This window comes from Lepus europaeus, unplaced genomic scaffold (assembly GCF_033115175.1).
Source record: "Lepus europaeus isolate LE1 unplaced genomic scaffold, mLepTim1.pri SCAFFOLD_3_1, whole genome shotgun sequence".
In the NCBI taxonomy this organism is placed as follows: domain Eukaryota; kingdom Metazoa; phylum Chordata; class Mammalia; order Lagomorpha; family Leporidae; genus Lepus; species Lepus europaeus.
This window is the reverse complement of record NW_026909276.1, coordinates 3125731-3197819: the sequence shown is the minus strand read 5'-3', so window position 1 is coordinate 3197819 and position 72089 is coordinate 3125731. Positions and strand designations below refer to the sequence as shown.

General features: G+C 41.3%; 1 protein-coding gene and 1 pseudogene across 1 annotated transcript; one reads left to right on the top strand and one right to left on the bottom strand.

Annotated features, from left to right (window-relative positions):
- Positions 1-18008: 18008 nt before the first annotated feature.
- Positions 18009-63849, top strand: LOC133755342 (zinc finger protein 271-like). Its single transcript, XM_062185475.1, is given in 4 exon segments — positions 18009-18274; positions 53656-53782; positions 54026-54118; positions 57890-63849. Coding segments are annotated over 3 exon segments (3516 nt in total). The 5' UTR covers positions 18009-18274; positions 53656-53658; the 3' UTR covers positions 61189-63849.
- LOC133755092 (vacuolar protein sorting-associated protein VTA1 homolog) lies at positions 37676-41011 on the bottom strand (annotated as a pseudogene).
- Positions 63850-72089: the final 8240 nt, after the last annotated feature.

The following is a 72089-nucleotide window of genomic DNA, read 5'->3' as shown; positions in this document are numbered from 1 at the left end:
TTTCCTCCTTACTTATGTTTGAACAGTCCAGTCTGTGTGGGCAGGAGGGTATTGCCTATAGCACACTGTTATCTGACTGACCAGAGATGTCTGCTTGGTATGATTAGGAGCATCTCCCTAACAGCCATTAGGTATTGCATCAGCTCCTGACTTATCATGAATAACTGCACTTTACTTTCTTGTGTGGCTAGTGGTAACTTTTTACTTTTTACTGTGGAGTTTCCACAGTTCACCTCCTTTCCAGGTAGCGGTGATCCGTGACTTATTTTGAGACTCCTGTGGGATTCCCCACAGACTTGGGCCATCTTCCACTGCTATCTCAGGCCATAGCAGAGAGCTGGATCAGAAGAGGAGCAGCCGGGACTAGAACTGATGCCCATATGGGATGCCAACACTTCAGGCCAGGGCTGTAACCTGCTGTGCCACAGCACTGGCCCCATGTCACACTTATTGATTTGTATATCTTGAAATGTGCTTGTGTTTTATGAATAAAAGTTGTGGTAAATGATCCTTTTATTTTTCATATGTTTAAGATCATATCATTAGCAAGCAGAAAACTAGTCCTTTTATTTGCAAGTTTTACTTTCTTATCCAATTGCTTTGATGTGAATCTAAGTGTTAGATTCAGCAGATGTGAGAGTGCGTATCTTTATCTTGTTCTTGAACTTTGAGGGATACTTTTCACCAAGAATAGTGTCATCTTTACCCTTGTCATTTCTGGCTTCTATTATAATAAGGTATATTTTTTTCTATCCCTAATTTCTTTCCTTTTTAATGATTTATTTAATTATTTAAAAGACAAAGTTACAGAGAGAGAAGCAGAGAGAGACAGAGAGAAAACGAAACCTTCCATCCACTGGTTCACTCCCCAGTGGCCACAATGGTTGGCACTAGTCCAGGCTAAAGGCTGAAGCCAGGAGGTTCTTTGTTGTGTCCCATGAAGGTGGTAGCTGAAGTGTTGCAGTTGGGATGTGAATCAGCACCATGTGGGATTCTGGCATCACAGGCAGCAGTTTTAACTGCTTTCTACAATGCTGACCCCTCTTGCAGTTCTTATAGTCTTTTTTTTTTTTTAAAGTTTATATACTTCATTTATAAGGCAGAATTACAGAGAGAGGGAGAGACAGAGATCTTCCATTCACTGGTTCAACTCTCCAAATGAATGCCCAACTGATGGCAGGGCTGGGCCAGGTCAAAGCTAGGAGCCAGGAGCTTCATCCAAGTCTCCAACATAGGTGCAAGCAGTTGGGCCATCCACGGCTGCTTTCCCTGGCATATTACAGAGACCTGGATCAGAAGTGGAGCAGCTGGGACTTGAATCAGTGATAATATGGGATGCTGATGCTGTAGACAGTTGCCTAACCATCTGTACTGCAACACTGACCCTGTCTCTCTCTCTCTTTTTTAAAGATTTATTTATTTGATAGTCAGAGTTACACAGAGAGGAGAGAGGCAGAGAGAGAGAGAAAGAGAGAGAAAGAGAGAAAGAGGTCTTCCATCCAATGGTTCACTCCCCAGATGGCCACAACAGTTGGAGCTTTGATGATCCGAAGCCAGGAGCCAGGAGCTTCTTCCAGGTCCCCACTTGGGTGCAGGGGCCCAAGGACTTGGGCCATCTTCTACTGCTTTCCCAGGCCATAGCAGAGAGCTGGATCAGAAGTGGAGCAGCTGGGTCTCGAACCGGCACCCATATGGGTTGGCAGTGCTTCAGGCCAGGGCGTTAATCTGCTGCACCACAGCATCAGCCCCTGGCTCTGTCTCTTGAATTTTTTAAATAATGAATCTGGGTTGGTTTTGCCAGATGCTTTTTTCTTTGCAACTGTTACAGAATACAAAATTAAGAGAATTTATATAACCTAAGAACCAATTTTTGAAAAACAAATTCTAGCAGAAAAAAATAAATATATAGGAGTGAATTTAATCTAGGAAGATAATTACCTGAATGCTGAAAATTTTATAATATTGATAAAAGAAAATACAAGAGAAATAATTGAAACATTACTCAAGTTCATCAATTAGAATAGTATTAGGATATTCTTACTATCCAAAGCAATATACAGACTCAATGCAATTGCAAAGTTTCAGTGTTATTCTTTAACAAAACTTTTTTAAAGATTTATTTATTTGAAAGAATTGCAGAGAGACAGAGAATGAAGTGTTCCATCCACTGGTTCACTCCACAGAGGGCCGCAAAGGCTGGGGCAGGGTGCTGATCCAAAGCCAGGAAACAGGATTTCTTCCAGGTCTCCAAGGGCTTGGGCCATCTTCCACTGCTATCCTAGACCATAGCAGAGGGCTGAATCATAAGTGTAGTAGTCGGTACTTGAACTGGCACACTTATGGGATGCTGGTACTGCAGGTGGTGGTGTTAGCCACTGAACCACAGTGCCAACCAGCCCCTCTTTAACAAAATATTTTAAAGTCCCCAGAATTGTACAGAACTGTGAAGGATAATGAATAGTCAAGTCAATATTGAAGTAAAAGAAGAATGCTGGAATGGTCACACTACTTAATATATTTTACAAAGCTATAGTAATCAAAATAGCATGTCACTGGCATTAAAGCAGATACACTAAGCAATGGGCAGAATAGAGAACAAGTCATTAAACTATAGCCAATTGATTTTTAAGGTGTCTAGAACAGATGATGAAAAATGAGTAGTCTCTTCAATACAAGATGTTTGGAAAAGTCAACCTATTTTGTGCATTTGAAGAGAAATTATCCAGATAACATCAAGAGCCTAGAGTGCTTCATGAAATTTATGGAGTAATGTGAGGGTATTTTAAGGATGAAAAGAGAGGAGGTTGTAGGCATTTCTTTATTTATTTGCTTACTTATTAATTAACAGAGAGAGAGAGGGAGAGATCTTCCACCTGCTGTTTCACTTCCCCAGATGGCGGCATCAGCCGGGGCTTGATCATGCCAAATCCAGGAGCCAGGAGCTTCTTCATGGTCTCCTGCCTGGGTGGCTGAGGCACAAGTACTTGGGTCATCTTCCACTGCTTTTGCAAGGCCATTAGCAACGTGTTGGATTGGAAGTGCAGCAGCCAAGACTAAAACCAGTACTCATATGGGATGCTGGAGTCATAGTTGGCAATTTCACCTGTTACACCACAACAGCAGCTGCTGTAGGTGTTTCTTTAAGAAAAAACTCCCTAGTTCTGGGTTTAGCTGTAGTGATCTTCTGTATAAATAGAAGGTTTACACAGCCAGTTTCTGCATAGTTTTATCTTGCAGGTGCATCACCATTCTACAGCAGTAATAAAAGCAACATGCTAGCATTTCTGTACCACAAATGAAACCAGAGAAATTAGTGATTTATCTGCCAGAAAACTTTCAGTTTAAAACCAGGAAGAGTCAGGCCGGCGCCGTACCTCACTAGGCTAATCCTCCGCCTTGCGGCGCCAGCACACCAGGTTCTAGTCCCGGTTGGGGCACCGATCCTGTCCCGGTTGCCCCTCTTCCAGGCCAGCTCTCTGCTATGGCCCGGGAAGGCAGTGGAGGATGGCCCAAGTCCTTGGGTCCTGCACCCCATGGGAGACCAGGAGAAGCACCTGGCTCCTGCCATCGGAACAGCGCGGTGCGCCGGCCGCAGCGCGCTACCGCGGCGGCCATTGGAGGGTGAACCAACGGCAAAAGGAAGACCTTTCTCTCTGTCTCTCTCTCTCACTGTCCACTCTGCCTGTCAAAAAAAAAAAAAAAAAAAAAAACAGGAAGAGTCACTGATTAAGACTTTGCGTGCATGGGGCTTCCACTTTAGTGTAGAGGATAAAGCCACTGCTTGCCTTGGCAGCATCATATGGGCATGGGTTTGAGTCCCAGCTGCTCCACTTCTGATCCATCTTTCTGATAATGCACCTGGGAAATGAGCAGAGGATGGCCCAAGTCCTGGGCTCCTGCAACCACTTGGGAGACCTGGAAGAAACTCTTGGCTCTTGACTTGGGTGGGCCCATCTCTGGCTGTTGCAGCAATTTGGGGAGTGAATCAGCAGATGGAAGATCTCTCTGTCTCTCCCTCTCTCTCTTTGTAAAGCTATCTTTCAAATAAATAAATACATATTTAGCAAAAATAAACAAGACTTAGAATGAGGCCAGACATTGCATTTTAAGACATGTTGAGTTCGGAAGCAGTCCACACAGCAGACTCATAAAATGACAATCATTTTAAATAGCATATAGATGTAGCACTAGGTGTGAGAATATTAAGTATCATATCTAGTTCCCATCTCTTTTTCAAAATGGGAGAGCACTCTAGAGATTATAGTTCTAGCAGAGTCTTTTTGTGCCAGTTACTATCCATCATTCATTAAAAATCTTTATTTATAACTTCTTTGCTTTATCTAATTTGCTTTAGAGTTCACACCAGTGACTCACTGCATCTTGACTTTTGTTTTTTCCTTGTGATCAAGATCTATTTCTGAAATCACAACTGATCAATCATGTTCCATCTGTCTCTTGTTGCAAAGTTGTATTTGACCTGGTTTTTCATGCAGACCCATGTCAAGATAGAAATATTTGATGAGAAGATGCCAGTGTAAATATGTTTTTAGTCACATTTGATTAACAATGAAGATTTAGGAGTGGTCTTCAGGCTAACTTTATCTGTAGTCCATTGTTAAACTTAGATCTATCTGTTCTGTATACAGAAGTCATCGCTCCGAAGTACCTAGCCAGGATTATTTTGCTGGGAATTGTACTTCTATAGAAGTAAGCCATTCAATAGGCCCAAAATTCAAAATAAAAGTGTTTAACAAAACTAACAAGATGATAACAAATTGAGTTACATCTATGCATATAAGCTATGCAGAAGTTATATGTTAAAACAGTGAACAAGGTTACAAGTGAATAGCAGAATACCATAATTAACATCACATAAGTACACAGAAATGACTATTAACCTCAGTGAAAGTTTTCAGGCCCATGAACATGGGATGGTATTGTGGCCCAGTGGTTCAGCTGCCATCTTTGATGCCTACATCCCATATGAGTGCCAATTTGAGTCACTTCTGATTTGACTCCATGGTAATGGACCTGGGAAAGCAGTAGAGGATGATATAAGTGCTTGGACCCCTGTCACCCATGGGGAAGACTCAGATGAAGTTCCTGATTCCTGGCTTCAGCCTTGCCCCATTCCATATATTGCAGCCATTTGTGGAAGACCTCTCTTTCTCTGTCTCTCCCTCTTTGTCTGTAATTCTGCCTTTCAAATAAATGAAAAATTAAATATTTTAAATAAAACAAGAACAATGAACAGAGTTGTGATCTGAAAGAAGGGGTATTACAGTGTGCTAACTACTTACATTAAATACGTATAATGTCTGGTCCAGAAATTCTAAAAGTTAAAAATTGAATCCAAGACAGGCTTATGTTTTCTTTTTTAACTGCAATATCTGGTATTTTCAAGTTTTGGGGTTCATTAAGAAGTGACAACTCTATTCACTAATTGCAAGGCTAGGAGTTCATCATGCCAGATATTCTGTGCATAATTTTTGTGTTTGCTAATGTTTTCAAGGATATTGTGGTATGATGATAATAGATTCTTCTTTTTTTTTTTAATTTATTTATTTTTATTTGAAAGCCAGAATTACAAAGAGGCAGAAGCAAGTGGGAGAGAAAGATGTCTTCCATCTGCTTGTTCACTCTTCCAAATGGCCACAATGGCCAGAGCTGGGCTGATCTGAAACCAGGAGCTTCTTCTGATTCTCCCACACTGATGCAGGGGTCCAAGGGCTTGAGCCATCTTCCTTTGCTTTCCCAGACCATAGCAGAGAGCCAGATCAGAGATGGAGCAGCCGGCACCTGAATCATTGCCCATATGGGATGCCAGCACTGCAGGTAGCAACTTTGCTTGCTATGCCACAGTGCCGGCCCTGATAATGGATTCTTACTGAGATCATACAATAACGTTGCCACAAGAAATCAAAAAAGTTTTGCATGTTAGAGGAATCAAGTAGGTGGAAAAGTAAACATTTCCATCTGTTTACAAAACTATACTAAAGTATATTAACCAATAGAAATTGTAGAAATCTTCCTGAATCTAGATGAAACACTGAAATGCAGAACCAAAAATTTTTAAATAAAAGCATAGAAATCCATAAATATGATTCATTCAATCTCATTTAACTAATTCTTGTTTGAATTCCACTAGCAGGTTTTTTGAAAGAATTATTTTATTTATTTGAAAGACAGTTACAGAGAGAGACAGAGACAGAGAGAGAAAGCACTTCCATTTGTTAGTTCACTCCCCAAATGGCTGAAACAGTTGGTGCTGAGCTGATCTGAAGCTAAGATCCAGGAGCTTCTTCTGGGTCTCCCATGTGGATGTAGAGGCCCAAGGACTTGAGTCATCCTCTGTTGCTTTCTCAGGAAGATGAATAGGAAGCTGGATCAAAAGTGGAGCTCCCAGGACTCAAACTGGTGCCCATATGTAATGCTGGAGCTTCATGCCAGGGCTTTAACCCACTGTGCCACAGCACTGGCCCCTCTACTAGCAGTTTAATGGGGTTTTTAGTTTTTTCTTTCCCTCAGCATTCTGGAAATTATTGTCTAAAGTAGCCTAAGATCTGTATTTAAGAATTTTTTTGTTAAACTGATTTCAAGTGTTTTTAGAGAATACAAAATTATGGATGGCACAATCTTTAAATATACATGGTTAAAATGAAATTGATTAATTGACATGAGCCACTTACATTCATTCCATACAGCATGTTTCAAAGCAACTAAAGAGAGTGTCAGCATTGTGGCATAGCATGTTAAGCTGCCACCTCTGATGCCGGCATCCCATATGGGTTATACTTCAAGTCCTGGTTGCTCCACTCTGATCCAGCTCCCTGCTAATGCACCTGGGAAAGCAGCAGAGGATGGCCAAGTGTTTGGGCTCCTGCACCCTTTTGGGAGGTATGGGTGATCCTGTCAGACTGCCTGCCTTGCCCATGCAGGAGGTTGAAAAGGCATGGTGCACCATGCCTCCCAGGAGTGACCCCATGGCCTCCCTCCTGGCAGGCAATGGGATCCCTGGGTGCATTTCTCTTAACCACCACCAATCAGGTAAACTACTCCTGGGTGTGGCCCAGGCCCACCTGGAAATCTACTCTTCCAGCTTAATGGAGAAGCATAGCAGTGCCAATGTCAGCTTCATCCTGTAGAATTAGTATTGCCCTGAATTAGTTATGCTCCCGCTGCCTGCCCTTTCAAAAGTATACATGGTTGTTAATAAAGCAGACATGATCACCAAAGCCTGGCCCATCCTTGGCTATTGTGGCCCTTTGGGGTGTGAACCAACAGAAGATCTGTCTCCCTCTGTCTTTTCTTCTCTGGAATTCTGCCTCTCAAAAAAATAGATAAATCTTTTTAAAAGGAAAGAAAGAAATGGAATGAGTTTACAACCTATTGTCTCCCGTCCTGTAGGCCTCTGGGTCTCCTTTTTATCAAGATAACCATCATGACTGATAACAACACAACAGAATTATCAGATTTTAAAACTTATATAACTTTTAGGAAATTTATATATCAATGGTATATCTATATTAATATAATTTAAAATTGAGCATAATTTCATGACAGTACTTTACATACAATCTAAATTGCATAATCATCTATTACCTCTACAAGATAGGATATATCCTTTGAAACATCAAGGGTTCCTGTTGGAACTCTCAAAGTGAAAAAATTTAGAACCTTGATTCTGAGAAATCTGTTAAGGATGCCAAAGGGGCTTAAAATATTTGGTCAAAATAAACTCCCTATTAATTTTGAAATAACATCCATCCACTTAGAGTGATTCAACCAGTTATAAACCAGATTTATTTTATCTGATGATTTTTTTTAAGATTTACTTATTTGAAAGAGTTACACAGAGAGAGAAGAAAAGGCAGAGAGAGAGGTCTTCCACTTGCTGGTTCACTCCCCAATTGATCACAATGACCAGAGCTGTGCTGATCTGAATCCAGGAGCCAAAAGCTTCCTCCCACTTGGATGGAGAGGCCTAAAAACTTGGGCCATCTTCCATTGCTTTCCAAGGCCATTGGCAGGGAGCTGGACCAAAGTGGAACAGTTGTGACTCAAATCAGCACCATATGGGATGCTGAGTCAGATGGCAGTTGTACCTGGTACACCACAACACCAACCACAACACCAACCCTGTAGGCATCTCTTTAAATAAAGTTCCTAGTCTTGAGTTTAGCTGTAGAGATCCTCTGCAATTTTTTTTTCAGCTGGTACTAAACAACTCAGCTTTTATTAATTTATATCTTGCATCTTAAAAAGGAAACAAACAAAAAATAGATGAGTTAGCAGAGCCTGGAGAACTCCCTGCACAAATGCAGACAGAGGCAGACAGGATTCAGGAAGCTGGATGAGCACAAGGCAGCAGCACCATCCAGTAGTGGGCCTGGACCCAGGGGTGCCTCAGGATCTGGGCCAGGGGCAGCCACTCTGACGGCTGGGATCTCAGAAGCCTGGATATCAAGTCTCGGGCTCCCAAAGACATTGTTACAGGAAACTTCACATCCACCTTAAGGATGCGTCTGTATGTCTCTGTGAGAGACGCTCTCAAAGGGTGAATTTCCCACCAGCAGCTCGTAGCAGAGCACCCCAAAGTGTTGCACTGCCAGTTTCTGCACAGATTTTTTTTAAAGATTTATTTATGTGGAAGGCAGAGTTATAGAGAGACAGAAGCAGTGAGAGATCTTCCATCTGCTGGTTCACTCCCCAGATGGCTACAATGGCCAAAGCTGAGCTGATTCAAAGCCAAGAGCCTTGGAGATTCTTCCAGGTCTCCCATATAGGTGCAGAGGCCCATGTATGTGGGCCATCTTCCTCTGCTCTCCCAGGCCATAGCAGAGACCTGGATTGGAAGTGGAGCAGCTAAGACTCAAACCAGTGCCCATATGGGATGCTGGCACTGCAGGTGGCAGCTTTGCCCACTATACCACAGTGCCAGCCCCTCTGCACAGCTTTATCCTGCAGTTGCATCACCATTCTATATCAATGAAACCAAGAACACACTACTATTTCTATACCTATAATGAAAGCCAGAAACATTAATAATCTTTCTTCCAGAAAACTTCCAGTCCAAACCAGGGGTAGAGTTATGAATTCAGGTTTAGTGTGTATGGGGCTGGCACTATTGTGTGGAGGGTAAAGCCACCACCTGCTTCACCAGCCTGTGTCCTAGATGGGCACAGGTTCAAGTTTCAGCTGCTCCACATCTGATCCATCTCCACGCTGAGATACCTGAGAAAACAGCAGAGGTTGGCCTAAGTGCTTGAACCCCTGCACCCACTTGGGAGACTTGGAAGAAACTCCAGGCTCCTGACTTCAGGTCAGCCCAGCTCTGGCTGTTGCAGGCATTTGGGGAATAAACCAGCAGGTGGAAGATATTTCTGCCCCCCTCCCCACAACTCTGTTTTGCATGTAAATGAATAAATCTTTATATTAAAAAAAAACCTTTAGAGTTGGTCTAGACATAGCATTTTAAGACATGTTGAAAACACTTTGCCAGTGTTTAATGTGCAAAATCACACTCTCCAGTCTTATCTATAGAACAAAGATGAATAGCTAGTTTTCATATGAATGGAACAGAGATATGGACTAGCTACAAAGAAAGTTTGGGTAACACAGATTTCTGTATACCTTTTCCATCTTGAACCCAGGGAAGGCCCAAAATATGTCTTTAATCAATATTCAGACCATCAACATCCCTCTTTCCTAACTCAAGTCAGTGTGAATTGTGACTCTTACTTTCTCCTAGACATAGTCATGGGTGAGGGCTTTGAGTTTAGCATTCTGTGCTAAGATACCTTGTAGCAATGCTATTCCTTCCCAAGTTTCCTGGGGAGTTACTGGTGCATAGTCAGCATGTGATTCTTGTCTGTGAAACTGTTTCCACCCATGATTGCTTCTAGTCTGTAGTTTCTAAAGCAAAGGACATTTCTTCCAAGGGTCATCTGTATATCTATACCATTATTCACAGGCCATACCAAATTATCAATGTAAGATTTAGCCCAGGGGCCAGCACTGTGGTGTAGTGGCTAAAGCCGCTGCCTGAAGTGCTAACATCCCATATGGTCACTGGTTCAAGTCTTGGCTGCTCCACTTCTGACTCAGCTCTCTGCTATGGCCTGGGAAAGCAGTAAAAGATGATCCAAATCCCTGGGCGCCTGCACCTGCTCAGGAGACCCAAAAGAAGCTCCTGGATTCTGACGTTGGATTGGCCCAGCTCCTACCATTGTGGCCATGTGGGGAGTAAAACAGTGGATGGAAGACCTCTCTCTCTCTCTCTCTCTCTCTCTTGCTCTCTCTCCCTCCCTCTGCCTTTCAAATAAATAAATAAATAAAGATTTAGCCTGCTATAGTTTATTGGATTTCAAATCCCATTTCAGTTTCCATAGCAGGGTCAGACCAGGTGATTTCATGGGCTTTTTATGGCCTACACTATGGATGTTCCCTACTTCTGCTAAAGGGACATTTGTTAGATCCAGCCTGCTAGTACACACTTGTTGAATGTCATGATTATTCACATATATGTGTCCCAGAGGGGTCTCATGGCAAGATGGGTGGACTATCTTCTACTGCTTTCCCAGGCAATAGCAGAGAGCTGGACCAGAAGTGGAGCAGCTGGAACTCAAAGCTGTGCCCATATGGGATGCCGGCACTGCAGGCAGTGGCTTCACCTGCTATGCCACAGTGCCAGCCCCACTTGTATATAATTTCTATGACATTTATATCAATAACATACCCATGTTAATATAACAACATTTAGCATGATTTTGTATAATAGAACTTTATATAAAATCCAAATAGACTAAGTAGCTATTGCCTCTATAAGATGAGATGCATATCCTTTGACATATCCAAGGGTCCAGCTAGAAATCTCAAGGTCAAAATGCTTACAACCTTGATCCTGAGAAATCCTATCAAGAATGCAAAAAGGGCTTCACATGTTTGGTCAAAGCTTTTCTTGTCATGAGCTGTATGGAATCCTCTCTGGATTTGGGGGACCAAAAGTTGGGAATTTCTTACACCCAGGGGGCTGAAGCTCATGGCTCTAAGGCAATCACCATGCTGAAAAATTATTATATTGATTCCTCAGGTACCCTAGTCTCTACTGTGGACAGCATATTGATTGTCAGAGTGCTTTGCTTGCACACTAGAGTTTCTCACCTGATTTCACCCCAATATAAAAGTTGTAGGAAATCATGAGAGTAGCCATTAGGAGCTTAGGTCTTGAGACATCACCAGACACTGGGTTCCACATTCCCCTTCCTTCCCACAACTATGTTCAGCTAAGTCAAAGAAAAAGGGTAGCTCTTTGTATTTCCTTTCTGAAAACATCAATGCTAAACACATTTAAGTGAAGTCTTCTTTAGAAATTTCAAGTTGGATGGGCTGGCACCATGGCTCACTTGGTTAATCCTCTGTCTGCGGTGCTGGCATCCCTTATGGGCACCAGGTTCTAGTCCCAGCTGCTCCCCTTCCAGTTCAGCTCTGCTGTGGCCCGGGAAAGCAGTGGAGGATGGCCCAAGTGCTTGGGCCCTGAACCTGCATGGGAGACCAGGAAGAAGCACCTGGCTCCTGGCTTCAGATTGGTGCAGGTCCAGCCATTGTGGCCATTTAGGGAGTGAACCAACAGAAGGATGACCTTTCTCTCTGTCTCTCTCTCTCACTGTCTATAACTCTACCTGTCAAATAAAAAAGAAGAGAAAGGAAAGGAAAGGAAAGGAAAGGAAAGGAAAGGAAAGGAAAGGAAAGGAAAGGAAAGGAAAGGAAAGGAAAGGAATTTCAAGTTGGAGAGAGAACATTTATCCAAGTTCTATGATCTAGATATCTGATTATTTTTAGCATCTTTGAGCAAGAATTGTTAATGAGCTTTTCATCTTCAATCACCAAAGTCCTTCTTGAAAATCCCATGGCCCACTCTCCCTTTGTCTGACCCCCATTCATATTAGGCATGTGCGTGAACACATGGGACAGCACCCAACATTGCACATACGGTTGTCATTATGACCCACAACCTGCATACATTAACCAGAATCTCATCTGGTGGTCTCTCAGCATCACCCACCCAGGTTGCTGCACTCAACTCAGGCTCATCTAAGTTCAGAGGAGCATAAGGGGAAGGGCATGCAGTCAGGAGGCCACACTGCCTTGCAGGGCTACCCCTGCCACATCGCCTTCTGAAAATATTGTTGCTATGGCAACTTTCCAACCTTGAGGCCAGTGCTTCATACTTCCTCTGACTGTAGGTCTACACACATCCCTTGGCCTCATCAGGCAGTCCAGGAGCAGACTCGCTCCATGCATACTGCAGTGCTGGCCAGGCAGAGGCAGGATTAGCTCAAACCACTGCCACCAGTCATCCCTGATGTGTCAATAGCGGCAGCCAGTACCACGAGGCCACAGCTCACAACACGTCTTCAGGCCTTCTGTGAGCATCCTACTCTGTGGGCAGATGTGTGATGCGGCAAGCCTCTGAGTCTTCTGCTGGATCCTTTGACCAATGGGCTCTAGAGGGGGCAGGGCTTTCCCTCCCCAAATGTTTTCTACACTGTCAAGACAGTGCCTGCCCAACTAAGACCAACTCTGGTCTTAGGGGATTTGTCATTGCTAGAGCATGTACTCAGGGGTGGGAGACTGGGCACTTCTGAAGTGTGAACAGGATTTTCTATTTATTTTTTTGCTTTGTAAGGAGGACTCTATGGTTGAGCATGACCAAAGTCCTCTGCCTCAGTTTTTGCCCCTTCAAGTACTCCCATAAGGTGAGAATAGATTCATGAGTCTTCCATTTACATGATACCTCAAGATTCTGTTCATTCAGCCATTCACATTCACATGTGCCCTGTGATGTGGGGCTATGGGAGGTCTGGTGGCTTGAGAGGTTTATGCTAAGAAGACAAGGCCAGAAAAGAGCCTTCCTATGAAAGAGGGAATCTCAGGGTTAAAAAGATTCTGGCTTCAAATGTTGGGAGCTCCCACAGTCCCCTCAGCCAAAGCCAGAGATGATTTTCTCTTTCTTGGTTATGCCTCTCTGCAAAGACATGGGCACTGGGATAGAAGTTGGGAGATCCCAGCCTTGTCCAGGTTAATGATTGGTTTGACAGCCTGCCAGTCAAGATCCATGTGCTGATCCCAGCTTCAGTTACCAAGCTTCTACCTACCATCTGCCTATTTTCATTTCATACAATGGTGTCATTTCTGGGCTCTGCTACCTCTGAGATCTGACCCTTTTTTAAAAAAAATTTATTTATTTGAAAGTCAGAGATAGAGGCAGAGAGAGAAGGGGTCTTCGTTACACTGGTTCACTTCACAATTGATGGCTGCTATAGCCAGAGCTGCACTGCTCAGAACCCAGGAGCCAGGAGGTTCCTTCAGGTCATCCCATGAGGGTGCAGGGGCACAAGGACTGGTGCCATCTGCTTTCCCAGTCCACAGCAGAGAGCTGGATCAGAAGTGGAGCAGCTGAGAATTGAACCAGTGCCCATATGGGATGCTGGCACTGCTGGGGGTGGCTTTACCCTCTACACCACAATGCCAGCCCTGAGATCTGACCTTAACCTGGTGGTTTCTGCCTGATGTGCATGGCATCCACAAATGATGTAGGTGATTGTATTGTGCACCTACAACTTTTCTCACATTGTTTTTAATTATCTATGTCCTTGTCATCCATCCACCAGGACTGAAATTGCCTTTAGGGTAATCATGATATTCATGTTATTCGTGTTGCATCAATTATACCCAGGAGAGTACCAGGCATAATACAGACAAGTCACCCCGTCTCCATTCATCCTCTGCTCCTCGTTCCCACAGTGCTAGGGGCTCTTGCTCTTCTCCTCCTCCTCCACCCCTCCCACTGCACAGCTACCACCACCATGAGACCCTCACACACCATGCTCCTCTACTCCCTCTGACCCCATATGCTCTCCAGTTCCAATGGATCCAAATGGGATGACATATCAAGTATGGAAGTTTAGTTGTACTCATGAAGCAAAGCTACAGTGCTCCACTATCACTAAGTGAATTGTGGATCTTGGCCTTGAAAGCTCTGATTGTCGTGCTCAGTTCTATGGTCCTATGAAAACTGAGAGCATGGCAGAAATTAAGGAGATGCCTGCCTACATATCACATTCAGTTAGGAGCCACAGAGCTCTGCAGCATTGTTGTTGGAGCCCTTTCCATTTATTCACTGCTCAAACCTATTGCTTTATTTCCTGCTTTGTGTCCATCCACTTGTATCAGAGTAGCCAGGACAGAGTGAGTTTTTATGAGTCATGATGGTGAGCCAGTGGCTAGACACCTTACATGGACTTTATAATGTGTATTTTGGTTATTCCAGGAAATTGTTTTTTAAAGATTTGTTTATTTATTTGAAGTAGTTACACAGAGAGAGAAGGAGAGGAAGAAAGAGAGGGAAAGGTTCTCTATCTGTTGGTTCATTCCCAATTGGCTGCAATGGCCAGAACTGTGTCAATCTGAGGCCAGGAGCCAGGAGCCTCTTCCGGCTCTCCCACATGGGTATAGGGGCCCAAGGCCTTGGGTCATCTTCTACTGCTTTCCCAGGCCATAGCAGGGAGCTGGATCAGAAGTGGAGCAGCCAGGACTTGAACCGATGCCCATATGGGATGCTGGCACTGCAGGTGGCAGCTTTACCCACTATGCCATAGTGCTGGCCCCTCCCCAGGGAAAATTTTTTTTACTTCTTTTCTGCTTAATTCTGCTTTAGTTACCTAAGGTTGGTAAATATATAAATTGTGAATTAATGAGGTATTCCAAATTTAGCTTTGAATTATATGATTTTGTGGGTGTATTTATTCATTTATTTATTTATTTATTTGAAAATCAGAGTTACACAGAGAGAAAGGTCTTCCATATGATGGTTCACTCCCCAATTGGCCACAATGGCCAGAGGTGTGCCGATTTGAAGCCAGCAGCCAGGAGCTTCCTCTGGGTCTCCCATGTGGGTGCAGGGGACCAAGTATCCTCTACTGCTTTCCCAGGCCATACCAGAGAGCTGGATTGAATGTGAAGCAGCAGGGTCTCAAACTGGGGCCCATATCAGATGCTGGCACTTCAGGCCTGGGAGTTAACCTGCTGTGCCACAGCACCAGCCCCTAAATTTTACTTTTTTGTTTAGACCTTTCTTATAGACATGGATTATGTGTTTTAGTTTCTAAGTAACTGCATCATAATGAGGACCATTGTAGATTGTAGCAGTTAAAAATATTTGGCTTGATGATCAACATAAGGCTTATAGATAAGTAGCTACACATGAGATTGTGTCCTGGATTTAGGGGAAGTTTATAAGTCAGTTGGAGGTAGCCTTTTATTACTGATGAACATGAATGTACTGAGAACACCTTGTCCATTAAATAATAAAATCCAAATGAAGGTTTACACATGAGTTCCCTCCTGCCTCATCTACCACTGAAATCCTGTTGTTTCTGCCTTTTGGATCTCCCTGTAATTTGTTGCCTGTTCTTCATTCCCATTACCACCATACCTTGGTTCAGGTCCTACTAAATTACCTTTGATATAATTTTTAATTGACCTCTCTGCTTTTTTTTTTCTTACCTTTGTGTCAAAAGCCTCTTAGTTCATCCCAACCTTTTTCTGATTGCTCAGGTTCTCTTACTCCAATATCTAGGAAAATCATGTGGCTGGTAGTTCTTTCAACACATCACACAAAAGAATGCTCAGTAAATGCTTACTAAATAGTGAATGGAATGCCTTACAAAGCTAGGGTGAACATTTAACCTGCTTGGCCCTGGATGGTTTCTGTTTATACATTTCAGCCCTGTGTCATTATTAACATGTCTCTTTTATTATCAAAGTTGTCTCTGAGTAACAAATTATACATTCATCTAATTGTGGCAGTCATCAAATAGGTATCTATTTCATTGTCTCTTCAACTAGGTAGTTCTTGGGGATCAGAAATTGTATTTGTTTAATTTTTATAGACTCATTTATTCATTGAACTAAAAGAATGACTCTATCAAGATGCTGAGTTTTAATGTCAAAGCAAACATGTTTCTTGCCCTCCTGAATTTTCATTCTGGCAAGAAAAAGCAGTCTACACAAAGAATATTGCCTGACATAATAAACATTAGTGTGAAGGCTGGTGCCGCGGCTCACTAGGCTAATCCTCCACCTTGGGGCGCCGGCACACCAGGTTCTAGTCCCGGTTGGGGCACCAATCCTGTCCCGGTTGCCCCTCTTCCAGGCCAGCTCTCTGCTGTGGCCAGGGAGTGCAGTGGAGGATGGCCCAAGTGCTTGGGCCCTGCACCCCATGGGAGACCAGGAGAAGCACCTGGCTCCTGCCATCGGATCAGCATGGTGCGCCGGCCACAGCGCGCCTACCGTGCCGGCCATTGGAGGGTGAACCAACGGCAAAAGGAAGACCTTTCTTTCTGTCTCTCTCTTTCTCACAGTCCACTCTGCCTGTCAAATAATAATAATAATAATAATAATAATAAACATTAGTGTGAAATGAATGGATACATTTAAGCATTCCTAATCCAGCAATTCTAATCCCATGAATTATAATTGACAGAAGTAATCACAAACAGAACTCCATGTCATCCTGCTTCCATTTACATTTCTACTTAAAATCTTAAAAACCAAACACCACACATATACCTAAGAATGCATAATATTTATATGCTATCTTGATATTAAACATGAGAAAAATAACCATATAGCAATAGCAACTTTGAATCTCCTTTCTTTTTTAGAGAAGTTATAATCCTATGTGTTTCTCTACAGTGAAGATTAGGATTGTAGATACTCTTCCTCTTCCTCACTTTTTATTTTAGAGATGAGAAATCTGGGTTTTAGAAACTGGGCCCCAAGATAAAAGAAATATTTCTTTTTTTAAAGAAGATTTTTTTTTATTTGAAAGGCAGAGTTACAGAGAGGCAGAGGCAGAGAGAGAGAGAAGTCTTCCATCCACTTGTTCACTCCCCAAACGGCTGCAATAGCCATAGTTAAGCTGATCCAAAGCCAGGAGCCAGGAAATTCTGGGTCTCCGATGTGGATGCAGGGTCCCAGGCATTTGGGCCATCTTCTACTGCTTTCCCAGGCTAGACCAGAAAGCTGGATTGAAAGTGGAGCAGCAGGGACTTGAACCAGCTCCCATATAGAATGTCGGTGTTGAAGGAGGAGGCTTAGCCCACTATGCCACAGTGCTGGTCCCGAAAGATTTCTTAAACCAATATTTCACTTTGGTTGGCCTTTAACCTAGACTTTTTTTTACCATACTTCCATGGGCAAATTTAATTCTAATCTCTTTCCACCTCAGCTTTCTCTTTGTAAATTGAGAATACTGTCTCCAGAATTAACCTAAGGTATAATTGATACAAAGTAAGGCATTTACTCTGGTAATCTGGCCCCTAGAAGATACTTGGCAATGTTAGTCCTGTATCCAGTTCGCTCTCTCTCTCTCTCTCTCTCTCTTTTTTTTTTTTTTGTACTTGGTGAATTAGAGGGTGGTGTAAAATGCTTTGAAAAGAACCACAAATAAAAGACACAAATAAAAATTGTATTCTCAAATCTAGATGTTAAACTATGCCGTGTACACCTGTGCTAAGAGTTACATTGAAATCCTTGTCATTCATTACTTGAGAGAAGCTGTCCAGGAATAAAGCAACCAGTAGGATTTTTCTGAGGGAAACAGCGTGTGTGAGGCAACCGGGGTTTGGGACTCAGCAGCAGTGGCTGTCACTTCTTAAGATTTTGTTCAAGAAAGGAAGAACAGCAGCTGACCCTTGAGATCTGGGGTGGGAAGGAAGGGAAGGAGGGATGTAAACAAAAGCAAACGCCCTCTGGTTCCCAGCCTGTCTCCGCCCACCCCACACTGAAGTCCTAGGAGAGGGCCAGTAAGTCTATCCAGGAATGCCCTGGCCTGGACTCCATTTCCCAGAGTCACCCGGTGCTCTAACGTTTTCCTGCTCTGAACGCCTGTGCGTGTGCATGCGGAAGAACGTGCGCATGCGCGTGCCTTTCCAAGTGGCTCGGAGTTGGGAACGGAAGTTCATTTACTGATCAGAGAGGGCCCTGAGGGGCCGCGCTGCTCCTTCTCCCGCATTCACTGGGGAGTCTTGCTCTGCAAGTGCAGTTGCAGGCAGTTCGGGAGCACACGCCCCAGACCTGCCGCCTGCCGCTTCTGTGCCTCTGCATCTGCCACCGTGGGTCCCAAGTTCCAGCGACTCCTGTCCCACACTCCCCGCTTTGCTCCCCGTGTGTCCTGAAGAAAGGGGACCTGCTCCCGAGATTTTCCACGGCAAGTATGGAGAACAGGAGGGGGCATCTATGCCTGTGTGGGAGAGGGGTGGGTGCGATGGCGGGTGGCGGCTCTCAGACCTCGATCACTTGCCTCTCAGTGATCCTGGGAGCTTCTCCAGCAGAGTTAAGGCTGGAACCCAGGTGTTGTGTCTCCCACTGCCGCTTCCCGGTCTCCCAACACTTGGCCGGTCCCACGGGCTGCCTCGCTCAAAGTCTTAAAGTACACTGGATGAGCAATGGCACAAGCAGGGCAGTTGAGAGCACGCAAAGGAAGGAGTCCCATTCCCTATATTTAAATAAGCCCAGTTCTCACTGTGGGTGGGTCAGAGAATGCCTTGTGGCTGGGCCTCTGGCTATATCCCCTGGTAGTTCCAGCTGGGCGGGGCTCGGTGGCCCTCAGCTGGAGCCTGAGGCAGTGGAGAGGTGGGGATGGAAGATCAGAGTAGGATCTGGCTCCTGGCCCCCATGCTGGACCCTGTGGACACATCTGACAGCTGGGGCGCTCTGTGTTTGGCTGACTTTCCCAGCAGCACGTGAAGCTTGTGCAGTAGCTTTGTGGATTGATCGCTCCTCCGTGTTTAATTAACAGACTCTTTTTCAATCTGGAGCTTGAGGCCGTGGAAACATAGCTGATTTATTTTCCTGCTTTTCAATTTCTGTCTTCAACCCTTCTTTCTTCTCATGTTATTAGGGATGTCAACTTTTATTACCTGCTGCTAACCCCTTTGCAAAGTGAGTAGTGAACTGAAATTAATGCAAGTCTACCGTGTGAGTTAATAATGAGCTACTTCAATCTGGATTTTCATAGTGGAGAGCTATGAAAACATAAATACAGAAAAGTATCAATTTTTCTTGTCTAGTTCTTTACAGTCACTCAATGCTTCACCGAGCTGATTATCTTACAGTCCATATTGTTTTAATTAAGAGGGCCAGTTACTTTTTTTTTTTTTTAATTTGCAGGCAGAGTTGGACAGTGAGAGAGAGAGAGACAGAGAGGAAGGTCTTCCTTCCATTGGTTCACCCCCCAAATGGCCACTGTGGCTGGTGCACTGTGCTGATCCGAAGCCAGGAACCAGGTGATTCCTCCTGGTCTCCCATGTGGGTGCAGGGGCCCAAGCACTTGGGCCACCCTCCACTGCCCTTCCAGGCCACAGCAGAGAGCTGGACTGGAAGTGGAGCAACCGGGACAGAATCTGGTGCACATATGGGATGCCGGCACTGCAGGCAGAGGATTAACCAAGTGAGCCACGGCACTGGCCCATTACTTTTTTTTTAAAAATTATTTATTTATTTATTTGAAAGGCAGAGTTACAGAGAGGCAAAGACAGAGACAGAGAGAGAGAGAGAGAGAGAGATCTCCCATCTGCTGGTTCATTCCCCAGATGGTCACAATGGCCAGAACTGCATGGATCTGAAGCCAGAAGCCAGGACCTTCTTCCAGGTCTCCCACACAGGCACAGGGGCCCAAGCACTTGGGCCATCTTCCACTGCTTTCCCAGGCCATAGCAGAGAGCTGGATCAGAAGTGGAGCAGCCAGGTCTTGAACCGGCACCCATATGGTTTTACCCGCTCAGACACAACACCAGCTTCAAGTTACTTTTCTTATTCTGGGTTCTGTGTTTAACCCCATGACATTTTCAACATGGGAGGATATTAGTGGTAGATTTTCAAAATGACTGGTCTGTGGAAGCCTTTGTACAAGGTGTTAATGTGAAGAGGGGTAAGGAAGAAAAGAGAAAATGTGCCCCTCTCCCCCCACAGAGATGCCCACACAGTGCGGTAAAAGATGTGGCTTTGGGCTGGCACTGTAACTCAGTAGGTTAATCCTCTGCCTGTGGTGCCAGCATCCCATATGGGCACCTGTTTGAGTCCCAGCTGCTCCTCTGATCCATCTCTCTGCTATGGCCTGGGAAGGCAGTAGAAGATGACCCAAGTCCTTGGGCCTCTACACCCATGTGGGAGATTCAGAAGAAGCTCCTGGCTCCTGGCTTTAGATCAGTGCAGCTCTTCTGGCCATTTTGGCCAACTGGGGAGTGAACCAGCAGAAGGAAGACCTTTCTCTCTGTCTATCCATCTCACTATCTGTAATTCCACCTCTCAAATAAATAAATAAAACATCTTTTAAAATAAGAGCAATGTGGCCCTGGAAACTAGTGCTATAGACTTTCAGTATAATGAAGTTTTCACTTGATTAACTCAGTGATTCATAGATTCTGTTAGAGTCCTGTTGTCACCAGATTACTAATCTGTGAAACTCATTTAGCATAGTAAAGTTACCTAGGAAGTAAAAATAGAAAGGGAATCCTGGATAGAGGTTGCTAGGGTAACAGCATTCTTCCTCTGAAACCCAGTGTTTTTGACCTTTTCTCCCATGTACTCCCTATCACAGTGCTTGTGAGTGGACAAGCAGTTATGTGTTTCTGCTGAAAAGAGTTGCTTCACACCCAGGAAACAACTGTAAGACACTCTATCAGCAACTATGTTGTGTGTACATTAATATGAACTTGAAAACAGCCAAGAACAGGCTTCCTGGACTACTCAGGCTAACTCACTGTTCTTGGCACATCATCCCCTGCTCTGCTATAAGTTTCCGGCAAGTTCTTTAAAATTTTTAGGAGAGACATGTTTCATATGAGAGACATAATCTGATAGTGTAGCAGTGATGTCTTTAAGAAAAGATGCCATGTGAGGAAGCAGTCTGATGTGTCCACTCATCTTCCCATTAATAACTCTCATTGATGTCTAGCACAGGGTGGCAGAAGCAATCCTCCTTCTGAATTGCATCAAGCCAGGAGGATTCATCTACAGTTTATCTGAGCTTTCCTTGTATGAGGGAATAACCAAAATACTACATTGTATAGGTTTTTTTTTTTTTAATTCATTTTATTTACTTGAAGGCAGATTTACAGAGAGATGGAGAGACAGAGCGAGGTCTTCCATCCATTGATTCACTCCTCAAATGGCCACAATGACTTGGGCTGGACCAGGCTAAAACGAGAAGCTAGGAGCTTATTCTGGTTCTCACACTTGATTTCAGGGGCCCAAACACTTGGGCCATCATCCTTTGCTTTCCCAGGTGAATTAGGGAGCTATATTGGAAATGGAGCAGCCAGGCCTTGAACCAGTGCCCATGTGGGGTGCTGGCACTGCCAGGGTCTGCTTAACCTACTACACCAGTCCCATGTGCATTTTTCAAAGGAGGGGAGGGGTTAAATTTTTTCTAATATGACTCTCAGAATAAAGATTATAATTTGTAGTAGATGATGATTTTGGTTATATTTTGAGTTTCATTAAATTTCTATATTTTTTAAGTTAATGAGTACTAGTAGTTACCTTATTTTTTTTAAAGATTTATTTATTTTACTTGAAAGTCAGAGCTACAGAGAGGAGAGGCAGAGAGAGATAAGTCTTCATCTGCTGGTTCACTCCCCAACTGGCTACAGTGGTCGCAGCTATGCCAATCCAAAGCCAGGAGCCAGGAGCTTCTTCTGTGTAGTAGTTATGTTATGTTATGTCATCCTTGCTTTGGATAAACAAACTCTCTCCCATCCCTCATTTAAAATGCTTTTTAAAATAGGTTTATTTTGAGGGCTGGCACTGTGACATGGCAGGTGAGGCTGCCACCTACAGTGCTGGCATCCCTTATGGGTGCTTGTTTGAGATCCAGCTTCCTGCCGTGGCCTGGGAAAGCAGTGGAAGGTTGCCCAAGTTTTTGGGTTCTGCACTGCATGGGAGACCTGACAGAAGCTTCTGGCTCCTGGCTTCAGATAGATCCAGCTCTGGCTGTTGCAGCCATTTTCAGAGTGAATCAGTGCATGGAAGACCTCTCTCTGTGCCCTGCCTCTCTGCAACTCTGCCTTTTAAATAAATAAATTTTTACATGCTACACCATGGAGCTGGCCCCAAGACCTAACAGGTTTTCTGGGTGCTTATCCTGGGGTTCACTTTGAGCACTAAGCATAGTTATTCTGTGTGACTGAATATTTAATGTTCCTTCTTATGGAAAAGTTTTTCTCATGATCTGAGTAGTTGGCTACATCTGCCCATAGTGGAAACTAAAACTTAATTTGGCATTTGAACACCCAGAGTGCTGATTCCTGTAATCTTCTGAATTTAATCAGAAAATGTGTTTTGAAACATGTGGTTTATGAGTAGGCAGGGCAGTTTTCCTGGATCCCGTGTGAATTGGTGAACTGATGGTGTTTTTCTACCCCACATTATATTCTGAAATTTACTTCATTTTATTTTCTTAAAATAACTATATTTGTAATTTGCTCCCCTCTTCTGAAGTGTTTGTGCTGAAGTGTTTCTAAAGTGTTTGTCCTTCTTATAACCATAGACATAAGTAGCCCTTTTCATTCTCTTTATGATGCTATAAGAGCAATGGGACATTGCAACTCTCTCCCCTGGCAGTACATCTTCCTCAATGTTTCTCTTTGATTTAGTCCCTGGGTTAACTTGGCTGCACAAAAGGCTTATACCTAAACCCAGTGTACCTATTGAATGAAAGTCATCATAAAATCAATATGCCTTGTAAACCTCTCATCTTTTGTTTTGAAATGTGTTGTGAATGTGTCTTTTATGTCAGTGTCTGTAAGCCAGAGACTTCCCACTTGAGGCAGAAGGCTGCTGAGGGACAGCACAACTGTAGCTTTGTTCTGTTACTTTACTGTGGCTACTCTCTCACCCTTTCTCTTTATTTTATTAAGATTTAAAAATTTTATTTTAAAGCAGAGTTACAGAGATAGAGGCAGAGACAGAAGGATGGGGATCTTGCATCTGCTGGTTCACTCAAGAGACTGCAATGAATAATGCTGACTCAGCCTGGAAGTCCAACCCAGTGTTCCACGTTGGTGCAAGGACCCAAGTACTTGTGCCATCTGTTTCTGCTTCCCCAGTTGTGTTAGCAGGGAGCTGGATCAGAAGTGGAACAGCTGTGACTCAAACTGGCACTCATGGGGCTGGCATTGTGGCACAATGGGGAAAGCCACCATCTGCAATGCCAGCTTCCCAGATGAGCAGCAGTTCATGTCCCAGTTGCTCCACTTCTAACCTAGCCCCCTGTTGTTGGCCTGAGAAAAGCAGCAGAGGATGACTCAAGTGTTTGGGCCATTGTAACCCATATGGGAGACCCAGATGAAGTGCCTGGCTCTTGGTTTCTGTGTGGTTCAGCCCTGGCCATTGCAGCCATCTCAGATGGAAGATCTCTCTTTTTTAGCATTTATTTATTTATTTGCAAGGCAGAGATAGAGAAAGGGAGAGAATGAGAAACAGATTTTCCATCTGCTGGTGTACTCCCTAGATGGCTGCAATGGCCAAGACTGGGCCAGGCCCAAGCCAGGCACCAAGAGCTTCATCCAGGTCTCCCACTTGGGTGGCAAGGACCCAGGTATTGGACCATCTTCTACTTTTCCAGGGCCACTAGCAGAGAATTGGTTCAGAAGTGGAGCAGCCAGGACATGAACTGGTGCCTATACCAGATGCCAGCACTGCAGGCAGCAGCTTTACCTGCTAATCCACAATGCTATCCCATCTGACTCTCCCTCCTCTCTGTAACTCTGACATTTTTTTTTAAGATTTATTTTATTTATTTGACAGAGTTACTGATAGAGATAGAGACAGATAGAGAGGTCTTTAGTCTGCTGGTTCACTTCCCAAATGGCTGCAATGGCCAGATCTGAGCTGATCTGAAGGCAGAAGCCAGTAGCTTCTTCCAGATCTCCATGTGGACAAATGGCCAAGGACTTAGGCCATACTGTGTCACTTTCCAAAGCACATTAGCAGGCAGCTGGATTGGAAGTGGAGCAGCCAAGACCGGAACCAGAGACCATATGGGATGCAGGGATGCCTCAACCAGCTATGCCACAGCACTGGCCCCCAAAACTCTGACCTTCAAATAAATCAATCTTTTTTAAAGGGTGGACACACATATTGGATCCCAGCATTTTATTTTGTGGTGGCTTAATCCACTGTGCCACAAAGCCAGACCCACCCTTTATCCTTCTGATGACTTGTGTGTCATGATCTTGGTGATATCTGCTGAACAACTGTTGGTATTATGTTAGACTTTTCTGTTTTATTTTGGTTGTCATTTGTTGAGTTTATTTTGGCTGCCACTTTTGGTAGCAAGCTGTGATGTCATCAGTGGCTAAAGCTGCCATGTGTTAGGCTGGCACTGATTCTACCTTTCCATTTCTTCAAGACTAACATGCTACAAAGTAACAACTGGAAATCAAGCTTCCTTTCTTCTCACCTAACAGACCAGCTGGTCTCTGTGTTTCTCATTTTAGCCCAAACCTATATAGCTTCCTAGAGCAGAAGGAAGCTTATTTTTTAAGGCAGAATTCATAGTTGTGGTAGTCCATTCACCTCTGAGAATTAAAGCCATCACTCTGCTTTTTGACTGGTTTTCAGTCTGTGGTGGTGCCCTCTCTCACAGGAAGACAGATTCCTCACAGAAGAATACACCCAGGTGGAGAAAACTTTATGGAGTGGGCTTTCCAAAGTGAAATGGAATTCTGGCCTGGACATCCTTGAGATCATGATCAGCAGAGTGGGGAAATTCTTAGCTATGTCCATTCACATCCTTTCCTTTTTGTTCAATGTATTCCTCCCTTACATAGTGCTCTGTGCTCTCCTTCTGTTGCACATGCACAAGGCGTGTCTGTGATTGAGGCTGTTTGTGTACCGCTGCAGTATCTGGAGTTGCCTTTGTCTCCATCTCTAACCAGAAACTCAGATGCAGAGTGAGGAGGGGACTGTCACCCTGCCACACAGGGTTTGGGCCCCTTGCTCCTTTACTTTTCTTCAGTGCAGGAGCAGCCTTAAACAGAGCTGTACTGGGTAGTATTGTTTCTTTTAGATTCGAGTGCTCGGATAGCAAAAGAAATACATATTTTTTTCTTATAGAACGGATTGAGGAGGCACTACATAAAGTCAGCAGCAACTTTCTTGGCTCCTGTTACATGTCAAGATGAGTCAGAATATTCAGGGCCATTTGTTAAATTTTTAAAAAAATTAAAAATATTTATTTGAAAGGCAGAGTTACAAAGAGAGAGAGACATAAATCATTTATCCATTGGTTCACACCCCTATTGGCCACAATAGCTGCAGTTGGACTGGATTAAAGTCAGGAGCCAGTATGTTCCACATTTCCCATTTGGGAGTAGGAGCACAAGCACCATCTTTTGTAGCTTTCCTAGGCACATGAAGGAGCTGGATCAGTAGTAGACAGCTGGGACATAAACTCATGCACAATATGGAATACCAGAATCACAGGCAATGGCTTTCCCACTATGCTCTACTGTCTGTTTTTATTATTACTATTTTTATTTGAAAGGCAGAGTTAGAGAGAAGCAGAGGCGGGGGGTGGGGGGGAGAAAGGCCTTCCATCTTCTGGTTTACTCCCCAGATGACTGCAATGGCTGGAGCTACCCTGAACTGAAGCCAAGAGCTGGGAGCCTCTTCCAGTTATCTCACATGGGTGCAGGGGCCCAAGGACTTGGGTCATCTTCTACTGCTTCCCCAGACCTTAGAAGAGAGCTGGATCAGAAATGGAGCAGCCGAGACTCAAACCAGTGCCCACATGGGATGCCAGCAGTGCAGGCAGCAGCTTTCCCTGCTGGGACACAGTACCAGCCCCTCCATCGTCTCCTTTATGGAAACATATATTTAAGGGACATTAGAAGGCCATTCAGGCCCTCCCTACAAAACATTTTGAAATAATGATTGCCAGTCCACAAGACTGCTTCCAAAGGGAGAGAGCTGCAGGAACAGAGAGGGCAGTGATATTGAAAGGGTATGAGGAACAAGGGAAGGTAAGAAGGCCAGAAGAAATCTTGAAAAGTATTCCAAAGGATAAAGTAATAGGACACAGGTCATTTGTGCAGATTTCTATTATAGGGTGTTCCTTTTTTTTTTTTAATTAGAGATAATTTCTAACATAATTTGTGATATACTTGACTCACTTTTCAGTTTTCTTCTTACAGATAAGATGTGCTTATAAGATATAGAGGGGCTGGTACTGTAGTTTAATCCTCTGCCTGTGGCACTGGCATCCCATATGGGCACTGGTTCTAGTCCCAGCTGCTCCTTTTCTGATCCAGCTCTCAGCTATGACTATGACCTGAAAAAACAGTAGATGGTTCAAGTGCTTAGGCCCCTATACCCAAGTAGGGGACAGAGAAGAAGCTCCTGGCTCCTGGCTTCAGATCAGTGTAACTCTATCTGTTATAGCCATTTGGGGAGTGAACCAGCAGATAGAAGACTTTTATCTCTGTCTCTTCCCCTCACTGTCTAATTCAACCTCTCAAATAATTAAAATCTTATAAGATGTAGAGAAGTACTGGAATTAAATGCAATAGTACACTCCTAAATATGCAGTTAGCATTAAATTTTTGTTGAGAAAGGGATGAGCTTGGCTTTATGTGTGTCTTGCTTAGAGCAGAATTTTTTTAAAAAAAACTTTTACTTAATGAATATAAATTTCCAGTGTACAGCTTATGGATTACAATGGCTTCCCCCTCCCATAGCTTCCCTCCCACCTGCAACCCTCCCCTCTCCCGCTCCCTCTCCCCTTCCATTTGCATCAAGATTCATTTTCAATTCTCCTTATATACAGAAGATCAATTTAGTATAAAGATTTCAACAGTTTGCACCCACATAGAAACACAAAGTGAAACATACTGTTTGAGTACTAGTTATAGCATTAAATCCCAATGTACAGCACATTAAGGACAGAGATCCCACATGAGGAGCAAGTGCACAGTGGCTCCTGTTGTTGACCCAACAAATTGACACTCTAGTTTATGGCGCCATTAACCACCCTAGGCTGTTGTCATGAGTTGCCAAGGTTATGGAAGCCTTCCAAGTTTGCCGACTCTGATCATATTTAGACAAGGTCATAAAAGACAGAGTGAGGATAGTAACCAATGATCCTAAGAGTGGCATTTACCAGGTTTGAACAATTATACAGCATTAAGTGGGGAAGAGGACCATCAGTACACACAGGTTGGGAGTAGAGCCATTGGTGGTAGAGTAGAGGTTATGATTACAAAGGAATGAGGCCCAAGTACGCTACATAGGGTCTAGAACAAAGGACAGAGTCATTATTAGAAGAGCTAAGAAAGGTGCTGTCTAAGCTACAATTAAGTTTTCTGATTGAGAGGGAAATAGAACCTGATAGAAGGGGCTTGATAATAATCTGGTGGGCTTTAGGCCTTGTAAGTTAAGAGGCCCAGACCCATCTATCTCTTCACATGGGGTATATCCTAAGGGAGGTGTGAACCTCCTAGGGGAAGGCACTCTGTTGACTTTCATTACTTGGCTGGCCTGGGAGGAGAGCTGGCCAGGTAAAGGCAGGTGGCATCTCTAACAAGAAATTTACAGTTCTGCCTGCAATGTTGCTGACCCTACTTGACCATACCCTCAGCTGCAGTGGTCACTTTGGAAGTTGGGCTGAGTGAAGGGCTTTTCAGCTTAGAGCCAATAAGATCTGTGGCTCTGACCTGGGCATCCTTCGACTCCAGGGCAGGTCCATTTCCAGTGATCCAACTCTTGGCAGAGCTGCCAGGGCTCTTCACAAGCTGACTTCTGCTGAAGCCCAGGCTTACCACATTGAAAGCCACTGCAGTGGACTGGCCTGTTGGGTCTCCTTGAGGGCAGATCACTGTACAGATCAGCCATTAATAGGCCTGCCACCCATTGCTTCTGATGCCTAGCTTTCTTTTCCTCCTGGTTTTTGTTAAAGCAGACCAGAGGATGCAAGTCAAGGGAGTGCCCAAGTCCCATCTCTAATCTTCGGAGGCCTGAACTACAAGTCTATAGTCACAGACATGTTCTGTAGTAGTTTTTCTAAGGTAGACAATGCCCATGAGGAAAATTATATTCTCGCTTTAAAACTTTCTTTCCCTTTGGTCTGAAAGGGAGGTTTTTTCTACTTACTGTATACTTCGCTGATGGCGAAGTGAATCTAGCTATGAGATTATTATTTAAGTTCTTCTTTTGGCTATGCTATTACAGAAAAATGTTAGCCATCTCTTTTATAAGGTCTAAAGATTAAATTGTGCATCCTACAGATTCCTTCATAATAGAATTAGTTTCCTACCTTGAAGAGAATAGAGAAATGAAAGAACAAGTTGGGCTTAGAATAGAGAAATGAGGGAGCAAGTCCTAGATCGCTTGCTGACAATAGCAATATCACATGAATACTTAGCAAACAGTTTCAACCATTAGATAACAACTTAAGAAAACATTTACCAGAAGGTCCAATGCCTTCTATAAATTTTAAGAATCATGTATTTGAAAACACCTCTTAAATATCTAACATGGTGTAGTTTGTTTAACCAATAAACTTAAGCACAACCATATAAAATGTTTTTAGTTTCTTTCTACCAACAAGTTTAAAACATTTGATACACAGATTCAGGTCACACAAATTAAAATGTATCTTTGATTGATTTTAGCAGCTTAAATTTATGGACAACCTTATCCATAAGCCATTTAAAATAAAACTCTTAATAAAATTTCCCCATGTGGACATACAATATGTACACACATATAACATAGCATAATAGACCAATATAGCAATTTTAATAATAGCTTTTAAAATCGTTAACTCTTTTTGTAGATTGCCAATTGATTTGAATTGCTTTTTGTTTCTGGTAACCTCAGTTGACCATACTTTCTCTCAGTTGGTACTGTTAATATATTATTGGCTTCATCTGTTTACAGAGCCATCCCAAAGTACTGAATACAATAGAAGTGGCTGGAAAAAGTCCATAGGAACCTATAGGAGGACAGCTAAACACAGAACCAACAACGCTTTAGTTTTATGAGCAGCAAATCATATATAACTGTGGATGACAAAAGACTTTAAGTCGCCATGTTTAAAATTATAAACTCATCAACCAACAAGAGGCACTTGCTTACTTCACAGTATTTTTGAAAGCACCTGGAGGATTTTACAAGTATTTAACCCTTTAGGCCTCTGGGGCTTTCTCATTAAGATAACTATCATGTCTAGTGACACAAGATCATTAGACTTTTTAATTCTCAAACATTTGTATTAATAGCATTTTCCATTATAGAAACTTAAAGTTTGGTACCACATCACATCTTGACAGTACTTCTAGTATAATCCAAATAGCCTGATTAGTTGGTATCTCTATAAGATGAGAGACATAGGTTCTTCGATTTTTTCAGTTCGGCCCAAGCTGGAAAAAGCAAAGTCCAAGACTTACTGGAAATTTTAGAGTCCAGATTGTTTGAAACTTTGATTTTTTGAATGCCTGTCAAGAATGCCAAGAAGGCTCAAAATCCAAAATATCTGGTTGAAATAAGATTCCTTAAAATCATGACATAACATAGACCAAATTTGATCATTGGTACAAGGTGATTATTCAAATCTTTGAAAATAAGCATATATTTAAATAACCCTTAGCTCTTAATAAAAATTCAGCTGTTTTTGAACAATTAGAATTTAACAGGCATCAAGAGAACATAATAGATTACTTTAACACATTGATTTAACAGAGCATCAGAGTTTAATTCTATGTCAAAGAGAAATTGAGCTTCCTGTGATCTTTTGCTGTGAGGTTTCCTTCCTTTACCTTCTTTCATATTGGTGACTGTGTTTCTGTGTGTAACACATCTTTAAGCATCTTTTGCAGGGCAGGACGAGTGGCAACAAATTCTTTCAGTTTCTGTTTGCTATGAAAAGTCTTAATGTCACCTTCATTCACAAATGAGAGCTTTGCAGGATATAATATTCTGGGCTGGCAGTTTTTCTCTCTTAGTACCTGGGCTATGTCTTGCCGTTCCCTTCTAGCTTGTAGGGTTTCTGATGAGAAGTCTGCTGTGAGTCTAATTGGAGATCCTCTGAGAGTAATCTGACGTTTCTCTCTTGTACATTTTAGGATCTTTTCTTTATGTTTCACTGTGGTGAGTTTGATTACAACATGTCGTGGTGAGGATCTCTTTTGGTCATGTTTATTAGGGGTTCTATAAGCTCCCTGTACTAAGGTGCCTCTGTCCTTCTCCAAACCTGGGAAATTTTCTGCTAGTATCTCACTGAAAATACCTTCTAATCCTTTCTCCCTCTCCATGCCTTCAGGAACTCCTAGAACCCGAATGTTGGTTTTTTTAATAGTATCCTGTAGATTCCCGACAATATTTTTTAGATTTCTAATTTCCTCTTCTTTCCTTTGGTTTGCCTGTTTCCTTTCCTGTTCTCTGTCTTCTAAATCCGATATTCTCTCTTCTGCTTCGCCCATTCTGTTTTTAAGGCTCTCTAATGTGTTTGTCATTTGATCTATTGAATTCTTCATTTCATTATGATTTCTCATCACTATCACAGTTTCTTGTTCTACTAGTTGTTTCATTTCATTTTGATTCCTCCTTAATATTTCATTTTCCCGAGAGAGATTTTCTATCTTGTCCATTAAGGATTTCTGTAGTTCAAGAATTTGTTTTTGAGAACTTCTTAATGTTCTTATCAATTTTTTGAGATGTGCTTCTTGCATTGCTTCTATCTCATCATCTTCATAATCTTGAATTGGGGTGTTTTTTCATTTGGGGGCATCATAGTGTCTTCCTTGTTCTTCTTACCTCAGTTTTTGCATTTGTTGTTTGGCATGTTGGAGATATTTGGTTTCTTCACTGTGGTGTTTTTTCTTGTTTCACTATGGCTCTATATTAAGTAGACTGTCTGCTTTCGGTGGAGACTTAGAGGCTTGAGATGAGTGTGGCCTGAGAGCTCTGTTTGGTTCCTCAGGGTTGAGGGTGTGTCAAAGATGACACTCCCAGGTTAGGTGTGGTAAATCTCTTTCTTTCTTTGTTTTTTTTGATTCAAAAGGGAAGTAATTCCGCATAGCTGAATGTAATTGGAGGTAGTTAGCAGGCACATGATATACCCACAGGAGCCAGGGATTGGAAACTCTTTCCCAAGGACCACACAGGGAATCTCTGCTGCCCTCAGTGTGGGCTCCAATTCTCCTGCAGTCTCCCACTGGGTTGCCAAGTTAGATGCTAATCTCCTGTTATTTCACCCCTCCCCCCAGAGTCAGGTTTTTCTGCTAGGCTTAGGGCCGGTGCAGACCTGAGGTCGCCCTGCTTATGACGTATGTCAAAATGACGCCTGCTCTTTGTCTTGCTAGCCCTTGAGGGGTGAGCGGAGAGAGAGAAACTCGTGTCCGTATCGGTCACTTTTTTTTTTTTTCCTCTCTCTCTTCTAGTTAGCCTGGTGAACTTTTCCCCACGGAGTTTCAAGCCTCATTCCCTCTAGTCTCCTCTTTCCGCTTGCCCACTGGTGTCTCCAGCTATGGAGGTTCGGCTCACCTCGCGTTCCAGTGCTGGTGTGTTGAGTCTGCCGCTGGTGTCCCGAACTTGGGCTCCCACGCTCTCCACGCAGGTCCACCGTGAATCACTAGTTCCAGAAGAGTTTCCTCAGCTGTTTTTTCCCCTACTCTTCCTTGACCCTGCAGTATCTCCACTTTTATTAACCTGTCTCTTCCCCGGACTAATAGTGTGCTCCCTTCCTATTCCGCCATCTTGCCGCTCCTTAGAGCAGAATTTTTATGACTGAATTTGAGATAATTAAAAATCAGTTTCATAATTGAAACATTGACCATTTTTACTACTGCAGCCTCCCCCTCACTCTGTATCCCTATGCAGATAGTCCACATGAAGGTACAACAGAAAAAGTAGCCTGCATATCTGGAGTAATGCAAATATGCCCTTTGCTTAAACAAGGGGATTGATCGACTGGAGTTCTTTGTGATTCAGTTTGCATTTTTCTGTAGAGTGAAATATAGTGATTTGGGTAAAATATCTCATCTTCTAGTAGATGATTCCAATTGGCTTTCTTATCCATCTACTTCACATCACAGGTGATTCCCAAGACAGGTATTGGGCTCTATCAAATAAAAAAAACAAAGTAGCCTCTTCAGAGTTGATGTATTTCTCCTGGAAAATTGGAGAAATGTTTTGTAAGAAGCAGTTCATGGAGGATGTGTACTCCCCTAGTAATGAGACTGAAGTGATTCCCTTTAATTGCCCCTCCCTGAGCTAGTTCTTGAGACTCATTGATCAGGACAAGAATGCTAATATTTATAGGCCAATTATGAATTATGCATGTTTGTCTTACACATGAGATGTCTGCAGATCTGTTTCTCAAGGCCTTTAAGATAAAATAAGAAAATTTTGTAACAAAAGAGAAGGTTGGCATTGCCTGTTGCCTTGGTCTAGGATCTGTGCATTTATTACCCACTTAGTACTCTGACTCCTATTGTGCGCATCTCCTGATGGTTCTTTTTTGGCCATTCCTGTGTCCAGATTCCTTAATGGGTGACAATCTTTGTCCAGACTTCCAGTGTGATAACTCAGCCCAAATTGGAGTTGACTAGTTTGTGTACCCACTTTAGGATTAAGGTGGTCCAAAACTGCCAGTGCCCAATGACTGGGCTGCCTTTATGCTCACTCAAGAGGTAAGACTCTGGGCACAGGTCTCAAGTGGTTTGTTTGGTCCTCTTCCCTTTATCTCCCTGGTGACCAGGCTGATTCTCAGGTAGGCAGGGAACTTGTTGGCTCACAGAAGTCTCCAGATTTCTGTTTTGCATTCATCTGCAAAATATTTGAAAGTTTCCTCTTGGATCACCAAAGTCCTGAGTAGGGAGTTTTATTTTGTATTGAGCTGTGTCTTTATAAAGACAGGTGTCACTGAAGACTGTGTGTCCTCAGAATTAACTGAACTCACCCAGGGCTGCATGGAGTTCCAGGATCCTTGCTTCAGGCTGAACATTGCCTGCTGTTGTGAGCATTTGGGTGTGTACCAGAAAATGGAAGAAATCTCTCCCCCCTCCATCTCCCCCTGTCTTTCAAATAAAATGAAAAACAGATAAAAATTGGGAAAAAATGTGTTTTTCCTTGTGTCCTAAGGAAAAAGTAATTACTGTTGCTACAGGTAGAACTCATTTGTACACTTCACAAATACTCATCAATCTCAGGTTAAAGGTTTGTTGATCACTGCTGGCTGGGCTGCCTACTCAGCTCCCATTCTGTAATGCATCCCCTTCCATCATCTGCAGTTCACTTTGGGTGCTCATAAAACACCAAACTGCCTGCTGACTTTGCAGCCCTGTGTTCTTTATGCATAGCTTGGCCATCGTCTCACTTTCTTTAGCAGCATGCTAATTTTTATGAGTACTTCACAGGCAAAGAATAATGAATTCATTGATTTTCTCTGAGCTTTTGCCCTAAGTGGTTTATTTTCTGAAATTGATTTTGGGTGATTGCTGGATTAGAAGTTGGGGTGCAGAATTTGATATTAGATAAATAGGGCTGTCACTGCCACTTGCACTGTGCCCCACCCTGCAACCTATGCCTGCCTTTGGATTCTGTTTTTATAGAGTGTTGGAATGAGGCAGTAGTGATTCAATAAAGGAATAAATTTTCAATTGTTAAACATTTTTATTTTTATTAATACAAAGAGAACAGATTGCATAAGAATGTAATTCCAGAAGAACATAACCATACTTCTCTATTTCCTCCTCCTTTCTTCCTTTCTCTTTTTAAGGATTTAATAAGCTGGCTTTTTTCCCTAACCTAGTCTTTACCCCTTCATCTCCAGCCTTCCTGTCCATTTGTTCCTACTTTACAATCTGCTACTTTAAGCTTTTTCCCCCTTCTTTCATGCATGTTTTTGCCTACTCCTACCCCAATTCCAAAGAAGGAAAAATGAATAAAAATCATGATATTGATTCAATGACAGGAATCCTATCCAGAAATACAGAAAAAAGTTACCTCCTTTTTCTTTTTATTAACAATTTATTATTGATTTACCTTTCTGGAAGAGGCAGCTGGAAGTTCCCCGAGGTCTGTCCTTAGGATGTGAGGAGAGCCAGAGATATTGGATAGACTCTTTACAGTCTGTTTTACTGTGAGAGATGTTGTTCCACTTGCCTGTGGCAGAAAAAAATGAAATTTCAATGATTTTTTTCTGCATTACTAATTTTTATGATGAGTCTTTTCTTTATCAATGGATAGAGACCTGTCAAATTTGTCATGAGCAAAAAATTTCACAGACACAACTGCTTCCAGAGGAGACGCATGCCTCTCCATTCCCATGTGGCCTTCCCCTGAGATCTCCAGGTGGCTTCTCTTGGTCTCCTGAAAGCAAAGAGAAGATTCCAACCACAGAAAAAGTTCACTACGACTGTGGTGTTGTTTCTTGGAAATTCCTGTCCAAAAAGTAATCATTTAAGAACACCAGGGGCATTTTATTAGTTTCACAGGACTCTCTTCTTCCTGGCTCAGTGGAGAGGAAAAATAACCAAAGTTGAAGTATGATTCTAGGCAAAGCACAATAATTTTTCCACATAATGAAAATCCTCAATTTTTTCTGCACATTGTTAGTCTTACATGGGTTAGAAAGAAAAATACCATTTAATGTCTTAGAACTCTCTAGTGTTAAAAAGTGCAAGAATTAAAAATTGCTATTTTATGCTCTTATAAAGCTCCAAAAGCATTAACATTGTGCATTTCTCAGTGATTGGAAAATTCTAAATTTGAAATCAATTAATTGGCTTTGCAGAGTAGGAAGAAAATAATTGGTTTATTAATTATTTATAAAGAGAGACTATGAAAGAAGCTAGTCTTTGGTACCAATTGTCTATGATAAGCTTTAGTGTTTATGAAACCATGACTCATTTTATTTTATTTTATTTTATGTCCACTTGAAGTTGCAAAAGAAAACATACAATAGTGGTTGCAATTCACTTTAACAGACTTTTTGAAAGATTTTATTTATTTATTTGAGAGGCAAAGTTTCTGACAGTGAGAGGTAGAGACAGAGAAAGGTCTTCCATCCATTGGTTCACTCCCCAAATGGCTGAAGAGCCAGAGCTGCTCTATCCAAAGCCAGGAGCCAGGTGCTTCTTCCCAGTCTCCCATGGGTGCAGAGGTTCAAGCACTTGGGCCATCTTCTACTGCTTTCCCAGGCCATAGCAGAGAGCTGGATTGAAAGAGGAGCAGCTGGAACTAGAACTGGTGCCCATATGGGATGCCAGTGCTGGAGGTGGAGGATTAACCTACTGCACCATGGCGCCGGCCCCACAATTCTCTTGAGAACAGAGACATTTATTCCTGAGTCTTTTACTCTTCATATATTTATGAGATGATGTCTGATTTCTTTTGGAGTTCTCTTTTGTTCTTTGATTATTTTCTATGACTAGTTTCTTAAAAGGACTTGTATTGTTAACATCTACAGTTAGGCCAATGAAGTCCTGACAGGGCACTTGTCTCTAGAATTAGAGGAGTGCTCATCATTCTCATACTGTGTTCTGTTGCTGTTCAGCCTGTGACAGTGAGACATGTAAATAAGAAACCAGAAACTCAGCATGTGGTTACCCCACAAGGAATCTTACCTTGTCTGCATCTGAATAATTTTGATAGCCAGGTGTTTTTAAGTTGCTAAATATTCTCCTAATTTGTATTTATTTAAAGACTATTAACTTAGTACCACAATTTTTATTACCATAAGTTGATTGCAGGTAAGGAATTTACAAATTCATACCTTGACTAGAAGTTTTACTTTGTAACAATCACGGACTAGCAGAAGTCATAAACCATTAACCTTCATTTTTCTAAAATAAGAGGTTGTAATTAATATGAGTAATATCAAGAATATAATTTTTGAGATGGCACCATGCTCAATAGGCTAATCCTCTGCCTGCAGCACCGGCACACAGGGTTATAGTCCCAGTCAGGGCACTGAATTCTGTCCCAGTTGCTCCTCTTTCAGTCCAGCTCTCTGCTGTGGCCCAGGAGTGCAGTGGAGGATGGCCCAGGTTCTTGGGCCCTGCACCCACATGGGAGACTGGGAGGGGGCACCTGGCAGCATGGTGCGCCAAACGTAGCATGCCAGCTGCAGTGGCCATTGTGGGGGTGAACCAACAGAAAAGGAAGACCTTTCTCTCTGTCTCTCTCTCTCTCACTGTCCACTCTGCCTGTCAAAAAAAAAAAAAAAGAGAGAATATATTTTTTAAGATTTTATTTATTTATTTGAGAGGTAGAATTACAGACAGAGAGGGAGAGACAGCGAGAAAGGTCTTCCTTCCATTGGTTCACTCTCCAGATGGCTGCAATGGCCAGAGCTGCACCCATCTAAAGCCAGGAGCCAACTGCTTCTTCCTGGTCTCCCATGAAGGTGCAGGGGCCCAAGCACTTGGGCCATCTTCCACTGCTGTTCTAGGCCATAGCAGAGAACTGGACTGGAAGAGGGGCAGCCAGGACTAGAACCGGCACCCATACGGGATGCCGGCACCACAGGCAGAGGATTAACCTCTGCACGGCAGCACCAGCCCCAAGTACATGAAGAATTTAGAACAGAAAATCTACCAACCTCATGGAGTTTATCTCCTTTTCAAAACTTTTTAAAACCTTTAGCATGCAAAATGCTAATTTAAGGTGCTGTAATTAAATTCACACAAACAAAAGAAGTTTTAGTATGTTTTACTTCATCATTTAAGTTAGATACTGTTAGGAAATTCTAAATTATTTTGTGGATAAATTGTAATTTCATTTCATAGGTGTATTTGAGTGGAAACACAAGCTTTTATAATCAATTATTTATGTTTAAAACATATGCTTATGTATGTTTTAAGTTAAAATAACAGCATTTTATGAAGTTTAGATACATCTTGTTCAATACAAGCCTTTTTTTTTTAAGTTTTCTTTAAAAAGAATCTTTGTATTTATTTTTTTAACACAGCAAATTCAGAAAAAAGCATTTGGGAAACCAACATTATTAATATTAACTCTGAAAGCATTTCTACCCCTTTACTGAATGATTTTTCCTTCTGTCAACTTTAAACTGTAATGAATAAAAATTGTGTTTTGAACATAAGTTTTTCATGCTAATCTAACACTTTAGGACATTTGTATTTGTTTTATAAGTCTTAAGGAAAACAATAAGGTAATCTCTCATCTAGACAATTCTGGAATCTTTTATTAGATTTAGAATTTTACAGCAAAGTAATATGATCTCTTTGTCCAAATATTATGGCTTTTAAAAAATTTCTCTTCATGTATGTAAATTAATAAAGCTTATTTCCAATATATATTTTCTGTGTTTTCATTTGCTGAAGCAGGGTTCAAAGGGTGTTTTTAGGATCTTGCCAACATCAGTCCTATGTACCCATAAATTATTGGAGCCATTTAATGGATAATAAAAACTGTTGAGGCTACTGATGAATGCTTCAAAAGGAATCTGATACACACAGATTTTATTGTCATATTGAATTCAACTGAGGTCTTTCTTGAAACTGTACTCTTGATAGACTGAAGACAGAGTAATGGGTTAATTCTTTATGCCAAAGATACGCGGATCTGTTGTACAAAGGCTTCATTCTCTGTTGATCATCAGTAACTTGAGGTCTTTCTGTAGATTCTGAATGGCAGTGCTTACAGCTTCATATTGCAAAGCACTGGCAGCATATTTGCAGTATTTCTGAGCTCTCACAAAGTCCTCAGGGGTGAGGTGGGTATCTCCTTGGGAAACTGTACTGAAAGTGCAGGATCAATGGCTGGACTACTCTATAGAGTAGGTTGCATAGTATTCCTTGTTACACCCATGCTATGGGCACTTTTGCTGGTGTGTAGGCTAGGGCATGTGCACCCAGAGGAATCTGTATTCAACTATAGCTGTCTGATGGCATGCTGCCTGGGTCAACTGCTGAAGATGATGATGGCTGAGGTGTGTTGAGTGGGCAGAGATGCTACTACAGCATCTTCATTTTCTTCACCATCAATATCTTCCTCAATTGCAATAGAGCCTGCTTGAGGAGTCTCCTCATTCTTTAAGCAATTATGGATATATGTTGCCTTCCACCTTGCATACTTTCTGTGTTTCACATTTTCATCAGTGTTATGTTAAACATGGTTATGACATCTATTAAAAGACTTGCAGTATAGAAGAACTTGATCATGATTTTTGTGAAATAGCCCAGCACAATGTTCACTGTCTGCATATATAAACATTTTCCAAGAATAATTCCCCAAATGAGCAGAACCAACTGCTCCTTGGGTAATAGCTTCATTATCACCCCCACTGTTTCTTTTTGTTGTTGTGAAGAACCTGAGCCTGGATCAAGGCACAGCTCTTTTAGACTAGGCCTCCATCTTGTAATTCAGGACTGACCAGACCCTGAACCCTAAGGCAAAAACTCCTGAAAGAAGAAAAATAAACTCCCCTGATAAACTCCCCTAGCAACAGCCATTCAGCAGATAGCAGGGAAATACCTGCTATCCAGGTGTCTTTTCAGGCAGTTAAGGTGATTGATAACATTCCAAATCCCTGCAGTTTGGCACATACACCCTAGCAGCTCAGGCCCTATGCTTTAGCCAATCATTTTAAAAAGCATCAACCCCAAAGCCATCCAACCACCTTTACTAGTCTATTCCCAACACTGGATTTACTAATCAATTTTAAGAGATGTTCTTTACATTCTCACAGAATGAGATGATTTGCTGAATGGTGCTATAATGTATAGAATGTCTCTGAAAACCCTGTATAAACCCTACAAAGGAAATGGGATGGATCCTCATCAGAAGAACACTGTGATGATTGGAGGAGTGGACCCTAGCTTGAGTTAGAACAATAAACCTCTTTGCTTTTGCATCATTGAAGTCTCTCATTGGGATAATTGTGTCCCATCCAAGACTGGTCTAACAGTTGTTATTGTTAAGATTTATTTATTTATTTGAAAGGCAGCTATAGAAAGGCAGAGAGATGGAAGGAGAGTTGGCCTCTGCCATCCTCTAGTTCACTCCCCAAATGGCTGCAATGGCCAGAGCTGTGCTGATCTGAAGCCAGGAGCCAGGAGATTCTTCCAGGTCTTCCACATGTGTGCAGGGGCCCAAGGACTTGGGCCATTTTTTCTGCTTCTTTCCCAGGCCAGAGCAGAGAGCTGAGTCAGAAGTGGAGCAGCTGGGACTTGAACTGGAGCACATATGGGATGCCATCACTGTAGGCCAGGGCTTTAACTTGCTGCACAACAGTGCCAGCCCCCCAACTGTTTCTTAAGAGCTCCTAACTGACCTGTTAATTTTGATAAAAATTTATGACACTCAGGAGTTTTATTATCAATATTCATTCTAGTTTGCATGGCATATAAATGACACCCTTGGTGAAATACATAATGATCAACAATGGCTGCCAACACCCACCCCTCAGATCAATTCTTGAGCAACTATTCAGTAATAGGCCACCACAGGGCCCTACTTGTCATGCTCCTGAGCCATCAGGTGATGCTGTATTTTTTTTTTTTTTTTACTTTTTTAAATTTTGACAAGTAGAGTTATAGACAGAGAGAGACAGAGAGAAAGGTCTTCCTTCTGTTGGTTCATCCCCTAAATGGCTGCTACGGCTGGCACTGTGCCAATCCAAAGCCAGGAGCTAGGTGCTTCCTCCTGCTCTCCCATGCGGGTGCAGGGCCCAAGCACTTGGGCCATCCTTCACTGCCTTCCCGGGCCACAGCAGAAAGCTGGACTGGAAGAGGAGCAACTGGGACAGAACCCAGGGTGCCAGAGCTGCAGGCAGAGGATTAGCCTAGTGAGCCGCGGCACTGTATGTTCTTAAACTGTGGGGAGAGTGGGGGCAGTGGAGCAAGCTCAGCCATCTCCACTCTAGCATATCACCACTTTCTCAAGCCTATACTTTTTTCAAGTACATATTACATTCTTACATTCACAGAAAAAGTTAAAACCAGACTGACTGTTGTAAAAATAATTCAGTGGTTATAGAAGTCTACTCATACAACATTTAAAATTGTTCAATAACATACTCTGTGATTTTAAAAAAAAGATTTATTTATGTATTTGAATTGCAGATTTACAGAGAGAGAGAGAGAGAGAGACATCTCTGCTGGTTCACTCCCCAAATGATCACAATTGCCAAGGCAGGGCTAGATTGAAGCCAGGAGCCAGGAACTTCATCCAGGTCTGCCACATGGGTACAGGGATTCAAGCATGAGAGCCATCCTCCACTGCTTTCTCAGGTTCATTAGCAGAAAGCTGGATCAAAGTGGAGCAGCCAGGATTCAAACCAGTACTCATATGGGATGCCAGTACTGTAGGCAGTAGCTTAACCCACTAAGCCACAGTGCCTGCCCCCAAATGATTTTTGGTTTCTGTATGATAGCCATACTAACTGGGGTGAGGAGAAATCTTATTGTGGTTTCTGTTAGCATTTCCCTGATGGCTAGTGATCCTGAACATTTTTTTCATGTGTCTGTTGGCCATTTGAATTTCTTCCTTGGAAAAATGCTTGTTAAAACTGCGTTTTAATATAACAGGAAAAATGGCTGTTGCCCATTTCTTGAACTGGATTGTTTGTTTTGTTGTTGAATTTGTTGAGCTCATTAGAGATTTTGGATATTTTTACTAATAGTTTGCGAATGTTTGCTTCCATTCTGTCAGTTGCTTCCTTTGTTGCAGTTCAGAAGCTTCTTAGCTTGATATAATCTCCTTTGACTATTTTTCCTTTTATTGCCTGTGCTTCAGGGGGTCTTTTTCCAAAATTTGCCTATGACAATGTCTTGCAGAGTTTCCCTGATATTTTCCCCTAGTAATCTAATGGTATCACATAGATTTAGATTTTTGATCTAATTACAGCTAATTTTTGTACAAGTTGCAATGTGGGGATCTCTACACTGTGAAGAACAAATTTTTCCAGCACCATTTTTGAAGAGATTGTCCTTTCTCCAGAATTGCTTTAAATTTGTTTCTCACAAACTAATTGGTTTTAGATGTGTGGATTAATTTTCAGAGGTTCTATTCCTGTTTCATAGGTCTACATGTCTTTTGGCATGCCAACAACAAGCTCTTTTGATTATAACTGCCCTATAGAAGATCTTGAATTCTGGAATTGTGATGCCTCCAGCTATGCTTTTGTTAAGATTGCCTTGCATTTCATACCAATTTTGACATCATCTTTTTCCTAACTCTGAGAAGAATGTTGTTGGTATTTTGATTGAGATCACATTGAATCTGTAAATTGCTTTTGGGGGGCTGGCACTGTGGAATAGTAGGTTGAGCCTCTGTGGCATTGGCATCACATGGATGCCAGTTTGGGTCCCAGCTGCTCCTCTGATCCAGCTCTCTGCTCATGGCCTGGGAAGGCAGTAGAAGATGTCCCAAGTGCTTGGTCCCCTGTATCCATATGGGAGATGAGGAGGAAGCTTCTAGCTCCTGGGTTCAGATTAGCCCAGCACCAGCCATTACAGCATTTGGAGAATTAACCAATAGTTAGAAGGCATCACTTTCTGTCTCTCCCTCTCTTTATAACTGCCTCTCAAGTAAGTGATTATAAAAGTAAAATTAAAAATAATTTCTTTTGGCAGTATGGAAATTTTGATATTAGTTCTTCCAATTTATGACATGGGAGATTTTTATTTTTTGTGTGTTTTGTTCTATTTCTTTAATGTCTTGTAATTTTTCTTGTAAAGATCTTTCACACCCTTGACTAAATTTATTCCAACCATAAAAAATTTTATGGTTATCATGAATGGCACTGATCTGATAAGTTATTTTCCAGCCATAGCATTTTTGTGTGTATAATGGCTATTGATTTTTGTGTGTTGATTTTATATCTTACAACTTTACCAAGCTTTCTTATGAGTTTCAGTAATCTCTTGGTGGAGTCTTTTGGTTTCCCAATATTTAGGATTATATCATCTGCAAACAGATTACTGGACTTTATCCTTTCTAATTTGTTTTCCTTTTTCTTGCATTCTTGCCATGGCTAAAACTGTTAGTAGTGTATTGAACAGCAGTAGTGATGGAGAGAAACTTTGGTTTCAGATCTTAGTGGAAATGCTTCCATGATTTCCCATTCAATATGATGTTGGTTGAAGATTTGTCATATATTGCCTTGATTGTGTTAAGGAGTGTTCCTTCTATTCACAACTTGCTTAAGGTTTTTATAATGAAAGCTTGTTTTTTATCAAATACTTTCTCTTCATCTGTTGAGATCATCATGTGGTTTTTATTCTTTAGTTTGCTAGTGTCACATATCACATTTATTGATTTGCATATGCTGAACCATCCCTGCATACCAGGAGTACATTCCGCTTGGTCCAGGTAAATTATCTTTATGATCTGTTGTTGGATTTTATTAGCTAGTAATTTGTTGAGAATTTTTGCATCTGTGCTTATCAGAGCTATTGTTCTTTAATTCTCTTTCTCTACTGTATCATTTTCTGGTTTAGAAAATAAGGTGACACTGGCCAAATAGAAGGAGTTTGGGAATACGCTTCTCTTTCAATTGTTTTGAATAGCTTAAGAAGAATTGAAATTGATTCTGTTTTAAAAGTCTGGTAGATTAGCAGTGATGCTTTCTGGTCTTGGGCTTTTCTTTGGAGGGTTTTTGTTACTGATTCAATCTCTGTCTTGGTTTTTGGTTTGTTTAGGTTTTCTATATGTCTTCATGACTCAATTTTGTTATCTAGTATGTTTCTTGATTTCTTCTAGGTTTTCTGATTTCTTGATCATTGTATGTGATGCCCACATTCTATATTACAGTGCTAATCTAAGTTTTCAGTGTTCCACTTCCAAACCAGGTTCCTGCTTAATATCTCTGGGAATCATGGGGTAGTGGTTCAAATTCTTCAGTTCTTTTACCTAAGTGCAAGATCTACTACTTATTAGCGGACCTGAGAGCCTGGTCCAGCCATAGCTGTTGCAGACATTTAGAGAGTGAACCAACATATGGAAGACCTCTCTGCCTCTCTCTCCCCACCCACTTTCTGTGTGTTTCTCTGCCCTTTTTAAAATCATTTTTAAAGTTATTTGTTTATTTGAAAGTCACAGTTACAGAGAGAGAGAGAGAGAGAGACATAGAGAGATCTTCCATCATCTGGTTCACTCCCCTGGTGGCTCTAATGGTCAGTGTAGGGCCAGGTTGAAAACAGGAGCTTCTTCTGAGTCACCAATGGGGGTGGCAGGAGCCCAAGTACTTGGGCCATCTTCCACCTTTTATCAGACCATTAGCATAAAGCTAAATCAGAAGTGGAACAAGTGGGACTTGAACTGTTGCCTATATGGGATGCCAGTATAACAGATGGCAGCTTTGCATACTGCTGCAAAACACCAGCTCCCTCTCTGCCTTTCAAATAAACAGATCTTTAAAAAAGAAATGAAAATGTACTTAAGATAGTAAAAGTCATCATGATTGAGCACTGAGGAATCTATTGAAATGATTACATTTTAAAAGATTTATTTATATATTTGAAAGGCAGTGTTAGAGTGAGAAAGGGAGAGACTGATCTTCCTTCTGGTTTGTTCTCCTCCAAAATGGCTGCAATGACTGGGGCTAGACCAGGCTGATCTCATAATATAGGAGCTTCTTCCAGATATCACATGGGTTCAGGGGCCCAAGCATTTGGGCAATCCTTTGTGGCTTTCCCAGACACATAAGCAGGGAGCTGGATAAGTTTGGAGCATCAATATCTGTGACATCCTCCTTGCAGTACAAGAATATAGAACCCATCTGGCACAATTAACATCCTATTTATGGGCGGGCCAAGTATAACAGCTTCCAACTCTCAAGGTTTGGACTAGATGGGTTCTGAGGAATTGTGTTATAACAGATATAAATCCATAACTCTTGGTTTGAGCTTTTGTTAGCAGATAATGGCTGTGACTACTTTGGGTCTCTGGATTGTCACCAGTGAAGGCATCCAGATTAATAGTAATGAGATCAACAGTCAGCAGAATGGTGTCCAGCTGAACTTAAATGGTTTTTCTTTTTTATTGTTAGAATAGTGACCTCCTGCAGTACCCTGGCATCTGGACATAGATAGTAGACGTTGGAAGCCGTCCCCTTTGCCAAATGGGGTATGCCAAGTTTTGGGTCCATCATTTATTAAGGAGGCCTTAGTAGCCATCCTCACATTTTACTGCTATATATCCATGGCCAAAGTCCTACTAGACATCAAGGTTTGTAGAATCACAGGCTCAAGGTGTGTAGGTGACTGTTTTTCCAGTATAGCACACTTAATAGCCATCTAATTTAATTTTACTGGCACATAGCAAGGTTCCAAGAGAGGTTATTTCTTGCGTCACAGCCCTTGAGAAGTAATGGATATCATAGATGATGCAAAGAATTTAGAAGGCGTATGAGCTCCACAAGTGAAGAAGTCACTGAGAGCACTAATGATAGTGCCTACATAATTTAATTTGACTGATTTTAGCACTTTTCATTGGAAGGGGGGCCATATAAGCTGGGCTGATTTGTAGCATCCATGACAATTAATTTTTTAAATGAGGTATGCATTGCACCAAAACCCAGGAAGGACTAAAAGGTATTAGCATTGTATGTTCTGCACAAGTGTGTCAAACAGTCTCATTCAGGGAGGAAGTCATCAATGTGATATATTCTGTGCTCCTGATAAAAGGTGGGTAGTTAAACTCTTTGCAAAAATTGTGTTTGATGGCAAAGTCAATGAGATGCTTGTGTATACCCTAGAAGAAGTGTCTTTCCAAAGTGAAGGCAAACTAGACTAAGGGGCTGTTGTAAAAGCCTTGAAAAACACATTTGCCACTTTTGTAATAGTTGACAGGTCATTTTTGTATTAAGAGGCATCAGATATGTTAATATTAGATATTAGATATAAAGTGTGGTAGACATAATCGATGGCATATAGCATTAAGATTTTAGTAATCTACCATGAGATGCCATTTACTTTTTTCCAGATCCAACAGGAATAATTGGGCTGCCAAGTGGGAACGAGCTGGAATAATCACCTTTTTGTTAATTAAGTCTAATGTAATAAATTTTAATGCATGAAGACATTGAGTTTCCTTTTATTATGTCATCTTAATTATTCTAGTTTGGGACCTGTGGAGTGTTATTTTCCCTAGTTAAGTTGTAGCTTAAAATTTTTATTTTAATAATTGCTGTGTTAGGCCTTCTCTCCCACCTGTGGGATTTTCTGAGTACATCTGACTATTGGAAAGTTAGGTGATACTATAGTTAAAATGAGATGTACCAAATAAATTATTTTTTCTTCTGATACATATTTTGGAACTTTTCTAAAATGGTATTGAGTACCCTGTTTAAATTTAGTGGGATCCCCTGGGTAAGACTGTTATTTGAGCCACATTACTGACTACACCTATGAAACTCTGTGAATAAATGCATCTAGAACCTGGAAAAGTTGATGTCTTATGCTGATTCTTATATCAATGTCTCTATCTTTTTTAATTAAATAATTTAAAAATAAATTTTAGATGTCTAAAAGGATGAATTTATATATTTTTCAGAAATTTACACCTATATAAACTATAATTTATACATTTTACATTTTCCTTCTTTAGGTTTTTAATAAGATTTATTAGGGCTGGCTCTGTGGTGTGGGCAGAGGCCCACATACTTGGGCCATCTTTTGCTGCTATTTTCCCAGGTTCAATAGCAGGGAGCTGGATCAGGAGTGGAGAGATTGGGACACAAACTGGCACAAATATGGAATGCCATTCTCATCTAGTAAAACTTGATCAGACAACACTGATTGTTTCTAGTAGTGATATTTCTATTAGTGATAGTAGCTCAAGCTTGACCTCAAATTTAGTCCTTGTCAGATCCTGAATTAGTTTCACTCTGTGATCATCACTCTTTTTTTCTTAGGGACTATATTTTTCATTATTGATTCAGTAAAATCAAGTATTAGAGATCCTATTTCTAAGTGCTTGAAATTATAAATGTTGGTCATTACTCAGAAGGTGTATATAGGGTTTGGACCCATGGCTCACTTGGTTAATCCTGCACCTACAGTGCCGGCATCCCATATCAGCACTGGGTTCTAATCCTAGTTGCCCCTCTTCCAGTCCAGTTCTCTGCTGTAGCCCAGGAGGGTGGTGGAGGATGGCCAAGTGCTTGGTCCCCTGCACCCGCATGGGAGACCACGAAGAAGCACCTGGCTCCTGGCTTTGGATTAGCACAGTGCTGGACATAGCGGCCATTTGGAGAGTGAACCAACAGAAGAAATATCTTTCTCTCTGTTCTCTCTCTCACTATAACTCTACCTGTCAAATAAAAAAAAAAAAGGTATTTAAAAACCAGTGAGAGGAAATGAGTTGTAAAAGATCAATCAACAACAGTTGAGTGTTGCATGCTGCCTTCCCACTTTCTTCTCAGGAATCCCCGCAGAATTCACAACCGTAATTCTAAAATCAGCAACTCCTGCTGTCAGAAGTGTGTGCCTACCACTATAGGGAGCAATAATTTTTAGTAAGGACAAGGCAATCCACTATTTCATTATACTATTCTTGTTTGATGCCTACAACTTCATTTTCTGTTTACATTGTATGATGCTGGGAACTAAGCAATAATTTTCTTCTGGGTCTGAGATGAAGCTAAATAAGATAGAAGTTCAAAACTGAGGTCCCTCAATTTGTAGAATGAAGTCACTGAAAGGCAATTACCAGATCAATGATGGTATAGGCATTTGAATAGCACAATTAATACACTATCTATAGAAAAAATGATCAATAGCTGTGGGCCAACAGTCAATGGCCCATGAGACCATCACACAAACCCTCAAGAGTTTGACTATAATTTCATGCCAACTCTCATTTAGACAAGAAGAGAAGTAAAAGCAGGAGCTCCATGACACCCTAATATTTTTCTCCTGCCTAATTTGTGGCAGCAACCACTACTTAAGTGCAGGTGTTTTTTGTTTTTTTTTTAAATATAGCTTTGTTAAAAATATACAGATAATTGGCCGACGCCGTGGCTCAATAGGCTAATCCTCCACCTTGCGGCGCTGGCACACCGGGTTCTAGTCCTGGTCGGGGCACCGGATTCTGTCCTGGTTGCCCCTCTTCCAGGCCAGCTCTCTGCTGTGGTCCGGGAGTGCAGTGGAGGATGGCCCAAGTGCTTGGGCCCTGCACCCCATGGGAGAGCAGGATAAGCACCTGGCTCCTGCCTTCGGATCAGCGCGGTGCACCGGCCGCAGCGGCCATTGGAGGGTGAACCAATGGCAAAGGAAGACCTTTCTCTCTCTCTCTCTCTCTCTCTCACTGTCCACTCTGCCTGTCAAAAAAAAAAGAAAGAAAGAAAGAAAGAAAATATACAGATAACTGGATGTGATGGGTAGATGAATTTCAGGATGTTTTGGGTAAAGAATTACTAGATAGTGCATTTTTAAATATTCACAAAGATTTTACAAGGCTTTCATGCTGTTTTCCAGCAATATTAATCCACCAAATTATTACTATTTTACTGTGAAATATGATCCATTGATGGTCCACAAATTGTTTTACTAGGTAAGATCAAGCATCATTTTAAAGGATTAAAAATGATTTATTCAGGGATATTATTTTCTTCTTTAAATGCTAAAGTTAAAAAGAGTCCTTGGAGGGTTTTTCTAAAAACCTGTAGAAGTATTTGAGGGTTTTAGAAACCACAATTTAATTATGAGAATTGAAAAAAAAAATACTATATTTAATGACAATTTCCAAAAATTCTTTCCACATTTTAATTTCTCCACTTATAGTATGTTTCTTTCAAATGTATTTGCCAAGCCAGGAATTAATGAGGAATTGGAATATTATGTGAGCACTTCATGTGGTTACACATGTTTTTAGGTATGCCCACTGTATCCTAAGAGGTTGATTTTCCAGCAGTTTTCTTCCTAATGGAGGTGTGCACTGTTTCACAGGGAAGGTAGCTTCATCTGCCCATGCTGTCAACAGGGAAAGATGATGGAAAGTCTCCTTTGTTGTCCTTCTCAGCATATGCCATTGCAATCACTCCCACCATCTTTAGAGAATTTCTGGTCCTGAAGCTGTCCCCATATTGCTCAAGAACTGTGTGATTGGTTTCTATGTCTGTGAATGTTAGTGTGGGGGTAAAAGGAACTTTGTAGAGAAGGACCGGTTCCGGTCTCTTGGTGGCATAGGTGCAGTTGTAGATCGGAGACATTATAATTTCTCATTCAGGTACACCCTTATAGACCTTGGCTGGTTCAAGAAAGGATACCAGTGGTAGATCCTCAGTTCCAAAGCCATAGAAGGGATGAATAATGTTGGATTTTCAAGCTTTTTTTTTTTTTTTTGTCAGATGATGAGGGACTAGCGCTGTGGCTCAGCAGGTTAATGCCCTGGCCTGAAGTGCCAGCATCCCATATGGGCACCGGTTCTAATCCCGGCTGCTCCTCTTCTGATCCAGCTCTCTGCTATGGCCTGGGATAGCAGTAGAAGATAGCCCAAGTCTTTGGGCCCCTGCACCCACATGGGAGACCCAGAAGAAGCTCCTGGCTCTTGGCTTCAGATTGGCACAGCTCCTTTGCAGCCATCTAGGAAGTGAACCCATGGATGAAAGACCTCTCTCTCTGTCTCTACCTCTCTCTGTAACTCTGCCTGTCAAATAAATAAAAATAAATCTTTTTTTAAAAAAAGATGATGTGTCTGATAGAAGTCCAGTAGATCTCTAGGTATACAGAAAGGGGTTCTAAAATTTCTGTAGACAACTGGCCTCATACAAGATGGCCATGGGCTGGAGATGGGTGTTCAGACCATTTGAGCTGAATTGTATATGAGCTGAATGTAGGTTGCACCTCTGTCACTGTTTACTCATCTCTAAGATGAGCGTAGCAGCAATACTAATGAAATATCCTTACTGTGAGATGTGTGCAGGCTGACTTACACTGTGTTGCAATTGCATTTATGGGGTTTCTGGTGTATCTTCTTTAAATGAAGTTTCTGGTATCCTACACTGTATAGCCTGTCCAGTGCTACTCATTTGAGGTTACTGAACTTACACAATACCTAGTTTCTGGGAACATGGAAGTTTGGGTACTGGGGGACAATCCCATTTCCTTTGGAAGTTAGTAATTGTTATGGTATTTGAAGAAGGGAGCTCCACACATAGAAATCTTTTCTAACAGAATACAACTTAATGCTCTCTGAGACAACACCTCAAGGCTCAGAGCAGAGACAAGAGTCATTGAAATGTAAAGATCCTAGTTGCATGGTCCAAGCAGTTATGGATCATACTGACCAGAGTGAGCAAGATATACTTGATATTACCTTACCTCATCCATTATTTTCAAGACTTGGTGGTAATAGAAGTTCTGGACCAGCATTCAAAAGAGAGGCATGAATGGATTAGAAGACAGTGGTCTTAAGGATGTAGCCTGGGGTGGAGGGATAACCTCTCATATCTGAGAGTCACCACCTGCACTGCTTCCTACCACATGCGCATTACTTCATTCCACTACCAGGATCTCTAGAAATGGAGGTCTGTGAAACCTAGTCTGTCATATACTTGGTACCTGGGCTATGCTGCTGCCCCCTGTATTCTAATAGTCCTTCCTGGTAGCTCAAAGAAGTTTTGCTAGGATCTCTGTAAAAAAATGAAACAAATTGTATTTCAGGAGAAAAGTGGTTTGAGTAATGTCACATGATTTGTAAATACCCGGCACCCTAACTTCTGTCTAATGTTCTCTATCTTGCCACACTTAATTAAAAAACATTTATTTTTCAGATCCATTTCAGAAATTATCACCAGTTCAAATAATACTGCTTTAGAAAACTTCCCTGAGCATGTCTTCCCTTTTGTTCCTAATGCTGTTTGGAGTGTGACTTCAAAAAGCATATCCGGAGGCCAGTGCTGTGGCACAGTGGGTTAATGCCCTGGCCTGAAGCACCCACATCCCATATGGGCATGGGTTCAAGACTTGGCTGCTCCATTTCTGATCCAGCTATGGCCTGGGAAAGCAGTAGAAGATGGCTCAAGTCCTTGGGTCCCTGCACCCATGTAGGAGACCCAGAAGAAGCTCCTGGCTTCAGATTGGTGCAGCTCCAGCCATTGCAGCCATTTGTAGAGTGAGCCATTGGATGGAAGACCTCTCTCTCTCTCTCTCTCTCTCTGTCTGTCTCTCCTCTCTTTGTGTAACTTTGACTTTCAAATAAATAAATAAATCTTTTAAAAAAAAACAAAAAGCATATCATAAAATTTTTCCCCCTTTCAGTAATTTATTCTTGAACAATATACAGTATACATGCAGCAACAGAAAATTACTGTGAACCTTTATCCTGCTTTCTGAAATAGTAAAATTATATTAAATCAGATTCATGTGATAATAAGCTTCTTAAAATACAAACCAAAAGAACACAATGACCATATATAAGCCGAAATGTGAAGAACAACCTTATGGTCTTCAGATAATTTATTTGTGTGAATCTCAGGACTTTTTTTTTTTTTTTTTTTTTTTTTTTTTAGTATCAGCAGCTTTTCTAAGGTCTAATTGATAGGCAAAATTGTGTTTATAGGAGCTTTTTTCTAAGTTTTTTAAAAATTTATTTGAAAGTATTGTATATAGAGGAGAGACCCAGAGAGATCTTCCTTCTGCTTGTTCACATCACAGATGGCCGCATTAAGCAGGGCTGGGACAGAATGAGGCCAGGAACCAAGATCTTCTTCTGGGTCTCCCACATTGGTAGCATTTGCCCAAGTACTTGGATCATCTTCCATTGCTTTTCTCAGGCCAACAGCAGGAAGCTGGATCAAAAGCAGAACAGCCAGAACATGAACCAGTGCCCACATGGGGTGCTTGCATTGCAGATGGCAGGTTTTCTTGCTATGTGACAATGCTGGGCCTGTTTTATGGGAACTTCTAAATGAAATTTTGAAGTTGTATGCATTGTAGTTTGCATGTAATTCAACTTTCTGCCATACTTACTTGTATGTATCAGCATTTGATGTAGGACAAATCAGAAAACACAATGGCTTAGCAAATAGCCATTTGATTTGCAGTTCTGACTGTGTTATGGGCTTCACTCAGCTGGACAATTCCTATGATTAGTCTGAGAGCAGAAATGAGAGTTTGATCATTGGGGGAACTGATTGAAACTTCACTTAAGTGTCTTGGGTTTGTGGTGAATCTTGGCTACACACCATCTCTTCAACAGGAAGGTTTTTCAGAAGATAACTGTCAGAAAAAGAAAACCTGAGAAGGCAAATACTTTACAAATTGTCTATTTCTGGGGCTGGTGCTGTGGCATAGCAGGTAAAGCCACCACCTGCAGTGCCAGCTTCCCATATGGGTGCCAGTTTGAGACTCGGTTGCTCCACTTCTGATCTAGCTCTTTACTACAGCCTGGGAAAGCAGTAGAAGATGGCCCAAGTCCTTGGGCCCCTGCCCCCATGTGGAAGACCTGGAAGAAGCTCCTGGCTCCTATCTTCGGATCTACACAGCTCCAGACATTGCAGCCATCTGGGGAGTGAACCTGCGGTTCAAAGACCTCTCTTTCTCCCTCTCTCTCTCTGATTCTCCTTCTCTCTCTGTGTAACTCTTTCAAATAAATAAATCTTAACAAATTGTCTATTTCTATCATATTTATTGGTATCTCATGGGGGTAAATCAAGTGAAATGGTGAAATTCAGGGTCTTTTTTTAAAGATTTATTTGAAAGAGTTACACACAGAGAGAGGGAGAGGCAGAGAGAGAGAGAGAGGTCTTCCATCCACTGGTTCACTCCCCAGTTGGCTGCAATGGCCAGAGTTGGCCAATCCAAAGACAGGAGCCAGGAGCTTCTTCTGGGTCTCCCACATAAGTTCAGGGCTCCAAGGACTTGGGACATCTTCTATTGCTTTCCCAGGCCATAGCAGAAAGCTGGATCAGAAGTGGAGTAGCTGGGAATCAAACAAGTGCCCATATGGGATGCCAGTGCTGCAAGCGGCAGCTTTACCTGCTAGGCCACAGTGCCAGCCCCAATCCAGGGTTTTGTGAAGGGATGAAGTACAGGGAAAGGTGCTATTTGGAATCACTACTGGTAAAGTGCACTGCATTAGATACACATTATGTGTATTTGTTAATTTTCTTTAGTATAAACTTAATAACAATGTAATGTTTATCTCTTTGATAACTTCATTTATTTGAACACTCAAAGTTTCTTTTTACTTTTACATTATTATTTTACAAAATTTGTAGATAATGCTTTTGTTAAACCAGTGATAACTTCTGTTTAATCTCTGCCATTTAATATAGGTGGGTGCATTTTCCTATATATTTCAACTTTTACAGGTTTATTCCTCCACAGTGAAGCTGATGTTTTCTTGGTTAATGTGTTTATTATTCTTTATTCATTCTATCATATTCTTTTTTTTCCCCACTGTTCAGTTCAGAAGGAAACCAGAGGTTTTGTTTTTGTTTTTGTTTTAAGATTTCATTTATTTACTTGAAAGAGTTGCAGAGAGAGAGAAAAAGTCCTCCATCTGCTGGCTCACCCTCCAAATTATTGCAAAGGCTGGAGCTGAGCCAATCCAAAGCCAAGACCCAACAGCTGCTGGGTCTCCTATGCAGATGCAGTGGCCCAAGGACTTGGACCATGTTCCACTGCTTTCTTAGGACATAGCAGAGAGCTAAATTGTATGTTGAGCAGGGATATTGTATTGCAGACATCCCCAGGTTCTCTTTTTGGGCAAATAATTGCATTGCTTTCACTTTAATTATGTATAATGTTCTTTCAAATGTTTATCATTTGAATGTTTTGGGCAAGTAATTCTATTGCTTTCACTTTAATTATGTATAATGTTATTTCAATTGTTTATCAGTAGAAAAATCATAGACAAGGGCAAAAGCTAATTTGTATTCTTTGTCTTACTTGTATTTTCTCTCTTACTTAAAAATATTTATTAGCTTGATAAAGAAGTTGATGGACTGAGATAGAGAGCTTTGACACATTAATTCACTTCCTAGATAACCATACAGAGTTGGAGTAGAACTGAAGCCAGGATTGAGGAATGGAATCTAGGCCTCCTTCATTGGTGACATCACCACAGCTTCCCCAGGTCTGCATTATCTGGGAGCTAAGAACTGAAGCTGGCATTGGAAATCAAACATAGGCACTCTGAGGTGGCATCATAAACACTAAGCTAAATGTCTGCCCTGTCTTTTAATGTATTTTTTCTCTGACATATTGGAAGTGATATGCATGGTGTTTTCCTGGAAATTCTTTTCTGTTCATTCCCATTGTAGTTTCACTGAGGGTTTTTTGCCTTTTTTTCTCAATGCTTTTACAAACTTCTCCTTAACATTGCCCATTCAAGAGTCAATATTACTCCTCTTCTAGCCTGCTGTGCAATTCCCCTTGGAAGATGTGCCCTTTGTGATTTGAGCCTCCTGTTTCCCTCCAGCTTGGGCATTTTTCACAGCCTATAGATCATGGGTTTGACTCTATTGAATACTTCTGTGTGGTTTTCTAAACACTCAACAAGTCTAATGTAAAACCATATCCTTCCTTTTTCCTTCATATCCATACACAACTGTCAGTGTTTGTTTTGTGACAGAGTTAATAGTTGACTGGAAGTGTAATGTTACAGGTGATGATAGCATTTGAAGACCTGGCTGTGTACTTTAGCTGGGAGGAATGGCAGAAAATGAACAATGCTCAGAAAACCCTGTACAGAGGTGTGATGCTGGAGACCTACAGCAGCCTCTTCTCCTTGGGTGAGTGACACCCATCACATGCCCAGTGATAACATTTTCTTGCTATTTGACAAGCAAGGGAACACTTTATAATGTTTAATATTGCACAGATATAGAATTTGAGTCCATGAATAATCTGCCTATCTACCATCTAACAAAAGATTCAAATTGGAACATTTGTTGCTTAGCTCTTGGACCAAGCTGTAGTCCTTTAAATAACCCAAGTAGTGATTTCACAAATTCTTACATTGTTTTCATTAATAGGGCACTGCATTACCAAACCTGACTTAATCTTCAAGTTGGAGCAAGGAGCAGAGCCATGGATGGTGGAAGAATGCCTGAATCAGAGCCTTCCAGGTCAGTCTACACATAAGACACAGGAAGGCCAAGGCAGAAAGTATGCAGATGTTGACTGGTGTTCTTTCCACGAATTTTTCTCAAGCCTTACTCCTGATGACAGCTGGTTTTGTGCATCAGACACAGGCATTCTAGAGTATTTAGAGGTACCAGTATCTTTCTAACTTTTGTTCTTAGTGAAGATGTTCTTTGATTTAAAAAAATCCAGTCATTTTCTGATGTTACTAAGGCTTTTATCTAGGTTTGATACATTCCCCAAATTCTAACTTGTCCTTCTCTACACTTTCATACCTTTTCTTTCATGCACTTCTTAGTTCCTTCAGTGCTTGTTAACTAGGTAATATACAGAAAGGTTTTTTTAAGATTAGTGTTTCTTTCTGTTTATTTTTAAATATTTATTTATTTATTTGAAAGTCAGAGAGAGAGAAGGAGAGGCAGAGAAAGGCAGAGAGAGACAGAGAGGTCTTCCATCCACTGGTTCACTTCCCAATTGGCTGTCATGGCTGGAGCTGCACTAATCCAAAGTCAGGAGCCAGGAGCTTCTTCCAGGTCTCCCACATGGGTACAGGAATCCAAGGACTTGGGCCATCTTTTACTGCTTTCCCAGGCCATAGCAGAGTGCTGCATCAGAAGAGGAGCAGCTAGGACTTGAACTGGTGCCCATAAGTGATGGCAGCACCGCAAGTGGTGGCTTTAGCTGCTGTGCCACAATGCTGGCCCCCAGAAACTTATTTCTAGCTCATTGCTCAGAGTTCCCACTCATGATTTTGCCAAGGCATAGTACTTACTCAGGACTGAATCAATAAATGTGAACTTTCTCTTTCTTAGTCTCTTTCTTTTTTTTTTTCCTCTATGCCTCTCAAATAAGAAATTATGGTTTGTTGGAAACATTTGAGGAGTGAGCTATAGCTGGCAAACCTGTTTCAGTCTCTCTGACTCTCAAGTAAGTAAATAAATAAACGTTAAAAGATGGTCATGTGGCCGGGGCTGTGGTGCAGTGGGTTAACACCCTGGCCTGAAGCATTGAAATCCCATATGGGCACCAGTTCGAGACCCAGTTGCTCCACTTCCAATCCAGCTCTCAGCTATGGCCTGGGGAAGCAGTAGAAGATGGTCCAAGTCCTTGGGCCCCTGCACCCGAGGGAGTCCCAGAAGAAGCTCCTGGCTCCTGGCTTCAGATCAGCACAGTTCTGGCCATTGTGGCCAATTGGGGAGTGAACCATTGGATGGAAGACCTTACTCTCTCTTTGCCTCTCCTCTCTCTGTGTAACTCTGACTTTCAAATAAATAAATAAATCTTTAAAAAAAAAAAAAAAAGACCAAAAGATGGTCATGAGTAAGCCTCTGTGCTGTGACGTTAGAAATTATGAAGCTTGGCCGGCGCCACGGCTCACTAGGCTATTCCTCCGCCTTGCGGTGCTGGCATACCGGGTTCTAGTCCCGGTCAGGGCACCGGATTCTGTCCCAGTTGCCCCTCTTCCAGGCCAGCTCTCTGCTGTGGCCAGGGAGTGTAGTGGAGGATGGCCCAAGTGCTTGGGCCCTGCACCCCATGGGAGACCAGGAGAAGCACCTGGCTCCTGACATCGGATCAGCGCGGTGCGCCGGCCGCAGCGCACCAACCACAGCGGCCATTGGAGGGTGAACCAACGGCAAAGGAAGACCTTTCTCTCTGTGTCTCTCACTGTCCACTCTGCCTGTCAAAAAAAAAAAAAAAAAAGAAATTATGAAGCTAGGAAAGACACTGTAGTGCAGTGTGTTAAAGCTCCAGCCTGCAGCACTAGCATTGCATATGGGTGCCAGTTCAAGTCCCAGCTGATCCTCTTCTAATCCAGCTCTCTGCTAATGCACCTGAGAAAGGAGCAGAGGTTGGTCCAAGTCCTTGGCCCCCTGTACCCATGTGGAAGACAAGAAAGAAACTCCTGGCTCCTAACTTTATCTTGGTCCAGCATTGGTCATTGTGTCCATGTGGGGAGTGAACCAGCAGATGGAAGACTTCTCTCTGTCTCTCTCTCTATAATTCTAGCTTTCAAATAAATAAAGTAAATCTTTGAAAAAAAGAAATCATAAACTAAGCATGAACTTGTGTAAAACATAAAAATAAATGATCCTAGACTCACCAAAAAAGTAATGAGATTTTGAGACCCAAGGTCAAGTAGCCTTGTGGGTTTATGTTGAGTGGCTCAGATTTCACTAAGGGTGGAGTTTGAAGTATGATTTCTCTCTTATTTTTCAGTATCATTGAAAAATAAGCAATCAAAAAGATAAAGCATAGGAAATGAAGCTTTCTATGAAAATAGCAGACAACTGATCAAAAGTCTCCAGAAATTCTAATTATCACACAGGAATGTTTATAGAAAGAATTGAGAGGAGGTAGCCAGCACTGATGATTTCTGAATGAGCTAGAAAACACTTTTCAAAGATGAGCACATCCCAGTTTGCAGAAACAAATTCTTCACACTGATTGGGAGTGTTTAACTAAAGTGGTAGATTGGGACTTTTCTCTACCTGTTGTACTTCTGAGAAGCTGAAGGTGTCGGATGTCCTTAGGAATTTGGGGAAGCTGTCATAGAGTAGAGAAAGTAGTTTTTCATTTGAAAAATCCCACAAATGATGTTTACCTAGAAAGACTGAACATAAGACAATCATAGATTCAGATCATACTCCTTAAATGTTGTCCTGCTTAAAGTACAGGTACATTTCACTCTTCTCCACCTGCAAGTAAATGATCAGTAAAACTTTTTCATGTTTATGGTTGAAATATCAGAGAAGCAAAAAACACACAATTTTTATAAAAATAAGCTAGAGAAAAAGGACAGAAAAAATTGGTTGCTAGGTAGTGGGTGAATATTTTTATTACATATTTGTTCATTTTTTAAAATATTTTATAGTTATTTCATCTTTATAAAAGGCACAGTGATAGTGAGAGGAGAAAGAGGTCCTCTAATAGCTCACTTCCCAGATGCCTGCAACACTTAGGTCTAACTAGTCTGAAGCCAAAACTTTAGAATTCATCTAGTCTATCCTGGTGTATCACAGGTTTCCAGGCACAAGAACCATTATCTGCTTCCTCCCGGTTTACATATGCAGAGAGCTGTACTGAAAGCAGAGTAGCCAGGGCTTGCACTGACACTGTTTTGAGGTGCAGGCATCCCATACATCATAGCACAAAAGTCATCCTACCATACTTGAAAAATTCCCATGGTAAAAAGGATCATGTTTGAACATTGGGAAACCTCATGGTACAATTTAATATATTAATGTATTAAGGAGAAAAAACATATTTTTTATTTTTTTATTTTTTATTTTTTTTGACAGGCTGAGAGAGACAGAGAGAAAAGTCTTCCTTTGCCATTGGTTCACCTTCCAATGGCCACCACAGCTGGCACACTACGCTGATCTGAAGCCAGGAGCCAGGTGCTTCTCCTGGTCTCCCTTGCAGGTGCAGGGCCCAAGGACTTGGGCCATCCTCCACTGCACTCCTGGCCCACAGCAGAGAGCTGGCCTGGAAGAAGGGCAACCAGGATAGAATCTGGCACCCCAACCAGGACTAGAACCCAGTGTGCCGGCACTGCAGGAGGAGGATTAGCCTATTGAGCCACAGCACCAGCCAGGAGAAAGACCATATAATGGTCATAAATAAGTACCTCATACTGATTTTGTCAAAATCTAATACCACTTGAATAACAAGTAACTTCATTCCCTTTATATGAGTATGCCAGGAGAAACAGTTACATGTGATTCAGTGACATGATTGCTTTTTTCTCATTTCAGTGGTCGTGAAAAGGGATCACCTGATTAGCATCAACCAGGAAAGTCAGGACAAAAATCTGAATCAGGATTTTAAGAAAAATAACAAGACATCAGCTCTCAAGAGAGTTGAATTAAGAAAAACCATTACTTTAAATTCAAGCCATATTCCAACACTGATTATTAAAAAGGGAACCTATTCACAATTGAAGCCCGAGGAATTCAGTAAATGTCACACTGTTTATCCCCACAGTGGGCCTGATCAACTACAGGATGGAGAGAAATTTGATAACACTAAGATACCTGGAAATTCTCTCCAGTTCTGTGAGCCTTTTGGTCAGCATGACAAGATTCACATCATGAAGCAGCCATTTGGAACCACTGCACAAGCAAAATTCTTCACAAGAATGATGCTCTGTAAATCTGAGAGGGTTCCTATGGCAGAAAACTGTAATAAATCAACTGTCACTTTTGGAAAAGTAACTCAAATAGAAAAAGCTATCCATGAAACTTCTAGCCTCAATATGCATCAACAAACTCACACAGGAAAGAAATTTTATAAGTACATTAAGTATGTTGAACCTGTCATTCACCAGCCACAACTTGCAATAAATCACGGACTAAATACAAGGGGAAAATTCTCTAAAGGTAAACCTTGTGAAAATTCACTCAGTTTTAATTCACCTTATGAATGTAATGACTGTGGAAAAGGCTTTGGACAAAAGTCAGTCCTAAGGAAACAGAAGCAAATTCACACTGAGGAGAAACCTCATGAATGTAATTACTGTGGAAAAGCTTTTGGACACAAGTCACACCTCATAAACCATCAGCGAATTCACACAAGGGAGAAACCTCATAAATGCAATGACTGTGGAAAAGCCTTTGGACAAAAATCACACCTCTTCATACACCAGAGGATTCACACAGGGGAGAAACCTCATGAATGTAATGACTGTGGAGAAGCCTTTGGACACAAGTCAGACCTCATAATACACCAGCGAATTCACACAGGAGAGAAACCCTATGAATGTAATGACTGTGGAAAAGCCTTTGGACACAAGTCAGTCCTCATGAAACATCAGCGAATTCACACAGGGGAGAAACCTCATAAATGTGATGACTGTGGAAAAGCCTTTGGACGAAAATCACACCTCATCATACACCAGAGAATTCACACAGGGGAGAAACCTCACAAATGCAATGACTGCAGAAAAGCCTTTGGACGAAAGTCACACCTCATTATACACCATAGAATTCACACAGGGGAGAACCCTCATAAATGCAATGACTGTGGAAAAGCCTTTGGACACATGTCATACCTCCTCATACATCAGCGAATTCACACAGGGGAGAAACCCCATGAATGTAATGACTGTGGAAAAGCCTTTGGACACAAGTCAGACCTCATGAAACATCAGCGAATTCACACAAGGGAGAAACCTCATAAATGTGATGACTGTGGAAAAGCCTTTGGACAAAAATCACACCTTATCAGACACCAGAGAATTCACACAGGGGAGAAACCTCATAAATGTAATGACTGTGGAAAAGCCTTTGGACACAAGTCAGACCTCATCATACACCAGCGAATTCACACAGGGGAGAAACCTCACAAATGCAATGACTGCGGAAAAGCCTTTGGACGAAAGTCAAACCTCATCGTACACCAGAGAATTCACACAGGGGAGAAACCTCATAAATGCAATGACTGTGGAAAAGCCTTTGGACACAAGTCATACCTCCTCATACATCAGCGAATTCACACAGGGGAGAAACCCCATGAATGTAATGACTGTGGAAAAGCCTTTGGACACAAGTCAGTCCTCATGAAACATCAGCGAATTCACACAGGGGAGAAACCTCATAAATGTGATGACTGTGGAAAAGGCTTTGGACAAAAATCACACCTCATCATACACCAGAGAATTCACACAGGGGAGAAACCTCATAAATGTAATGACTGTGGAAAAGCCTTTGGACAAATGTCAGTCCTCATGAAACATCAGCGAATTCACACAGGGGAGAAACCTCATAAATGTGATGACTGTGGAAAAGCCTTTGGACACAAGTCAAACCTCATCGTACACCAGAGAATTCACACAGGGGAGAAACCTCATAAATGTAATGACTGTGGAAAAGCCTTTGGACACAAGTCAGTCCTCATGAAACATCAGCGAATTCACACAGGGGAGAAACCTCATAAATGTGATGACTGTGGAAAACCCTTTGGACACAAGTCAGACCTCATCATACACCAGTGAATTCACACAGGAGAGAAACCCTATGAATGTAATGACTGTGGAAAAGCCTTTGGACACAAGTCAGACCTCATCATACACCAGCGAATTCACACAGGGGAGAAACCTCACAAATGCAATGACTGTGGAAAAGCATTTGGACGAAAGTCACACCTCATCATACACCAGCGAATTCACACAGGGGAGAAACCTCACAAATGCAATGACTGTGGAAAAGCCTTTGGACACAAGTCACACCTCATTATACACCAGAGAATTCACACAGGGGAGAAACCTCATAAATGCAATGACTGTGGAAAAGCCTTTGGACGAAAGTCATACCTCCTCATACATCAGCGAATTCACACAGGGGAGAAACCCCATGAATGTAATGACTGTGGAAAAGCCTTTGGACACAAGTCAGTCCTCATGAAACATCAGCGAATTCACACAGGGGAGAAACCTCATAAATGTGATGACTGTGGAAAAGGCTTTGGACAAAAATCACACCTCATCATACACCAGAGAATTCACACAGCGGAGAAACCTCATAAATGTAATGACTGTGGAAAAGCCTTTGGACACAAGTCAGTCCTCATCACACACCAGAGAATTCACATGGGGCAGAAACCTCATAAATGTAATGACTGTGAAAAAGTCTTTGGGCAAAAGTCACACCTCATCATACACCAGCAAATTCACACAGGGGAGAAACCTCATAAATGTAATGACTGTGGAAAAGCCTTTGGACACAAGTCATACCTCCTCATACACCAGAGAATTCACACAGGGGAGAAACCTTATAAATGTAATGACTGTGGAAAAGCCTTTGGATGAAAGTCATACCTCATCATACACCAGAGAATTCACACAGGGGAGAAACCTCATAAATGTAATGACAGTGGAAAAGCCTTGGATGAAAGTCACACCTCATTGTACACCAGAGAATTCACACAGGAGAGAAACCTCTTAAGTGTAATGACTGGAAAAGCCTTTGGACACAAATCACACCTCATATTACACCAGAGAATTCACATGACGCAGAAAACTCATGAATATAATAACTGTGGAAAAGCCTTTGGATGAAAGTCACACCTCATCATACACCAGAGATTTCACACAGGGGAGAAACCTCATAAATGTAATGACTGTGGAAAAGCCTTTGGACAAATGTCAGACCTCATGAAACATCAGCAAATTCACACAGGAGAGAAACCCTATGAATGTAATGACTATGGAAAAGCTTTTGGCCATAAGTCAGTCCTCATGAAACATCAGCAAATTCACACAAGGCAGAAACCTCATGAATATAATGACTGTGGAAAAGACTTTTTATGAAAGTCACACCTCATACCACAAGAGAATTCACAGAGGGGAGAAACCCCATGAATTTAATGAGCGGGGGAAAGCGTTTGGACAAAAGTCAGTCTTTAGGAAACATCAGAGAATACACAGGGGAGAAACCTCATGAATGTAATGACTTTGGAAAAGCCTTTGGACAAAAGACAAACCTCATATCATAGTAGAGAATTCACACAGGGTAGAAAACTCATGATTGTAATAACTGTGGAAAAGCATTTAGCCATAAGTCAACCTTCATCATGCATCAGAGAATTCACACAGGGCAAAATCCTTGAGAATGTAATGACTGGCAAAGCCTTTGGACAAAAGTCAAACCTCATAATGCACCAGAGAATGCACACAGTGTTGAAACTTCATGAGTGTAGTGACTATGGGAAAACTTTTGGTCTTAAGTTCCAACTCCAACTGCATCAGAGGATTCACACAGGGAAATAACATTATAAATGTAATGGCTGTGGAAAAGCCTTTTTCTATAAATTATACCTCATATCAAAACAGAATTCACACAGGGAAGAAACCTTATGAATCTAATGAGTGTGGGAAAGCCTTTTGTTCTAAATCATAGCTCATATCACACCAGAGAATTCACACTGGGGAGAAACGTCATGAATGCAATGACTATAGAAAAGCCCTTGGCAATAAGTCACATCTCAGAATGCGTCAGAAAATTCACATGAAGAGAAACCTTTTGGACATAATGACTTGGAAAGCTTTTTCCCATAATGCAGTCCTCATTGCACATCATCTAATTCATATGGGGGAAAACACTTTGGATCTAATGCATATGGAAAAGCCTTTATCCATAAGTTAACACCTCATAAAACATCAGAATTCACATGGGGGAGAAACCTTATGAATGGAATGAGTGTTGGAAAACTCTACCAAAATCACACAATATAACATCAGAAAATTGATTACATGATAGAAATCTTGTAATAAGTGTGGGAAAGCCTTTTGTCAGAAGTAATACCTCATAACACATGTAGTTTGAACAAGGGAGAGAACTTTTTCCAAAATCAACATAACCGTGTGACAGAGCCTTTTGCTGGAAATTACATCCCATACAATAGGCACTCCCATAAGGAAGAAAGATTAGGACCAGCGCTGTGGCACAGTAGGTTAAAGCCCTGGCCTGAAGCACTGGCATACCATGTGGGCACTGGTTCTAGTCCTGGCTGCTGCTCTTCTGATACAGCTCTCTGCTATGGCCTGGGAAAGCAGTAGAAGATGGCCCTGCACCCACATGGGAGACACAAAAGAAGCTCCTGGCTACTGGCTTCTGATTGCTGCAGCTCCAGCCATTGCATCCATCTGGGGAGTGAACCAGCAAATGGAAGACCTCTCTCTCTCTACCTCTCTCTGTAACTCTGTCTTTCAAATAAATAAAGTAAATTGTTAAAAAAGGAAGAAAGGTTAGAAATATTAGTGTGAGAAAAAGCCATTTGTCAGAAATTGATCACTATACATCAGAGAATTCACACAAAGGGTTTCTTTGGAGTGTAATGAATGTGGAAGTATATTTTCATGGTATTCAGGCTGTCATAAATATGCAACTCAAAAAAGGTGATATCCTTCAAGTGCAGTAGATATGAAAAAACCATAACCAGAAATTAAACAGGCTCGCACCATGGTGCAGTAGGATAATCCAGTTCTAGTCCCAGCTGTTTCTCTTCCAATCCAGCTCTCTGCTGTGGTCTAGGAAAGCAGTGGAAGATGGCCAAAGTGCTTGGGCCCCTGTACCCCTGTGGAGACCAGGAAGAAGCTCCTGGCTCCTGGCTTTGGATCAGGGCAGCTCTGGCCATTGTGGCCATCTGGGGAGTGAACCAACAGAAGGAAGACCTTTATCTCTGTCTCTCTCACTGTCTGTAACACTACCTATCAAATTAATTAAACATCAACAAACACCAGAGAATTCATACAGCAAAATGTCAAATTTAATGAATGTGAAAAAATTGTTCTGCCATTAATCAATTCACATGAAGAGACTCAGAAATGAGAAAACATACATGCATAGAAAAGTTATATGCCATACGTCATCTCTCAATGGTTACCTGACAACTCACAGAAAGAAAATATCCTATGACTGTATTGTATTGGGAAATACCTTTATTATTAGGCAAACTTTCACAAAACATATCAAGATTACAGAGAGAAGTCCCTGAAGTATAATTTGTTTGAAAGAATTCTTTGGTGGAATCACACCTTAGTAAGTATTGGGGCAGTTTTCATGATGAATTGTGACAGAGAGTGGTTAACCGTTCTTCAGAAATTTTTTCTCTTATACAACCTGTAGTTTTGGTTTCTCATTATTGTGAGTGGGATCAAGTATATGAACTGAACTGTACTCTCTTATGTAAATTTTGTTAATAAATATCTAAAAGTTGAGTAACAGTTGTTGCAACAGTTATTTGGAACACCATCTTCATCAATTACAAAGTTATTTGTTTTATGGATGCTTTGTTGGCCACCCAGGATTCTTTCCCCACATTATTGTGCAAACCAGTGATGTGACCATAGGCATATCAAGTGACATATGTTCCAGCCGTAATGGGTACTCCAGCCCTGGAAAATAAGTGTGTGTGCAGTACAAGGGAATGAGTTTGTGGTGACCTATATGCCCATGAGAAATTTCAACTTATCTGTGTGCACATCTGGATTAGACTCCACTACCCAAGGTCTATTTGAATATGCAAGTAGATGTTATCCCACACATCACCCTCATTCTTTAAAGGGACAATCTGAAACCCTATAAGTTGCAACACTTATCTGAATTTTCCTGTATTACTGAATGCATAATGCCTTTTTCATTCATGATCCCCCTTTTCCACTCTACTTCATTCAATTCCTAATTGCCTTGAAAAGAACATGGAATGAAGTCTATCCAGGTGGTACCCATTGCAACAGAGAAGCAGGAGCATAAATGTAGTACACTTTTTAAAAAAGATTTCTTTATTTATTTGAACGTCAGAGTTAAACAGAAAGAGGAGAGGCAGAGAGAGATCTTCCATCCAATGGTTCACTCCCCAATTGGCCACAACAGCCGCAATTGGCCACAACAGCCGCAACTGTGCTGATCCAAAGCCAGGAGCTTCTCCAGATTTCCCATGTAGGTGCGGGGGCCCAAGCACTTTGGCCTTCTACTATTTCCCAGGCCATAGCTGAGATCTGGATTGGAAGTGGAGCAGCTAGGTCTCAACCAGTGCCCATATGTGAAGCTGGCACTTCAGGCCAGGGCATTAACCTGCTGTGCAACAGCACTGGCCCCTGTAGTACACTTGTATTAATTTAACTTTACTATAATTTTTATAACCTTTTTTATTGTATTACCCCCTGCTCCTACAGGTGGCCCTCATTTTTGTTGAAAATGTGTTTTTATCCCTTCCAATTTACAAAGTCCTTACTTGATTTACATAAATCTGATTTACATTCAGTTAATTCCTCAAGATACCCTCAGGAGGAACACTTTACCTAGGTTGCATGGCCATCCCTTGATAACAGGGCTACAAATGCTAGGATGCATCTAGCTTCAGTAGCTCTTTTATTTCCCATCTAGATAATAGCTGTGCAAGTAATCCATTCCACCTCCATTAGAAATAGCTCTTCATCTCTGTTTAAGTCCTCACAGCTTCTTACAAGTGTTTATCAAATTAAATCTTATAAACAGATTTAATAGAAAATGAATGGTGTGGCTGCTGGTAGTTTCAGTGAGGTTGTATGATTTGCTGGACTGCTGTTTTGTCTGGGTTATCTTTCATATTACTTAGAACTAATTTTTCACAATATTGCTTGCCTGAGCACTTTTTCTAGGGTCCCAGCTAAACAGGTGTTTGAAGACTCGATTTACTGTTAATTCTCATGGTACAGCTCATTAAGGACAGAGGTCCCACATGGGGAGCACAGATCATTATGTGGTCCTTGGACAGAGCAAATATTATACCCATTTGATTTAGTACTCAGGCACTGGGCTCCATTGAAGATAAGAGTTCAGCTGAACAGAATATAACTCCCTTCCAATTAAAAAAAAAAAAAAGGAGATTTACCATGCCAAACCTGGGTGTGTCACCTCAGGCATACCCTTTACCCTTGAGAACTGAACAAAGCTCTCTGGCCATACCCACTACAAGCCTCTAGAGATTCACTGAAAGCAGAAATTCCATTTATCTATAGTCATAGTACAATGATAAAAACTACCACAGCAGGAAAAAAAAAAAAAAGGCGAGTATCTCCACAAATGCCGAACAAATGCAAGAATCCAAGAAACAAGAGTAAGGAAAACATCATGATGCTCCCAAAAGAACATGACACTTCAATATTAGAATATAAAGATGATAAGATAGAAGAAATGCAAGAAATAGAACTCAAAAATTTGATCATAAGATTACATAGAAGTAATCAAAAGCAAATGCACAAACTACTGAAATCCATGAAGGACATGAAAGAAAATTTGTTATGGCAAGGATGTTTTCTGATCATGTCTATTTGAAGTTCTGTGTGCTTCCTGTACTTGGACATCTCTCTCTTTTTCTGCTAGTATTTCACTAAAAATGCCTTCTAATGCTGTCTCTCTCCATGCCTTCAGGAATTCCTAGAACCCAAATGTTGGTTTTTTTTTTTTTTTAATAGTTTCCTGTAGATTCCCAACAGTGTTTTTAGATTTCTAATTTCCACTTCCTGTCTTTGGTTTGACTGTATGCTTTCCTGTGCTCTGTCTACTAAGTCAGATATTCTCTCTGCTACCTCATTGATTCTATTTTTAAGGCTCTCTACTGCATTTTTTATTTGTTCTATTGAATTCTTCATTTCACTTTGATTTCTCTTTAATATCTCAATTTCATGTCCTACTGAATTCATGTTATCTTGATCCCTCCTTATAATTTCAATTTCATGGGAGAAATTTTCTTTCATGTCCTTCATGGATTTCAGTAGTTTGTGCATTTTCTTTTGATTACTTCTATGTAATCTTATGATCAAATTTTTGAGCTCTATTTCTTACATTTCTTCTATCATCATGTTCATAATCTAGTATTGAAGTGTCATGTTCTTTTGGGAGTGTCATGATGTCTTCCTTATTTTTGTTTCTAATATTTTTGCATTTGTTTAGCATTTTTAAGATACTCATTGGTTTCTTATTTTTTTTTCCACTGCTATGGCTTTTATCTTTGTACTATGACTCTGTAGATAAGTGTACTGTCTACTTTCACTGAATCTCTAGAGGCTTGTAATGGCTATGGCCAGAGAGCTCTGTTCAGTCTCCAGGATTAAGGATGTGCCTAAGGTGACATACCCAAGTTTGACATGTTAAATCTTCTGTCTCTCTTTTTTTTTTTTTAATTTCTATTTTTTTTTTTTGACAGGCAGAGTGGACAGTGAGAGAGAGAGACAGAAAGGTCTTCCTTTTGCCATTGGTTCACCCTCCAATGGCCGCCGTGGTAGGCACGCTGCGACCGGCACACTGCGCTGATCCTATGGCAGGAGCCAGGTGCTTATCCTGGTCTCCCATGGGGTGCAGGGCCCAAGTACTTGGGCCATCCTCCACTGCACTCCCTGGCCACAGCAGAGAGCTGGCCTGGAAGAGGGGCAACTGGGACAGAATCGGTGCCCCGATCGGGACTAGAACCCGGTGTGCCAGCGCCGCAAGGTGGAGGATTAGCCTAGTGAGCCGCAGCGCCGGCCCTGTCTCTTTTTTTTTAATCAGTAGAATATTCTGCCCAGCTGGGCTCTTCTCCTCAATGGAAACCAATGCCTGAGTACTAGCCCCAGTGGGTATAATATTCATCTGCTCTGTCCAAAGAACCACACAAAGGATCTGTGTAGTCCTCAGTGTAAGTTCAGATTCTCCAGCAATGTCTCATTGGGTAACCAGGAACCCCCAACTTGTGGCATCTCAAACCGAGAGTGCTCAAAGTCCTAGCCACACTCCGAGTCTCCCCACACACCCTCAGTTTTTTTATTTTTTCACAGTCCTGCTTTGGAAGCTTCACACAGTCACAAGTTCCTAGTTCCCTGTTTTTCTCCCCACGAGAGTCAGGAGTCTCCACTCAGCTGTTGCCAGGTGCAAACACAAGCTGGCACAGCTGTTATGTATGTCCAAAGTGGCTCCTGCTCTATCAGCTTGCACACATTTGTGAGATGATTGGAGAGAGATAAATGTGTCTGTATTGTCCCTTTTTTCCTCCCCTCTAGTTTGGCTGGCACACTTTCCCCCACGGAGATTTAAACCTCATTCCCTCTAGGTTCCTGCCACTTTTTTTGCCAGTGGCTTGGGCTATTGTGGTCTTGTATCACCTCACCTTCCAGTTCTGGTGCATAGGCAGGCTCTCAGTTGTTGGAGTCGTGATCCATGGGCACCATGCCACCCATGTGGGTCCACCAAGTCCCTCTAATGTCAGTAGAGTTTCCTCTGCCATTTTTTCCCTAACTCTTCCCTGAGACTACTCTATCTCCACTTTTTTAAAACTATCTTTTCCTGGGCAAGAGCAGTAAGCTCCCTCCCTACTCCGCCATCCAATTATTAGCCCATCTCTATATGATTATGACTCTGTTTCTGCCAAATTACTAATTTATACACCATATAATCAAAATTAAATGCCTTCCATGGAATGCATATTTATTTTATCATTTACTACTGTCACCTGAATGTGTAATGAGTAACCTGATTTGTGACAGTCCTAACATAGGGAAATGATGGGCACCATGGTTTGGTTTATAATTGTGTGGTCATCAACTCACTCTAAATGCTGGAAGTCCCAGCAACTGTTATGTGTATAGAATTTGAGTACATTGCAGTGCCAGCACCATCATGGTCATCAGCATAGGATACATTCTTAATGTTTCTAGATGCTCCTGGAACTGTAAGTTATTTTCTGATTGTGTAAAATTTTCCAAACTACAAGTCTGTATCATACTGTAATTTTTCCGGTTTATTCTGGACTGTTTTTTCACCAAATACTCATCCACATATTTGTTTTTTAATTATGGCTCACATTAAAATACACATTGTCACTAAGGGCAAAGCAAAGTTTTAACTTCCATGTGCATCAGGTTTCTATTTTTTATTTTGTCTTTCATTAATTTCATCTGAGTATGTCAATATCCACATGGAAACCAATATTAGCACTGCCAAGGTGTGATGATTCTTTGGGGCACTTACATTTTCATGTCATGAATGCACTAAATAATGTTCAAGTTGTCTTAGCAACCTCCATCTTTATGGACTATCAAATAATTTTAGAATGTTACATTTTTTTTTTTTTTGGACAGGCAGAGTGGATAGTGAGAGAGAGAGAGACAGAGAGAAAGGTCTTCCTTTGCCGTTGGTTCACCCCCCAGTGGCAGCTTTGGCCAATGCACCACATTGATCTGAAACCAGGAGCCAGGTGCTTCTCCTGGTGTCCCATGTGGGTGCAGGGCCCAAGGACCTGGTCCATCCTCCACTGCCTTCCCAGGCCACAGCAGAGAGCTGGACTGGAAGAGGGGCAACCGGGACAGAATCCAGCACCCTGACCAGGACTAGAACCCGGGGTGCCGGCACCACAGGTGGAGGATTAGCATAGTAAACCATGGCACCAGCCGAATGCTACATTCTTTTACACTTTCAATGACACTTTCTTATAGCTTTTTTATTTTTAGAGAGTCAAAATTGTCATTCTCTTTAAAATTTCCATGCATTAGATTGATACAATTTTATCTTGGCTTTAGAATTACTGAATTGAATGGCATAAGCTTTCTTTGATTTAAGAAAGCACAAATTTTCTGTATTTAAATGTGTATTTAGGGCTATTTTTATTAATGTCTGTTACATCTCCTTGTAACCTTGTTTCTGCTTCTACTAAATTTACCATTTGTACACACAACTGTCAATATACAACATATATTGAAATGAATATTTCTCTATTTTTCTATTTTTCATGTTGATTTAAATTTATTATTACCACCTTAATAAATAGTCAATAACCTAATTTGTGCCAATTCTAGTGCAGGGAACTTCAGGCTACCATGATTTATTTGATCATTGTAAGGCCATCAACTATCTAAATTCTGGAAGATATCCAAATTTTATTTTCATAGTATTTGAGAACAATTTAGGGCCAGTTCCATCACTCATTAGCAGGAGATTTCATTCTTAGCCTTACAGACATTCATGAAACTTGAAATTAACCTTTAATTATGAAAATTTAAGTTAATTTTTAAATTCACTGGAGTCACTCTTTTGCACAAATATTTTAGTCTAGGCCAATCATAAGTCTGTGAATCTGTGGCCATGGAGATTTAACTTTTATTATAAGATCATCATCACTCCCAACATTCTATAAGTTGCCCTGGAAACTGTCAGGTACACAGTGTCTCAGGGTCATTTTAGCCAAGGGTAATAATTCTGTCTCCTCAATGTAATATATTTATGAATATATGTAACATATATAACATACATATATTTTATACATATATAAATTTGCCACTATGTGTCTAGATACTAGTACATTTTCTGAAATTTATGTGGGAGAATAGTGGGATCTTAATGTTATTTTTATCCCAGAATTATGTATGTTTATTTAATTTTAGAGGTTGGTAGACTTGGAAACACAGAGAAACAGAGATTATGAGCTACAACTTGGTGGCTTACTCTTCATTCTTGTAATGATCAGAAACTGGATTATTACAGAAATCTGAGCTATTCTTTTCTGATGATAAATGCATTATAAAAATGTCAAAGTGTTGCTCTATATACATTTATATTACAAATTATATATATGTACATTTACATTGTAATGTCATAAACACACACAGATATATATGATTATATATACAAACACCTTTAAAGTTCTGGTTATTGGTATAAATTTTTTGAATTTTAAATATTTACTTATTTTTTAAATTTTATTTAAGTAATATAAGTTTGATATATTTCATATATACAGATTAATGAATGTAAGTGACACTTCCCTCAATACCTTCCCTCCCACACACACTCCAACCCTTTCTCCTCTTCCCTCTCACATTCCCACTTAACATTTACAAAGTCTGTTTTCAGTTTACTTAATGATTTTATAGTTTACACTAAGTAAGAGTTCAACAAGTCAGCAAATAGTATGAAGAAAAAAATAAATTTAAAAAATTACTGTTCCTCAGTGGAAGAGACAAGGGCTGTAAACAATCATCAAATCTCAAAATGTGTATCTAATTCTAATACATTACATTTTAGGTACTCTATTAGCTACCTCAGATCAGGGAAAACATATGATATCTGTCTTTTGGGGACTGGCTTATTTCACTAAGTATAATGGTTTCTAGTTGCATCTATCTTGTTGCAAAAGACAGGGTTTCTTATTCTTTCTTCTTTTTTTTTTTTATAACTGAGTAGTACGCCATAGTGTGTATATACCATAATTTTCTTAACAAGTCAACAATTGATTGATATCTGGATTATTCCCAGATCTCAGCTGTTGTGAATTGTGCTGCAATGAACATGGGGTTATGGATAACTCTTTCTTTCATATGCTAATTTGGATTGGGTAAATTCCAAGGAGTGGGATGGCTGGATCATATGGTAGGTCTATAATCAGATTTGTAAGATATCTCCATACGGTCTTTCACAGTGGCTTGCACCAGTTTACAATCCCACCAACAGTGGACCAGGGTAACTTTTTCCCCACATCCTCACCAGCTTTTGTCATTTGTTGATTGCTATATGCAGGCCATTCTAACTGTGAAACCTCATTGTGGTTTTGATTTGCATTTCCCTCATGGCTAGTGATCTTGAACATTTTTGCAAGTGTCTTATGGCCATTTGAATTTCTTCTCTCACAAAATGCCGGTTCAAATCCCTTTCCCAGTTATTCACTGGATTGTTTGTTTTGTTGTTTAATTTCTTTAGCTCTTCATAGATTCTGTTGTCAATCCTTTACCAGTTGTGTGGTTTGCAAATACTTTTCCCCATTCTTTCAGTCACCTGTTCACTTTGCTGAGTGTTTATTTTTCAGTGCAAAAGCATCTCAGCTTGATATAATCCCATTTGTCAATTTTGGACTTGATTGCCTGTGCTTCTGGGGTCTTTCCCAGGAAGTGTTTGCCTATGCCAATGTCTTGCAGAGTAGGGTTCACTCAATGTTCTCTAGTAAGTTGATGGTATTGGTCATAGATTTAGGTCCCTGATCCATTTTGAGTGGATTTTTGTGTAAATTTTAAGGTATGGATCTTGTTTCATACTTCTGCATTCAGAGATCCAGTGTTGCTAGCACTATTTGTAGAAGAGACTGTTATTGTTCCAGGGATTGATTTTAGCTTCTTTGTCAAAGAGAAGTTAGTTGTAGATATGTACATTATTTTCTATTGTGTTACATTGTTCTATACATCTAATTTTATTTTGTGCCAGTATCAGGCTCTTATGGTTATAACTGCCCTGTACTATCTCTTAAAATCTGGCTTGGGATGCCTCCAGCTCTTTGTTGTTGTTGTATAAGAGTGATATAGCTATTTGGGGTCTCTTGTTTTTCCATATGAATTTTAGGATCTTTTTTTTTACATCTGAGAATGAAAATTACAAAACACTAAAAAAAGAAATATATGAAGACATTAAAAAATTGAAAAATCTTCCATATTCATGGATTGGAAGAGTCAACTTCAACTGG